We start from the raw sequence: 69,126 nt of genomic DNA on the forward strand, positions 1-69,126 counted from the left end.
TGGGCCGTCCTTCCTGGGAATGTTCTTAGCTGAGGCCCAGCCTGAGGCTCCTCACAAGGCAGCTGAAATGCCTCTTCCCAGCCTTTGGGGGTGACTGAGCCAGGCCCCTTCTCCACTCCTTGCAAGGAAGGCTACGGCCTGCCGGGTCCCTGGGTCTGCGAAGTCCCCATGGGTCTGTGTAAGTACAGGACTCCCGTCCCAACTCCGAAGTCTTGCTCTCCCTCACTGGCCTCCGAGTTCAGTCCCCTGGCCAGGGGTCTGAGGAAGGTCAGAGTCTGGCTGGAGGTGTAGTGGGGTGATGATAAGAGCCTTTGGTGATCAACCCAGCATGTGGCATGCATCCTGGAACTGGGAACTGCTAAAAGTCTGTGATCGTTTATTTGCGACTCTCAGTAGAAAGCATTTGAAATGGGGGCTGAGAGCCAGTTATTAGCCTTGGGGAAGGGGAGGCAGGATTGGGGGCTATGCTTTGGTCAGATGGTGGGAGAGAAGGGGCCTGGTCACAGGACAGGTGTTTCCTGCTCTCTTGGACAGTATCTGCCTGCATTTCTGACTGGGAGGGGCGTTTTCAGGGTCTGGGCTTGGGATTGGGTTTGGGGATATGCAAATGGCTGAGGAGGTAGGAGGTGTTCATCTCTCTCCACCAGGGGGGACCTTGTCCTGGTGAGAGGCTCTGGAGTGATTCCGCTCCAGCTGCATGGTGGCCTGAGTGTTCTGTCCCTGAAGGGGCTTCCCAGGACGGTTTCAGCCCACTCCCTTTGCATGGGGTCCCTCAGCTTGTTCTGGACCCTGGAGCTTATGGGAAGCCATTTCCTGATGAATCACCTGGGAATTTGGGCCTCATAAAGTGCCCTACACCCCCTTGCTGGGTTTAATGGTCTCTCCCAGGACCCTGCAGCACCTCCCAGAGCAGGTGCAAGTGAGCCTGTGGTTGGCGAGGGAAACTGTCGAGGAGGGTGGAGGCAGAAGGAGAGAAGACCCCTGGGGCAGAGTGTGGCCCTGTTGTGCGGGTCTCAGAGTTAGAGGCTCTACAGTGGAACCTTGTAAAATGCCACCCAGGTGGCAAGGAAAGGGGCCAGGGTCATTGGGCGCCCCAAGTGAGGACCCATCGTGGGTCTGTGGCTGAACCTTCGCGCTGATCAGCCTGACTGATAAACTGGCTTGTGTTTTCAGGAAAGTTAAACCAAACCATAGAGGGCACTTCAGTTCCTCCTATACGGATGTTTGGGATGTGGCCCTCTGGTGGCCAGCAGCTGACATTAGCACAAACTGCTCAAGAAGGATTTCCAGACTTCCCGGACACCTCCATCCGGAAAGGAGAGAACTCAGCGCCGGAGCAGGTGCTGAGAGGGCAGGGCGAGGACAGTAGGAGAACAGCCCCAAGGGCGAAGGCTTTCAGCGCGCAGAGCCCTGGGTGGACCGAGCCCTCAGCAGGGCATCTCCAAGAGCCAACCACAAACTCTGGAGCTGGGCCGGAAGTTGGGTTCAAGCCCCTTCTTCACCTCTGGGTGATGGAATGACTGAGGGCAAGTCGTTTGACTGCTCTAAACCAGTTTGCTCAGGTAGAAGGCAGGGATAGCGTTTATAGAAGTCACCTACCTACTGCCTATCACAGCGTGGGCCCTCCAGAAAAGTTAATGTTGGTCACCCTGCTCCCAGCCTCCTTTATTTATTTATTTTTAAGATTTTATTTATTTATTTGAGAGAGAGAATGAGAGCAGGAGAGTGCATGAGATGGGGGAGGGTCAGAGGGAGAAGCAGGCTCCCCGGCAGAGATGCGGGACTCCAGGATCATGACCTAAGCCGCCCAGGCGCCCCTCCCAGCCTCCTCTAGACGGGTCTCTGGGGCTCTAGGTATGTCCTCTTCCATTTGGCTTCTGTCCTTCCCAACAGGTTCTTCACATGGGTGCGGGGTAGATCAATTACCCCACCCCAGGGATGGCTTTTCACCCCCCCCCAAAAAAACAAAATTAGGTCACAATTGGTAGGCTAAAACTTTGCTATTAGGCAACAGACATTGACGTGTCAAGTTCAGCTTGTGATTCCTGTTGATTCAGTGACTGCTAAGTGGAAAATGTGGGAGCATCTACCCTGTGCCCCAGGCACACAGTGGTGAAATGAACCGAGGTCCCTGCCCTCAAGGAGGTTACATTTTCCTGGAGTTCTGAGACCCACAGCAAAGGTCCTTTTCCTGTAGCTTCCCTCAGCCATTCAGCACCCACCAGAGGCCTCGGGGCTAAGAGCTATGGGGTGATTCTTGAGACTGAGGCACAGTCCCTGCTTAAGCTCACAGTGTGGTTGGGGGAAGGAGATAAGCAGGTGCGTGTGCATGCACCCACAGACCCACCATAATAAAATAGGAAGCCTTAAGAAATGCTGTAAGACAAAGCCAGCTAAAGAAGATCCCAGGCAGGGTTTCCTGTGGCTGGGGGATGCGGGAGCCATCTGCAGGTGACCAGGGTTCAGACCCGCAGACATGGGGGGGCGGGTGTGGTGTGGGTGTGGCTGTCATGCTAACCCAGGACACAGTGAACCCCGGCTCCCCTCTTGGCCCAGCACCCACCAGCCGTGTCATGCAGCTGTTAACCTCTCCTACGACCTTGAAGCAGGAGAACAGCAGGACTCAGGTGAGTTAAGGGGCCCTGGAGCCAGGTGGAGACCTGCCAGGGGCCCTAGGCCTCCTGTTCAACCCTTCCTGGCCAAGCACCTTGTTCAAGAGGTGAGTATGTGGGACTGGGGGGCACCTGGGGGGAGGTGTGGTCCCCAGGCAGAGAGATGGGGGGGTGGTCTGATTTGGGGGCACACACTTGTTTGTACAAATCAATCATTTAAAGGCTGCTCGCTGGCCTTTGGGCAATGAATTCAGCACAAAAGCCCAGTGACCTGCTTTTGTAATCACATGTCGACCCAGGAGAAAAAGCTCTTTCAAAAACCTTTTACAACACAGAAGATAGTTTTTAAGAAACTGAATCAGCATTACCTTTATGAAGAAGAGCCACACTTTGTGCTGCACACAGCCTCGGTCAACACATCTTTCCTCGAGCTTCTAGCTCCGGCTCTGCCAGTCTCAGCCCTGGCTATGCGTTAAAATCACCCAGGGAGCTCTTAAAACTATTGAGATCCGAGGCTCTGTGCCCTGAGCATCTGCCTTAGTTGGTCTGGGGAGGGACTTACGCAGTGACTGAAGTTTTTTTTAGAAGCTCCCCAGATTATTTTCCTTGGGTCAAGAACCCTTGTTCTGGCTGAAAGGAGTGAGTAGTCAGCCTCTAGGCCTCTCTAAGTATGGAAGCCCCTTCCCCGCTTCTCAACACAGGTTTTCAATAAATCCTAGAATGTCTGAGATGCACTAAACAGGAAGATAAAAAATCTGACTGGTTAGGAAAAATATGCATTGCACCCGAGCCCACCAGCTTGCCCATCGTGTACCCACCAAGGTCAAGGGCAGCTGTCTAGCACAGTCTTTCATACTAGGTGGTTAACCAGTAAAATTAGCATCAGTTGAAGAGCCTCACTGTGTGTGGGGGGGGGGGGGGTAGGGTGCACATTTCTCAGGAAATCACAAGTGAGTGACCATCTGACAACTCTGATTGAATCCCTGGGAGTGTCCAACTGCCCCCAGCCTTCCTGCGTCCACCATCGGCAAGTGGGGGCTTTCTCTGAGCCTCTCTAGTGCACATGCTCAATGGTGCCGCTAAGAACTCCCTAGGGGTAAGGACCCAACTTCCGTTCCACACACAGCCCCTCAAACTTCCTGCTGTGGGGCTCTACAGCCCGTGGGACCCCCACCCAGCCAGAGTGACCCAATCTGGAGGGGAGAGTCCCCTTAGATCCAACCCCTCTCCCCATGTTTGCACAAAGCAAAGTCAGTGGCAAGTGTCACCCTGCACCTGACCCCTGGGGTGCCGGGTAACCATGGCAAAAGATCCTTTGGGATTCTGCCTTGGGCTATGATGGTGGTCAGCAGTTTATTTCAAATATCAGGTGAAGAGGCACCAATGGAGGGAGGAGCCTGTCCCACTTTGGGCTTCTAGGATCCTCTGAATGTGTGCTGCCCTTACATGCAGCTTCTGTCAAAGCCTGAGCTCTGATGACTGCAAAAGACCAAAGCCAACTCTCTTTGGGTTTCTGCTTCCTAATCCTGAGCAACTCTTCCTATCACTTCTCCCATGCCTTAACTTCTTTCATTGTTGTTTAATAAACTTTAGCAACTGCCCTCACCAGAAAGCACTGCTGTAAGCAGTCAAGGGTGGGTTGGTCTTCTTCCACTTTTCTTTCCTGGTAGCTGAAGAGCTGGGATAAAATTATATACATATCGTTTACACTGCAGAGCTCCATTAATATCCTCTAAAATACTTCTTTCACTCCCTCTCCTGATCTTCAAAAAAACCATTGACCGAGAGGAATTACCCATTTGACGATGAAACTAAGGTGTGTATAGGGACAGGGCTGAGGTCAGAAGGTAGGTGGTGCAGAGCCAGGGCCGGGGATCTTTTGGCTCACATCCTCCCCACTACCTCCGTATGTCTAGGGCTGGGCCCGGCTTGGGGGGCAGGATGGAGGAGCTGAGCTTTGAAAGACAGCTCTGTGATTCTAGAGCCCTTGATCCCAGCTGTGGGAGCTCCTGGGCTCCATGAAAGAGCCCATTAAAGAGTATTCTGATTAGAAATACACAATGGAATTCAAAATCAAGCAGAATAACTATGTTTCTCCTATTGCTTTCAAGAGAGGCAAAAAGGGTTACACTAAACTTAGGAAACCTAAAGATGTATTTAAAAATGAAAGGTTAGTCTCTAGAGCTCAGGGGTTGGAGCCCTGGTCTTATAAAAGTGAGAGGCTGGGGGCAGGAGAGAATGAGTTTGGCTTCTTGGTCTCTTGGAGAGCATGTTGGCAGAGCCATCAGGATAGAAGGACATGTGGTCATATCTGTTACTACAGGACGGAATTTTTGTTAGAATTATGGCTTCAGTTTGTGTTGGTGTGGCTAGACTGTATTGGCGATCTGCTCAGCTAAGCCCAGATGGAGGGGTAAATTGCTGGTGGAGATGCCTTTTCTTTATGAGAAAGGGAAGCGGGGGGGAAATGAAACCTCACTCTTTCATTGGATAATGACTACTGATCATAATCCTGCTTTTTGCCTTGCCTGCCAGGAAGCTCCAAGCGGACATATGACACTCTCCCTCCTTAAATGATTGCTTGTTTCTTTTGACCTTTGTTCTAACTATGCTATTTTGTACATCCTACTCCATTGCCCCAGCCAGAGGCAATCGTCCCTCCTCTGAATCCAGGGATTTATGCTCTCATGCCTTGGGGTTATGGTTACTGTTGGCTTTGCTTCTCTGATGAGCTATATGCCTCTTGAGGACAAGGCATGACCACTATCCCCCAAACTAGCCAGACTGTGTCTAATACATTACTAATTTCTACAATTACTTGTAGAACAAATGTTGGCTCAATTGGTTAAAAAAAAAAAAAAAAGTGCAAGTCTGACCACAAGGGAAAAGAACAAGGAGTCCCTCCTTAACAATGGAAATGTCTCATCAAGCATGTTTCCCTTTCTTGCTTTAGGGGCCAGCAGCCTCATGGTATTTGAGTGTCTAGCGGCTAGAACGTTGTCTGGTAGAAGGACCAGGACTGCCACGGGCACACTTGCGTGGTCCGTAGGCTGGGCAGAAATCTGTTTCTTGGGCCTGGCTGCTGGAGGGGTTGTGGTCCAGCCTCTGGCTTCCCAGGGCCTGCCCCCCCACCACCACCACCATAGTTGTTCTGCCCCCAGCCCCACCCCTGGCACTGGACAGGGTATGTGTGTGCACTCCGCCTTCCCTGCTGCCATCAAGTCTGTGAGCCCCGCCACGGGCAGGGACCCTGCCTTCCTCGTTCTCAGCTCTAGGCCCTAGCACTGCCTTGGCCCCCGGGGGCGGCCATCCGACAGGGAGGATGTTTACGCGGGGCTGGAGCCACATCCAGAGGAGGAAGCCGGCGGACTTCTGGTATGTTGCTGCAGCTGGTGTTGTGAATCAGGCCGACGAGCAGCGCATCCTCTTACCCGGCTATTTCACGACACCAGGGTTGCATCATACTCATCCTCTCCAGGAGAGCCTCGTGGGACCGGGCGGCCACGGACATGGGGATGGGCTGAGGTGGGGCGGGGGGGGGGGGGGCAGTCTGTGTGTGAAAGAGTGTTCTCTTTGGTTCCCTGTGTCTCAGTCAGCCTGCCCCTCAGGATCACCTGGGGAGCCTTCCAAAAACACTGAGGCCAGCCCCTCACCCCCTCTCCTCTGCCCCAGGCCCCTGGGATCTCCAGGGTGGGGCCAGAGAGCCAGCATTCGTTAGGGGTTCCCGTGTGATGCAGTCAGGGGTGAGCCTGGGGCTCCTAGCCAGGCTGTTGTCTGTTCCCGCCTGGCTTTTGCCATAGCCCCTCCTGGCCCTCCCTGGCCCTGTTCTTTCTGTCTTGCATGGCTCATGCCACAACTGCTGCTCCCCTGCAGCTTTCCAGAAATAGACGGCATCCGCTACTCCAGGACAAAGGCCAGGCTCCTTACCCTGGCCTTACCAGCTTTCCCCACTCAGGAATGATGCTGCCGGTTCCCCCACACGGCCCCTTCTTCTGTCAAACGCCTGCCCAACGCGAATCCATGTGCTGGTTCTGTCAGCTCTGCCTTCACAATATACCTCGACTCCCAACACCCCTCACCACCCCGCCACCCACAGCCGCTCCCCCCGGCCTGGCCACCACCACAGGGCACCTGTGGTGGCCCCTGACTAGCCTTGCCTTGCCTTGCTTCCCTCAGTCCATCCTCCGTACAACAGCCAAAGTGATCTTTGACAAATAGATATCTGACCACCACATAGTGGAGTAAAACACTTCTGACCCTAGTTTCCAAGGCCCCATGTTCCCCCTTTCATGTCTCAAACCCCGTCTCCTTGGTCCCTCTGCTCCACCATACCGGCCTCCTTGCTATCTTGAAGCTCCAACTGCACTCTGATCCCAGGGCCTTTGCATATGCTCTCCCCTCAGTCTGGAAGCCCTGAACTCATACCTGCTCACGTATTGTTGGAGCTTAGCTCAAATTCCTCATTCTCAGAGAGGCCTAAAGGCCTCTCCTAACTTTTTTTTTTAAAGCTTTGTTTTTTTTTTTAAAGATTTTTTATTTTTTTTTTGACAGAGAGAGACACAGCGAGAGAGGGAACACAAGCAGGGGGAGTGGGAGAGGGAGAAGCAGGCCTCCCACGGAGCAGGGAGCCCGATGCGGGGCTCGATCCCAGGACTCTGGGATCATGGCCCAAGCCGAAGGCAGACGCTTAACGACTGAGCCACCCAGGTGCCCCTAAAGCTTTGTTTTCTTAATAGCACTTATCACTAAATGTATTATAAGGATTGTTTGTTTATTTACTGTCTGTCTCCCCACTAGAATGTGAGCTCCAGGAGGGCAGGGTCTTTGTCTTGTTCTCCATAGTGCCTCCCTTGCGTAGCACAGGGCATGGTATGCAGTAGGCACTCAATAAATGTGTGTGAATGAAGAAACACCTCATATTTCCCCCCTTTCTTCCCTCCTCCCCTGATCCCCATGGCATTGTGTGCTCCAGACCTGGCCACACCTTGCCTTGCACTGACCCCATGCCCCAGAATCCCCTTCCTCTCCCAGGCAGCCCTCCCACCCCTCACCCCACCCCCAGCCAGTTGCCACGATCACCTTGCTGGCCTGTCTGCTAGGCGAGGCTGTGAATTCCAGTGCTGGTACACAGAAGGAGCCCAATAAATGCTTAAGTGGCTCTGTGCCCATGAAGACAGGAGGCTCTGAGATCCAGAGTTTGCAGCAGAACGCCCCCGCCCCCTGTCCTGACTCCATTTCAGCCCTGTGTCTGGGGTTTTCACTTCTAGGGAGTTTCCTGACCACTGAGTCCTTAGTTCCTTTTCCTGCCTCTGTTCTCCTTCCCCTGAGAAGCGGGAGACTCAAGGAGCCCTAAGGCTCTCAGCTGGGGGCTGACACTGGCCAGGTGGGTCATACCCGATACCTGTGCAGCTGTCGATCCCATTCTGCGGCCGAGGCTCATCCCAGGCAGGTGACTTGTTCGAAGTCACATGGAAACTGAAGCCTGAGATGTGAGCTTGAGACTCAATCTCAGGGTTTTGTTCGGGGTCTATTGGATTCTGAGTCCTGGCTCCTAGACCCGCAGGGCTCGGGGAGCCTTGTGGAAGCTGAAGTCCTGCAAGATGGGTATGGTGTCCAAGCCAGCACTGTGTCCCCCACCTGGAAGAGTGTCTCCGATTGGATGACATGCCATCCATGTGTAAGGATCCCCTTTCCTGGGGCTCTGTGCTTTGGGGCAAAGTATTCTGACAGTCTCTTCAGCTCTACATTGCTAAGCCCTTCAAGGGGTCCTGTTTAACTCCCACCTCACCCCAGAGAGATGAAGGGGGCAGGAAAGGTTTCTTAAAGTAGCAAATGTTCTCCCTCTGGGGCTGGAAAGGACCTTGGAGCTGACCCGGGCCTGGGTTTCATGGAGGTAGGAAGAAGTGACTTGCCCAAGGTCACCCGGCAAATCTGTGGCCCCTCTCTCTGTCTGTGGCCTCAGTGCTGCTGGAAACCAGCCCCCGCCCCTTCTGGCGCCATCCTCTCCTGAGATGTTAATCAGGAAATTTCCACAGTTGCTCCAGGGACAGGGTGTGTAGGATTGGTGGAAGGGGGTGTTGGGCCGCTGGACTTTTACCAGTCAAATGGCAGTTGAAAGGTGAGAGAATGATAAGATCTGCCCAGAGGCGCCATGCCAGGGAATGAGTAACCGGCCGGCCTCTCCCTGACCTGGCCTGAGTGGGGGCTGCAGCGAAGGTGGAAAAATGACCAGGAGTCCTCACCTCCTAGCCTTCGGCCCACTGGCCGGTGTGGGGGGTGCGGACACACTTCTCCAGAAGCTTTTCTGAGGGGGGGGCTAGAGATCCTCGTAAGGAGATAGGCAAGCCTGGGGCTCATTAAGAGGAGCCCAGAGAAGAGTCTTTTAAAAAATTAACTCATATGAAGAATTTATAAACTTTGCAAAAAGCTACACAGTGATCATAACCTTTTGGGTTTATCATCGAAGTCCTGTCATCCCTGGCTCCCCTCCATGTCTGGCTGAGCTGGTTGAAGGCCCAGGAGCTGCCCCTTGCAGCCCTGACTTGGGGTAATACTGTCAGCCAAGGGTTTCTATGGCAGCTGCTCTTTGCCCTCTTTGCTTCTGGCTCCCCTTCAGTATTCATTCAACAAACGTTTATTGAGTACCTACTCTGTGCTGTTCCAGTTGCTTGGGATTATCAGTGAACAAGATAGGCCCGGATTCCAGCTCCCGTGGGCTTGCCTTCTAGCAAGTTGGGCAAAATCTATGTCCGCCTTCCCAGATAAATGCACTTAGGTATAAAAACTTGTCCACGCTTGTGGGGGGCTCCACAAGCACCCTTATCTTGGAGCGTGACTCCCTAACACTGTTTGCTACTCCAACACAGTCCAAGCATTTCCACCTGCCCCCTTCTGCCTGGCCCTACAGTTGGGCACACCTGCCCTGGGCCCCTCTGGACCGGAGCGAGAGGGGACAGGCAGGCCCCTCTGTAAGTTCTCAGTCAACTAGGACTGATGTGCTATTGGAGGTCATGGAGTCCAGAGAACTCCAGGCATCTCAGCCCAAGTCTGAGAGGCGGGGCAAGGAGGGAGAGAAAATGTGTCCCTCCATGTCCCTCCTGAGGATGGCTGGCAAGCTCAGAAGCCTGGAGCTGGCGATGGCCTCCATCCATCCCTGGCCTCCAGAGAAGCAACTCATCCTCCAAGACTCTTGGTCAGGGGTCTGTCCCATCCCTGCTGTCCCCACCCTGACCCTCCTCTAGGAGCATCTCTCCCCTTGCTGCCCTCACTCCACAGCTGGGCTGGTCCGTTTCCATGTCCCTTTTCCCTACTCACTCGGCAGCACCATGAGCGCGAGCTCGCCTTCCCTCTGGTGGCACATCAGGCGTCCACCCCAGAATGGGCTGCAGTGAGTGTGCGGGCTGGGTACCCGGTTACCCTGCGGGCCACTGACCAGCCACAAGCCCCAGGGACTCGTCAGTCCACGGGGGGGGCGACAGAGCACACCTGGCACATGCTGAACTCTGGTTTGGGGGTGCTTGCTCATAATGGTTTCTATACTCCGAGACGTCTTTGGAAGGACATGCACAACCAGGAGTCAGAGGTCTAAGTAAGAAAAAACTAACCTTTTATATATACGTGTGTATCTTTTTAAATGCCATACCATTCATCTAGCCACAAATACTAAGAACCTAAAAAATAAAACTAAATACCATGTACAAAAATAAGAGGTTTTTGAACCTGCCTGGGGTGGGGCCTCAGGTCATTAGGCTGTCTCCAGGGTCCCTCATAAGGCTCCCAAGTGTCCCCTCTGGCGAGTACTCCTTCCTTGGGTCCTGCAGATGTCCTCCGCTCTCGGACTCAGAAGAACCTCCCGGGGACCCGGGGCTGGGCGTGTTTCCCCGTTTCCCGCCCTGTGTCTGGCGCTGGCCCAGCCCAGCCCTCCTGGTCCCAGGCAGGGCTGCTATCTCAGCGATCAAATGGTGGGCAGGACAGCGGTGGGCACGTGCTCCGCCTCCCACCCTGTCCGGGGACCCTGCTCGCCAGCTGAGGGCGGTTTGGACCAAACTCTCTGCCTCCTCCCTGCTGTGGGCCCAGCCTATAAAGCCCCCCAGCATGTCGCCGCTGACCCTGGCCCCCTCCCCTGCCACCCAGAGCCGCAATGGCAGAGCTGCCGGCGTCAGAGATGCCGGGGGACCCCGCGCTGTGCAGCGGGCGCTTCACCATCAGCACGCTGCTGGGGGGCGAGGAGCCCCCACCGCCCACTGCCTACGACAGCAGTCACCTGAGCCACGGCAGCACCTTCTACATGCGCACCTTCGGCTACAACACTGTCGACGTTGTGCCGGCCTATGAGCACTATGCCAACAGCGCCCTGCCAGGGGAGCCCCGAAAGGTCCGGCCCACGCTGGCCGATCTGCACTCCTTCCTCAAGGTAAGCACCAGCTCAAAGACTGGCCACTTCCCTGCCGTGTGGCCTTGACCCAGGAACCTCATTTCTCTGAATCTTGGCCCTGTCACCTGTGCCACGGGGACACACGAGTGTCTTCTTCGTGGGTTGAGAGGCCTGAATGAAAGGCAGGCATGGAAGCTGTAAAGCTCCGGACACATGCAGTAATGTTTACCATCCTGTTGTTGACTACCCAATCAAACAATCTTGGCCTCCCAGAGAGGTAATGAGCTCCCCGTCAGTGGAAGTACACAAACAGAGGCTGCACACACCTGAAAGAGAGAGGGAGGTGGGAATGTGGAAGGTCTGCAGCGGAGGGGAGGCTCACCGGGTTTGTTGCAGGGGAGGCTGGACTCTGAAGGGTGGAAGACGGGGAGCTGGATGGTCATGACGCCTGCCTGCGTGACCTGTGGCCTCTGGGCTCCCAGCAGGAAGGCAGCCACCTGCATGCCCTGGCCTTTGACAGCCGGCCCAGCCATGAAATGACCGACGGGCTGGTGGAAGACGAGCCAGGCACCAACAGTGAGAAGAACCCTGCGGAGCCTGTGCGCTTTGGCTGGGTCAAGGGGGTGATGGTGAGTAGGGTGAGGATGGGATGTCCGGGAACAGAAATGGGGAGACAGAGCTCCATCCAGGTGCAGCTGACTTTCAGGTTTTAATGGCCAGGGTAGACCCAAGGCTCAGCCTGGGCCTCAGTTTCCCCATCTGCAGAGTGACTTCCAGTTTTCCTTGGTTTTGTGCTTCTCAACCCCCATTTGCTCCCCAGGTTGATACCTCACCCTGGGCAAGATCTCTGGATACTCACGTGTCCTGTGGCAGTGAACAAGTTATTTAACCTGTCTGTGCCTCAGTTTCTTCATCTGTGAAAAGATGAGCATTATGAGTTAATAGACGTGAATGGCTTGGATCAATGCCTACCTTGGGATTATTAGAAGAAACTGTCCTCACCCACAGCCACCAGGGGGCAGCACTAAACACACAAATCCACGAGCCTGTTTTTGTCATTCTCGGTGATGGGAAGGGGGAGGTTTCCTGTAGTGTAGAGCACCAGTGAGTCTTCAAACAACAAAAAAAATCAAATGAACTTGGCTTTGGAAGGCATCGTGGGACTTTTCAGAGGGGATCGCATGAGATTTAGAAGAAGGCTTTGGTCCTGCTCTGGGAGGGTGGCGGGGGGAGCGGGGAGGTGCAGTGGAGGGAGGCCTGGGTTCTGACCTTACTCTGCCAAATGCCTGCTGGCTGTGCCTCTGTTTCTCCATCTGAACTGTGAGCTCCCCTCCACCCTAGCAGCTCGTTTATGGAGTATGGATCTTCCTCCCGGGCTGTGGTGCCCAGAGCCTGGCATGGCCCCATTCGGTGTCTCGGAGCACACAGAGGGCCACCTTGTAAATACCACAAGCTCCTGCCCAACCCCAAGAACTTGGCTGGGGCCAAAGACCACATCAGCACCCATACCTCCCTGGAATTCAGTCTCAGCTGTAGCCTCTGGCTTTGCTTTAAATTTGGAAGCTGAAGTCACAGCAACCCGAGCGCTGTTTCTCCTTGCATGTTGGGCATTGGCTCAGCTGCTATTCGCTGAGCTCCTCCTAGATGCCAGGCCCTGGGCTGACAGCTGGCCACTGGGGCCATGGTTGGCGCTGGCAGACATAGGATCCTGGGCTTGGGGCCGGGTGACAGGTGATAATGCTTGCAGCCCATCCTCAGACCCCAGTGGAAGGGCAGAAAAGTGGGTGGGAGGGGCAGGTGAATCTCTGGGTACCCCTCCCGTCCCTGCCCCAAAGAGCTAGAGGGGCATTGAAGTAGGAACCCAGTGAAGTGAGCAGAGCCAAGAAAGGAGCCAGCTGTCCCCTAGGCCAAAATGCCCGATGCCATGCCATGACTGGGGACAGGGACTTGTGTGTTTGACTTTGGGGTATCGGCCCACCCGGGTGGCCTCCAACCCCTCTCTCTTCCCAGATCCGTTGCATGCTCAATATCTGGGGTGTGATCCTCTACCTACGGCTCCCCTGGATTACAGGCCAGGCAGGCATTGGTGAGTGCCATCTCTGGGGGGAAGGAGGAGGGTGTGCCTGAGACCTGCTCCTCCCAGGCCTCAGTCCTGAACTTGGCCTGCAGAGACCACAGGCTTCTGCAGTGACAGAGGTCAGGGAAGTGTGGCAGAGGAGTCTGGACATGGAGTTATCCGGCCTGAGGACTCTCCCTGGCTCTCTTTGCCCTCAGTAGGTCACTTAACCTCTTGGAGTCAATCTCTACTGCACAGCATCCAGGTTAAGAACCTGTGCTCTGGACAGACACCAAGGTTCAGAAGCTAGCCCTGATGCATGTGAACTTGGACAGGTTTCTTAACTTCTCTGAGCCTCGGTTTCCTCATCAGTAAAAAGGGGGTGATAGCTGTCCCTACCTCCCAGACCTATTGTGGGGTTTCTATGATACATGTAAAACAGCATAGGATTTAGCACCCAAAGGTGTTCAAGTGGTGATTATTTTTTATTACTAAAGGAGGGTGCCTTCCCTTCCATAACAAATGATCCTTTATATAGTGGCTCATCAGCTCCCTGGCTGTTCAGAATATACCAAGAGGGAGACAGAGACCCATTTTTCAGATGAGAAAACCAAGGCTCAGAGAAGGGAGGTGACTTAGGTGGTATGTTGAACCAGTCGGCTGACTCAGGTTCCTCGCATGGCTCCTCACCTGGGAAATGCCCCCGCTGAGTTTTATGGTGATCACATCCCCACCCACCCCCACAGTCCTGACCTGGATCATCATCCTGCTCTCCGTCACTGTGACCTCCATCACCGGCCTCTCCATCTCGGCCATCTCCACCAACGGCAAGGTCAAGTCAGGTGGGCCCCACCCCACACCCAAGGCCCTCCCCTTTCCTGTTGCTCCCCCAGTCTTTACCCTGGGAATGGGTCTCTGAGCCACTCCCCACCCACCCCATCCCCACCAAAATGGGGATGCCCCAGGCTGCTCCCTCTGGTTCCAGGTGAAGGCTTTGGGTCCCCCACGATGGCCTCAGTTTTACCCTGTGCTGTGGGCCCAGGGGAGGGGGGATCCCATGGTTACCCTCTCACAGCCTCAGATTCTGCCTGTCCCAAGCCCACCCCAGCCAGCTGGTTTCATAGCTCCTGGCTCTGTCCCCAATAGGTGGCACCTACTTCCTCATCTCCCGGAGCCTCGGCCCAGAGCTCGGGGGCTCCATCGGCCTCATTTTTGCTTTTGCCAATGCCGTGGGTGTGGCCATGCATACCGTGGGCTTCGCAGAGACCGTGCGGGACCTGCTCCAGGTAAAGCCACAGGGAGCCCGGGCAGCCTCCCTCGCTCTCCCCGACCCCGTCTAGGCCAGGCCTTCCTGCCCCTCTGCCCGATTTTACCCTTCAGGGGCCACGGCCACAGTCTGACCGCTGTGGGTGACCGTGATGATCTCAAATAAAGACCATTCCCAGAAGTCCCCTTCAGGGCCGCATGTTGCCTTTGGAGCTCAACTGTCCAGGCCGGCACGGCAGCCACTCTAGGGGCTCTGTTGCCAGGGAAGGGGGTTGTGTTTCTGTTTAACCGTGAGAGGACACCCATACTGGAGGTGAATCAAGTTGGAGGAGTCTGGGGGGGCGGGGGTGTTCAGAGGGCAGCGTGCAGCCTGGCCTGTCCCCCTCCCCAGGAGTATGGCACACCTATCGTGGACCCCATCAATGACATCCGCATCATCGGCGTGGTCACCGTCACCGTGCTGCTGGCCATCTCCCTGGCTGGCATGGAGTGGGAGGCCAAGGTGAGGAGGGGAGGTCGGGAGTGATCAGGTGGAGAAGCGGGAGTCGTGAGGCCTGGGTCCCAGGCCTGGTTCTGCCTCTTCTTGGTGTATTAACTGGGCTTCTTGTTCTGCGGCTGTGACAGAGAGACCCTAAAGAACGGGACCTCTCTCCTGTAACCGTCTAGGTGTGTGTGGCTCCCGGGGCCCAGGCACCCAGCCCGCTCCATCCTATGGGGCCTTCATGCACCTGCTCCACGGCGGCCACAGTCCAATCAGCAGGGAGGGGAGAAGGCCTTTTTCTTTTCCTTTTCGGGCCCTGTCCGGAAGTTGCATCCATCCCATCAGCCCGAACTTGGTCTCGTGGCCACACCTCAGGGGCAGGCAGGGCAGGGAAATGGGTCCTCATGCGAGCCCGTATCCAGCCAAAATTCAGAGGCTTAGCACTGTGGAAGGAGGGCCGAAGAAACATGGGGCGTCAGCAGGCAGACTTGGCAGATCTGGCCCCTGCCCCCCGCCCCCGCCTCTCCTCTCTCCCCCTCACTCTGGCCTCCAGCTCCGCCAGCCTCCTTCCTCGCTGTCCCCAGCTTGTGCCCCTGATCAGTCTGCAGCTCGCTCCTCCACCTCCTTTAGATCCCTTGAAGACACCGTCGTAGACCACTCTGCTAACGTAGCCCCCACACAGCCCCCAACACACCCTTGTTCTTACTCTAGAGTCGTGTCCCGTATTTATCAGCAAGACAAGAGCCTTGCTATATCGCCAACTCCTAGAACGGGGCCTGCAGCATAATGGGTGGCGGATGAATGAATGAATGAATGAATGGGGGAGGGAGGGACTCTGGGCAGGTTCTGTCCTGCTGGGGCTCCCTGAGCAGGCGGGGCCAGGCCATCTGACCTCTAGGGTCCTTTACACCCAGGCCCAGGTGCTCTTCTTCCTCGTCATCATGGTCTCCTTTGCCAACTACTTGGTGGGGACGCTGATTCCCCCATCTGAGGACAAGGCCTCCAAAGGCTTCTTCAGCTACCGGGGTACGTGCAGGTTGGGGGCCCTGTCCATGGCTCCGGGGACAGGTACAGTCTGCCCACCCATCTGGCCCATTCTGTGGGCACCGGAAGGAGGGGACCCCGAACTGCCAGGCCTGGAAGCTGCCAGAGAGGAGGAGCCTCCTGCCTGCCTGGCTGGGCCCAGCCTTCTGGGTGGCCCTGATTCAGGCTTTGGTCTTCCCAGCGGACATTTTTGTCCAGAACTTGGTGCCTGACTGGCGGGGCGTGGAAGGCAGCTTCTTCGGAATGTTCTCCATCTTCTTCCCCTCGGCCACAGGCATCCTGGCAGGGGCCAACATCTCCGGGGACCTCAAGGTGAGCAGGATGCCTGCCCTCCTGCCTCCTGGCCCTGTCCTACCAGGATCTCCCACTGGGCACTGAGCTGGGCACTGAGACGGCGGGGCCAGAGCTTCTAAAATCCAGTCCAGTCCAACTCAACTCAATCGCAGCCAATCCAAACCAACTCCGTTCACCCCACTCAATTCCGAGGTTGTTGATTGACACCAGCTCTGTTCTAGGCCTGGAGGACCACCCTAAAATGGGCGGAGCTCCTCCGTAGTTCCCAGGACTCTCAGCCTAAGGGGGAAGACCGAGCCAGCTTGACCTTCCAAAGCTCAGACTGGTTCATGCACATCTTTACTGGGCTGGCATCCTCCCAGGGCTCCCCACTGTCTTGATGCGGGCCATCTCCTCTGCTCAGAGTTTGGGGCTCCGGCCCACGGTCGTCATTCCCGTGTCCCCTGCCCCAGCCCTGAGGATCAGCGGCTTTCCCTGTGTTGCCTGTTCCTCCTCTGTGTCTTTGTCTCTGCTGTGCTCTCTCCCTGGGAGGTCCAACCCTTGTTTCTTTACCTTGAGATGTTCTGTTCCTCTTTCAAATAACACCTCCATCTTTAAATCTCTCCCAGCCCTCTGTCAGAGTCCTGGCTCCCCTAGCCGAATGACGTCAGGCCATTTACGTGTCTCTTCCCCCTTCCGGTTCTCTTTATCTGGAGAACTGAGGCCTACCTCTATGTCCCCATTCCCAGCTAAGAGTCAGACACGTACTACGTGCTCAGTACACATTTGTTGAGTGAATAATGGTGAAATGTATTGACTGGGAGGTTTAGAGCAGAATACAAAGTGGGGAAGAAGGAGAGACGGACGTCAGCAGAGGCTCCAGCAGAACTGGATGGAGGTGGGGCCGGAGCGAAGGGGCTGGTGGTGTCTTTGCCGAGGCAGGATCAAGGAGATAGATGGGGTGCAAGTGGGGTGAGTGGTGAAAACCCGGCTCGGTGCTGGGAACCCTTCCCTCCCAGCCTCTGGTCCCACCTGAAAGATGCTCCTTGATGCATTTTCTTAAATGAATGAAGAACGGTGCTTTGGAGACAGTCTCCACCCGGCCTGGCTCTAACTGGGGGTGCCCGGGTGGTGCACAGCATGGCCTGGAAATCGCAGAGTGGCCATGTTTGCCCAGCTCCTCCCCCTTCTCTGGGGAGCGGCCAGCAGAGGCCTGGTCTGCCTGCCTGCCCAGAGGTCCCTGCAGAGGTCAGTCTTGTGCTTAGACAGCCCGGTTCTCCTGCCAGCCCTGCCACAGACTAGCGATTTATCCAGACGCTTCGTCCAGCCTCTCAGGTTACCAGCCAGCGCGGTGTGCAGGTGTCAGGGCTAGGCAGCTGTCCCGGAGCTGGGGGTGGGGAGTAGGGGTCCACCTTTGCTCTGTCCTGAATGCCCTCAAGCCCTCAAGGGGCGCTTCTCTCTTGGGTCCAGCCCTCTGCCCATTCTGCGAGACAGTGTGCTGTCAAACAGCTGCTGAAGAGCAGCTCCCATTCATGGAGACTTTATGCAAGTCCCTGAAAACCTCTCTGGGCTTCAGCTTTGCCAACTATAAGATAGGACTCATAGCACCCCCTCCTGCTTCCCAGAGCAGGGAATAAGGATTCCACATGCTGATTTATGTGAAGCGCTTGGAAAAGTGCCCAGCACGAAGGACGTACGAAGGGCTGGTTGTCAAGGTCATGGTCATTTTTCCCAGAACGAGGCTGCAGGGGGCCTCGTTCTTTCCAAACATGACCCTGGGTGGGGGGTGCAGCTGTGAGGGCTCGTCACCCCCACTTCAGAGAGGAGCAAACCAAGCTCAGAGAGGGCTGGGCGTTGCCCAGGGCCAGACAGCAGAGGGGCTGGAGGGCAAATTTCTAGAGCAAAGAGGCCTCAAATTCATCATAAAGTAATCATTCAAGAATATTTTCTGAGCATCTGCTTTGTGCCAGTGTGTCTTGTGGATACAGCAGTAAACAAAGAACAAAGACACAAATCCGTGCCCTCATGCAGCTGACATTCTGGTGAGAAAGAGAGACAATCAACCCATAAGTAAGTAGGATGTGACATTCCCCAACCCCTTAGCTCTCACAGAGCAATCTCGTGAACATCACCCTGTGCTATGGCCAAGGAAACCTTTACTAGCTTAATTTTCTTTTTCTTTTTTTTTTTTTTTTAAGATTTTATTTATTTATTTGACAGAGAGAGAGATAGCGAGAGCAGGAACACAAGCAGGGGGAGTGGGAGAGGGAGAAGCAGGCTTCTTGCCGAGCAGGGAGCCCGATGTGGGACTCGATCCCAGGACCCTGAGATCATGACCTGAGCCGAAGGCAGACGCTTAACGACTGAGCCACCCAGGCACCCTACTAGCTTAATTTTCTGATGGGGAGGCTGAGGCTCAGAGACAAGGGACTTCCTAGTGACTGATGTGGGGTCTGTGCCGTGCCTGGGGTGGTCCCAGGGTGCGTCCCTGAGCACGACACAGCCCCCGCTCCTAACTGCTCACATTTATGGTGTACTACGTTGATTCTCATCTCACGGATTGGGGCTGGGGGCATCACTGAGGCTCAGAGAGGTTAAAGGGCTTGTCCCAGCTCACACAGCTGGGGGGAGATGCTGAGATGTGGATCCAGATGCGTCTGACTTGTAAGCCAGGCACAGAGATTTCAGGCCAAGATGTAGGGGCTGGATGGAGGCCTGGAGTAGCCACGTCCCAGGGCCTCTGTAACAAACGACCACAAGCCCTGTGGCTTAAAACAACAGACATTTATTCTTGCACAGCTCTGGAAGCCAAAGTCCAACAAAACAAAGGTGTCAAGGGCCATGCTCCCTGTAAAGGCTCTCGGGGAGAATCCTTCCTCTCCTCTCCCAGCTTCTGGCGGCTCCGACAGTCTTTAGCCTTCCTTGGCTTGGAGCTGCGTCTCTGCAGTCTCTGCCGCTATCTTCCCATGGCCTCCTTCCCTCTGTGTGTCCTTGCCTCTTCTTACAGGAACACTCGTCATGGGATTTAAGGCCCGCCTAACCGGGTAGGACCTCAGCTTAACTAATTACATTTTGCAAAGACCCTATTTCCAAATAAGGTCATATTCTGAGGTTCTGGGTGAACACGAATTTTTGGAGCCACCATCCAACCCACTAGAGGTGGGATGGGAGGTTGAGCCAGCCTGCTGGCCTAGGGACCAGGGACTCTGTGTGCTTGACCTGGTCGGGCCATCCTGGTACCCAGAGCAGGGCTGGCAGGGCCCCCCCAGGAGAGACCTCAGCAGACCTGGAAGCTCCAGAGCCCCCAGGCCCCCTCCAGCTCTGCACCTCTGCTTCCACTTGGCTCTGCCCTACCGCTCCCTTCCTCCCAGCCCTGGCCTTCAGAGCCACCCCAGTCGTCGCCTCCGCCATGAGGCCTTCCGTGGTTCCTGCAGTGTCTCCCTTCCCCCACCTTGTTCTCCAGCACACTCCAGTCCGCCCCATGACAGGGGCCATCTGCCCCGTGTCGGCAGGATCCTGCCTATACCTCCTTCCCTGGGGCCCAGGGTCCTCCAGGGTGGGGGTCGGGGCTTGCTCATCACTGAGCGACCATCGGTTCCAACTCAGGCTCCCGAGTGTTTGAGGCAGAGAAGTGGGTCGTTGCCAGCCCGGTTTGGACCTGCCTGTAACAATGTCATGGTCCCTCCCAGCTCTGTCATTTGTGGTTCTACCGGCCAGTTGTGCAGGACGGCCCAGTAAAAGCTGGGAGTTTGCTTCCCAGTCCTGTGGCCTGCCCCTGGGGTTGGGGTCTACACCTGGCAGGGAACCTGCTGGAAAAATCCCGGCTTGTGTTACTCCACTTGGGACCAGCCCCCAGTGGCCCGAGGCTGTGGACCTCGGTGTGGTAGGAACGAGCCGCCCCTGGCTCAGCCAGCTGGGCCCTCTGCACAGCTTCCTGGCCTCAGTTTCCCCACCAGCTGGGTGGGGACACTCTGGCCTCTTTACAGGAAGTTATATACGAGGAAGGGTCTGGAAGAGTGGAACACGTGATGTGCACGTGTGAAGATTTGCTATTTCTGTTAGGAAAATGCCAGCAGAGAGTTTTTCCTTGGAGGGGAGAGAGTTTGGGGCTTGTCTGTATATTAATGGCTGCAGAAGCACTCAGACCAGTTGGTGCATAATGGTGATTAACTCGCAGCGCGCTGCCTGTGAGCCGGGCCCTGGTCTAGGAGCTTGGTGTGGATTAAGTCACTTAGCCGGCATCCCTGTGAGGCTGGAGGGGCTGAGGCGTAAAAGAGCATGCCCACCACCCAGCCAGTCACCTGGAAGTGAGCGCAACCAGGCTGACTCCAGAGCCCCCCACTTCAGGGCCCCCAGAGCCTGCGTTGGCCAGTGTCCTCGGGAACCAGGCATGGAGCTGGTTGGAGCTTCTCTCCGTGCCTCAGGCTCCCAGGGCCTGGATGTGTTCTCAGCCCCATGATCTTGCTTATGTCCCATCCTGCTCTTCGGGTTGCAATCGCAAGGGTTCTTCCTCTCTGGGCCCTGGGGAAGGGGGCTCTGAGAGGGGGCCGGGTCGGGGGGTCACTGGCCCACCCCCGGCCTCGGACAAGGGCAGGGCCTGGAAGGAGGCCCAGAGGCTGCCTGATGCCCTCCCTCCCTCCGCCTCCCCCCAGGACCCTGCTGTAGCCATCCCCAAGGGAACGCTCATGGCCATTTTCTGGACCACTGTCTCCTACCTGGCCATCTCGGCCACAATTGGTGAGTAGCTGCCCAGGACCACTGAAGGGGTTTCAGGGTGCTTCACTCTCCAATGGGGAGAGCTGGGCCAGGAGCACATGGCCACCTCAGGAAGTGGAACCTCAAACCTTATTTTGGGGGGCCAGTGATGGTGACCAGAACATCTTCATGGGAGGTGGTAGTTTGTGGTGGGGATGGGGGTGGTCAGACCAGGCTCTTCTGGTCCCTTCAAACCTGAAGTTACAGATGCAAGGGTGGGAAAATGCTAGAGGACAAATTGTACTCTGACCCGACGACTAACAATAATAACAATAACGATGATGGTGGTGGTTGAAGATGATACTAGCCCTTGACTCAACCATAGGCCCAGCCCTTCACGTGCCTCATCACATTTAATCCGGGCACTGCCTTTCCCACCATTTTACAGAGGAGAAAACCAGGGCTCAGAGAGGTTAAGGGACCTGCCCAAGGTCACACAGCCACTGAGTGGTGGAGCCAGGCTTTGAACCCAGGCCTGGGCTGTTGACACTTGCCTCTCACGGAGGTCCTCACAGGTGCTCCCATTAACCACCCTGTGAGGCAGGCTGTTCACAGATGGCCAAGGGACACGGCCCAGGGCGCAGCCAGTCTGGCCTCTGCTTTGAGGAGGACACGGGCGGGGGTGGGGGGGTGGGAGGGACCTTAACAAGCCACTTCACGTTGCTGGGCCTCTGTAGAATGACAATGACAACAAAGGCAATGGTGATGCTTGCTTCCCGGGGTTGTTACCCGTCCTTAGCGTTGTGCCTGGCACATTTGTTACTATTGTTATTATTATTACTTATGCTTACATGCTGAAGAGAGAGCTGGCCTCGCAGCAGCTTCTCGCCCTCTGCAGGAGTGACCCGTGTCTGGGGGTGGGAGGAGAGGAGGGAGGAGGGAGGAGGGAGGGGAGGGAGGGAGGCCTCCCCAAGCCCTGCTCCCTCTTCAGGCTCCTGCGTGGTTCGGGATGCCTCCGGGGCCCTGAATGACACGGTGACCCCCGGCTCGGGCGCCTGTGAGGGGCTGGCCTGCGGCTACGGCTGGAACTTCACCGAGTGCGTCCGCCAGGGCAGCTGCCGCTATGGCCTCATCAACTACTACCAGGTGCGTGCGGCCCCTGCCGGGAAGGCCACCCCAGACCGGGGCTGGAACAGGCCGGGACGCACTTGGGCCCCAGGCTTGGGGGGAAGAGGTTCAGGCTCAGGTGGGGGCCCCGGGGCCCAGCCCCTGCCTCAGCAGCCCCTGGGATCCCCAGGTAAGGGGTGTGGACTCAGAGGCCTCAGGACCTAGCCCCTGCCTGCAGTGGGGACTGGGGTGCCCTGGGCGGGGGCTCCGGGCATGAGGGGCTCCACCATGAGGGGCCTGGACCCCGTGTCCCCACAGACCATGAGCATGGTGTCCGGCTTTGCGCCCCTGATCACGGCTGGCATTTTTGGGGCCACCCTCTCCTCCGCCCTGGCCTGCCTCGTCTCTGCTGCCAAAGTCTTCCAGGTGAGGCTGCAGAACGGGCGGCGGGAGGGTCCAGGAGGCCCAGGTGCAAGGGTCCCCTGGTGACTGCTACAAAGGTCTGGGGGTATCACGGGACAGGGACAGTCTAGACTGAAGGCAAAAGGGGGCCAGTGACCAACTCGTGCAGGAAGCAGCCCCCCTCCCATGGTGTGCTTTGAAGAGCACCTGCACTTCCCACCCCAGAGTCTCCCTTGCGCAGCCTGGCGTCCTGTCTGCAAGTCCGCCGACCCCTTTCCACCCTGACGCGGTTGCCTCCCCTCTCATCTTGCCCTTTGGCTGTCTCCCTGGTGAGGTGTGGGTGGGCATGGAGATGACTCCCATTTAAGAGACAGAAACCAGGATGTAGATTAGAGGAAGCGCCCTGCTGAGGTGGAGGGAGTAAGCAGGGCCTGGGGCGGGGAGGGGAGCTGCAGGGCAGAGGAGGGGAGGGGGAGCCCAGCCTGGGGTGAGCACATCTTCCTGTGCCCACAGTGCCTGTGTGAGGACCAGCTGTACCCGCTGATCGGCTTCTTCGGGAAGGGCTACGGCAAGAACAAGGAGCCGGTGCGCGGCTACCTGCTGGCCTACGCCATCGGCGTGGCCTTCATCATCATCGGTGAGAGGCTGCCAGGGCGCGGGGGCCTGTGAGGGCTCCTCTCCGTGCTGCTCACCTTGGCGCCCAGTGCCCAGCCAGGCCTGGCAGGGAGTGGGCACTCAGTGACTAACCCTCGAGTGGGTGAGGCTGGTCATGTGGTCCCCGCCCCTCTCCCGCCTCCAGACAGGTGGCTGCCACACCACACCAGGTGGACCATTCTATTTTGTTAGAAGGGACCCTACCTGCTCTTGCTGATTCTGCATTCCTGTGTCCTGGCAAGTGGCCCCCCCGCCCCCCCCACCAGCCCCCAGGTCTGAATTAGTCCCCAGGACAACTCTGGAGCCCAGGACAGCTCTTGGGAGCTGATACAAAGAGCTGGATCAATATCTCTGTAGTGTGTATAAGCTAGACAACCTCGTTTCTCAGACCTTGAGCTACCAGACCCCTCGGACTTCGTGGTAGAGGATGCCCCAGGAGAAAGATCCCAGTTAACCAGTTAGTTAGATTGGCTTTCTACCCTGGCTTTGCCATATTCCAGCTGTGCTACCTTGGACAAATCATTTTACCTTCCTGAGCCTCAGTTTCTTCGTCTGCAGAATGGGAGCAATAGCGCATAGCAGGTGCGTCACAGGTGGGCAGGCAGAGACTTCTGTGTACATACACACACACGCATGCACATGCATTGCATTTCATGCACACACTCCCCAGTACTTCCTGATTTACTTAGCCAACAAGGCAGAACTTGCTAGGAGAAAGGTGGCCACACCAAGCAAGGACAGTGGCCATGCTATGGCCCCCTATGCAGGAGTGGGGCGGGGGCTGGCTGCTGGTCGTCCTGTGGTCCTGCCATAGCTGAATCCCTGCTGTTCATGCTGGCATCAGCAATCATGAGACTCACCCTATCAGTCTACTCTCTTCCATCAAGGAAGCCTGGCCAGACACTGGGTATTCCTGGATCCTGAACCAGATGAAGAGGCAGCAGGGCCACCCCCAGGGGATGGAAACCTCTAGTCAGGCCTAGTGTTCCCCAGACACATCCCTGCTTCCTGCTCGTCCTGCAGTCTACCCCCAACTCAGATTTTGTGTCCTTTGATCTGAGTGGATCTGACCGCAGTTCAGACTGAGAACCGTAATCTCGGATGCTCTGGGGCAGGGTTCTTGTGGTGATTCAAGGGAATCATGCTCAGAAGTCCCGACACATAAGAGGTGCTTGTCTTGTTTTGGGGTTCCCCTTGAAGCAGGCCCCTGAAACAAGGATACCCATGCAAAAGTTTGTCTGGCGGTGCCAGGGGCAATGGCAGCCAAGTGAGACAGGGAAGGGAGGACCCAGTTCTTGAGTGGGTTTCCACCGTGGGTGGAACTGTGTGTGTCCTATGGTCCCAGAGTTTCAGATAAAAGATGACGTGGGCCTTGGATCACATTGTAAAATATATTTCTTACTGTAATTTGTGGCTACAAAAAAAGTATGAGAGCCACTGTCCTTGGTTCTCCCATAAGATCTCCCATTTCTCTGCATCCTCTTAAGAGCTGGCCTTTTACAGTAAACAAAACATTGGCCCTTTGTTTCACAAAATGATGGACCCATTTCACAGACGAGAAGGTTGAGACGCACTGAGCCTCTGCGGCCTGTCTGGAATCCCCCAACTGCAAGGGAGGGTACCAGGCTGCTCCCTGACGGGTTGCCCAACAGACTGTTCTCTCTCTCCCTCGGGTCCCCGAAGCTGAGCTCAACACCATTGCCCCCATCATCTCCAACTTCTTCCTGTGCTCCTATGCCCTCATCAACTTCAGCTGTTTCCACGCCTCCATCACCAACTCGCCTGGTAAGCAGCCCCCCCTCACCCCTCTGTGGGAGGAGGCATGTGGGGCGGGGGGCCGGGGTGGGGGCAGGGAAGGCACGGATGTAGGTGGGCACACCAAGGTCACTTCTCAAATCGAAACCAATTCAAGGGACCGTTCATGTCATAATAATAATAGCAGCTCTCATTTCTCAAGCACTTACGCTGTACACTGAACACGGATTCATACACTGTTTACAGGGTGCAGAGATTTCTCTAGTGCCTTCCTCCACCAAATTTACAGGAGTCAGGAATCTGACTCCCCAGAAAAGGAAAAGAATTGCCCAAAGTCCCAGGTTGTTGCAGGTTGCACTTTGCACAACTCCCGGGGTGCCGCTCACATACATCATCCGTTTGTATGTTTATTCTAAAAAATTTCTGGCAGATGGCAGTGAAGTATCCCGAGAAAGCCTTTTTCTGATTATCCCCGAATCGCCAATGGGCTGGTCGCCAGGCCACCTTTTCCTTAGCCCGGGGACCGTGGCGCCCCACAGTTGTGCCATGGGGTGGCTGTCCCTGGTGGCCCTGCAATGGCCCGGGGGTGTGGAGCCAGGGAGAATCACAGCCTTCCCCGGCCTGCCACCCCCTTGGCTCCGCGAGAGACACGGGAGCTGGAGCTGTTGCTGACGTATGGCCATATTTGGATGCCTCGTCCTTGGTGTAGCCTCTCAACGTGGCCAAATGCCAGCCAAGGCGGGCGTGTGGTCCTCCCCAGAGCCTCCAGCTCAGCCCCAGGAGAGCCGGGGTGCCGGGGGGGGGGGCAGGTGGGCACAGGCTGGGACCCTGGCTCTGGGCATGGCTGGCATTGCCACCCCGGCCCTGCCCAGCAGCGCTGGCCCAGGAGGAAGCTCCAGAACGTGCCCACCGACCTGCCTCCTCCGCCCAGGGTGGAGACCCTCGTTCCAGTACTACAGCAAGTGGGCGGCGCTGTTTGGGGCGGTCATCTCTGTCGTCATCATGTTCCTTCTCACCTGGTGGGCGGCCCTCATTGCCATCGGCGTCGTCCTCTTCCTCCTGCTCTATGTGATCTACAAAAAGCCAGGTGTGCGGGCTCAGGTTGCCCAGGGGCTCAGGCTCCCCTTCCCCCACCCCCCGAGGGCACCAAGCCAGCCATCTTGCCCTTCAGCTCAGCTAGAGGGCCTGCATCAGGCTCTGTGCTCTCAAGGCCCTGCTCTGACCCTCCAGCCCCGTCCCTCCCCGTGGGGTGAGTAGTCTCTGGGGACGTGCCCACTCAGAGCCCACACCTCTACTTCTGGACCTCCCACCCCTGGCACCCAGGACCCTGGAATTGCCTGCCCAGGGCCATCCTCTTGAAGTGGCCGGGCTGCTGGGGTGCACATCTAGGCCTGAGGGGTGGTGAGGGGCTGGCTGATGGCAGGTGGACACAGCATACAAGCAAGGATCCTGGGGTGACAGTGATCTTGGGACAAGATGCAGAACTCCAGGAAAGCCTAGAAGTCTAAATTTGAACCTGGTCTTCCAGGTCGTTGTCTGTTGGTCAAGGGAAGTGAATATTTTGTAGAGTTTAATACTTTGGTTTTAGGTTTGTTTTTTTTTTTAAGATTTTATTTATTTGTCAGAGAGAGAGAGAGCACAAGCAGGGGGAGCACCAGGCAGAGGGAGACGCAGGCTCCCCACTGAGCAAGGAGCCCAATGTAGGGCTCGATCCCAGGACCCTGGGATCATGACCTGAGCGATGGCAGACGCTTAACCACCTGAGCCACCCAGGTGTCCCTAGAGTTTAATGCTTTGGAGTGTAAGTTTTAAATATGTAGCCGTATGATGTGTGCAAACATTAGGAAGAAATCTGCAGGCTGTCCACCCACCAGGCAGCCCAGCTCCCACGGTGCCTGATTCCTAAAGAAGGTCAACATTCCCTCCCTCGGCACGACTGGTTTCTCCCGGGGGTTTCTAATCTTGTGCTCACCCCCCACCCTCAGAGGTGAACTGGGGCTCCTCGGTACAGGCCGGCTCCTACAACCTGGCCCTGAGCTACTCGGTGGGCCTCAACGAGGTAGAGGACCACATCAAGAATTACCGGTGAGTGCAGCCGTGTCCCTGCTCTGGGAGGCTCCAAACCACCTGTCACCTGCCCCAGCAGACCGGGGGTGGGCACCACCCAGGCTCAGAGAGGGAACAGAGGTGGAGAGGCACCGCTCCGCGGTGAGGGGCCTGGGTTGACATGGCTCAGTGGGGACCAAGCCAGTCTAGTGACCTCTCTGTACCTGAGTTTTTACAGCAGAATATGTTCTTCGAGACGCAAAGGGCTATCCAAGGACGATCTGGTGTTGTAGTCCCTGTCACAGTCATCTGTGCGGCTGACCGTGACGAACCTCTCCTAAGTGAGGAGAGTCATGTGTCTGGGACTCCGTCCCACCAGACAGTAATGCTAACATCAGCCATATGTATTCGCGTTGCATTGCTGCTCAGAAGTGCCTTATGCCACCTTACCACAGCCCTCTGGGGCATGTGAAATTACTAACCCCAGCCGCTGATGAGAACATGGACGCACAGAGACATTAAGTAACTGGCCCGAGGTCACACAGCTGGTGAGTGACTGATTTTGTCTGGCTCCAGCTGAGCCTGGCAGTGGCCCCTGACCACGGCCCTTGGTTGCCTCTTCATCCAGAGGCTGAGTCCCCCCCCCCCCCCCCCGGCCCCGGGGCTTGTGAAAGGGGTGCCTCCCCCCCCCCAGCCTTTATTCTCCCCCGCACCTGCGTTTTGTACCCAGATCCCCGTGGGCTCTGTCCAGATGGCTCATACCCTTTTCCCTTCCCCTCCTCAGCCCCCAGTGCCTAGTGCTTACAGGGCCCCCCAACTTCCGCCCGGCCCTGGTTGACTTTGTGGGCACCTTCACCCGGAACCTCAGCCTGATGGTCTGTGGCCACGTGCTCATCGTGAGTGGCCCCTATAGGTGGGGTGGGGCCGTGCCCTTGGAGGAGCCCTTGGGCATGAAGTCCACCCTTGGACGGCGGCCAGAGAGTGTGGGGAGGAGTGGGGGGCAGAGGGCTATGGAGCAAGCAGAGCCCACCAGACCCTGCTGTGGGCCTGGTTCTCTCCCCTCCCCTGTCCCCATCGCTGGCTTCTCCCCACTGCCCCGCCTCTTGCCTGCTCCCTCCATCTTCCTTCCCCCGCCCTCCACCCTCCCTCCTCCTCCTCCTCTTTGCCTCCCCTAACTCCATAGGGGAAAAAGGGTGTGGCTGAGCCCCTGCGGCAGCCTCCAGGGAGGAGAGGGGCTGAATCTCATTAGGGCCAGAGGGTGAAGGCAGCTCCTGATGTCACCTGCCCCCACCACCCACAGGGACCTCGCAAACAGAGGATGCCTGAGCTCCGGCTCATCACCAATGGGCACACCAAGTGGTTGAACAAGAGGAAGATCAAGGCCTTCTACTCGGATGTCATTGCTGAGGACCTCCGCAGTGGTGTTCAGATTCTCATGCAGGTGCCACGGGTTCGGGGCTTCCCCACAGGACTTAATACTTGGTGTGACAACCTGGAAGGTGGGATGTCCCGAGGGGCTAGTTGAAGCTCCTTTTGCTGCAACGGGAGTGCCTGCCTCTCTTGTCTCTCCAGATATGCTGACTCAGGGCACTTTCTCACGGTGTCCAGGGGCCTATGGGAAACTGAGCTGGGAGCCCATGGGGCCTGTGTGATCTTGAGCAATTCTTGTTTTTCTTTTTTCTTTTTTTTTTTTAATATAATTACAGACAGCAAAGTGAAAAATATTAAGTGTATAGTCTGATATATATTTGCATATGCAGATACACCCAGGGGTGTGAAGCCACCACTCAGATCAAGTTCTAGGACGTTCCACTGGCCAATTCATTTTCCTGCTGGGTTTTCTCAGCTTGTAAAATGGGATGCATAGATACAATAACAGTTGTTAATCCTGAGCCAGCATATCAGAGTCCTTTCTAATAATTCTAAATACTTCTCATTAAAAAAAAAAGAACATACAGGGTCTTCTTTGGGGGGGATATGAAAATATTTTGAAAGTAGATAGAAGTGATGGTTGCATAACATTGTGACTATACTAAATTCTACTGAATTATATGCTTTAAAAATGGTTAATTTTGTGTATGGGAATTTCACTTCAAAAAAATTTTTAACATTTTTAAACACTAAAAAAAGTATAAAAGATGTAGGGGTAAGATGGCCTGGGGATACTCTCAGCTTGGCATCCACATTCAAGTCCCTTGGGATGAGAAATAATTTGCTAGAGAAGCAGGAAGTGGGATAGTCCAGAGCTAATGGGACAGTCCGTCCTGGTAGCTTCCGGCTGTAGCTTCCCCTCTCTCCTGGGTGTGTGTAGGCGGGCAGGACCCTGACTGGCGGATTGTGATTCCTGAGCCCTCGCCACGTGGCGAAGAGGGTAGCTGGGGCTGAGCGAGCCCCACCCCGGTCACAGAACAGAGCCCCTCACCTCAGCCCCACACCCTTTGCAGGCCACAGGTCTCGGGAGAATGAAGCCCAACATTCTGGTGGTTGGGTTCAAGAAGAACTGGCAGTCTGCTCACCCAGCCACAGTGGAAGGCTACGTTGGCATCCTGCAGTGAGTGAGGGCATGAGGGAGGCAGGGCCTGGGGTCTGTTGATTTGGGCCTTTGGAGTTTCCTGGGCCTTGGGAAGCAGGGGGGGTGCAGTGGATATTATAAGAAGCTGGTTCAAAGCTGAGGAAGAGACAGACCCACTGAGGGCTCGCCGCTCTGACCTCCGGGCCATGGGCGCCAAGATGGGCCAGGAACATGCAGGGAACACAGAGAAGGAGACCCGTAGGGAGCAGAGGGGACTGTGGCAAGCTGCCGTGAGCAGCTGTGCCCAGCTAGAAATGTGGACCCAGTGTTGCCAGAGCTTCTGGTTTCTCAGAGAAGCCGAAAAGGTGGGTTTTTAGGTGACAACCTTGTGCCCGTCTGTGGACGCTAGCAGATCTGCAGAGAGCCGGCTCTGGAGCTGTGAGGTGGTGCCACAGAGCGGGAAGCGAAACCAGGCCTCCCAGGAGGCGGCAGCGTGGGGAATGGGGCCACGAGGATAAACTCCCTGGGGACTTCAGGCCGAAGTCCAAACCCTTTCTCCTTCAGCTCCGCCCGTGCAACCTCCAGAAAATGCCTGCCTGAGTTGCTTTTCTGTGTTGACGTGGTACAGAGAAGCAGTGTGTAGTAGCCTTTAAAGAACAAAGGCTGGGGGGCCTGGGGGGCTCTGTCGGTTGAGCATCCGACTCTTGATTTCGGCTCAGGTTGTGATCTCAGGGTTGTGGGATCGAGCCCCACATCGGGCTCCATGCTCAGTGCGGAGTCTGCTTGGGATTCTGTCTCTCCCTCTGCCCCTCCCACCCTGCTTGTGCATGCTCTCTCTCTCAATCTAAATAAATAAATAAATAAATAAATAAATAAATAAATAAAAATAGAAGTATTTTAAAAATTAATAAATAGAAAGAAGGAAGGGAGGAAGAGAAAGAAAGAAAGAAAGAAAGAAAGAAAGAAAGAAAGAAAGAAAAGAAGGAAGGAAGGAAGGAAAAGAAAGAAAGAAAGAAAAAGAAAGGGCGCCTGGGTGGCTCAGATGGTTAAGCGTCTGCCTTCGGCTCAGGTCATGATCCCAGAGTCCTGGGATCAAGTCCCGCATCGGGCTCCCTGCTCCTTGGGAGCCTGCTTCTCCCTCTGCCTCTCTCTCTCTCTGTCTCTCATGAATAAATAAATAAAATCTTTAAAAAAAAAAAAAGAAAGAAAGAAAAAGAAAGAATGAAGAAGGAAGGAAGAGAAAGAAAGAAAGGAAAGAAAGAAAGAAAGAAAGGAAGGAAGGAAGGAAGCTCAGTGTTGGGGACCTGGGACCTGCTTCCTGGTCTGCTGTGACCCAGCCACGTGACTCTGAGCCGGGCATCTCAGCTACCTCTGACAATGACAATAGGTAGTGGAATACGTGTTCTCCAGCATCCCCCCAGCTCCAGTGCTCCAAGACCTCAAAATGCTGGGCCCTGAGAAGTGCCTGTCCCAGGGATGTGTAACTAAAGGAGCCCATGGGGGCAATGCTGAGCCCATCAGATCAAGCCCTACTGGTGGTCTCTGGGGCCCTCTGTCAACTGGGCAGAGAATATACTTCTGGGGTGGGAGTCTTCTCGACGTTCCCTCAGACAAGCTGTTGCTGCCATCTTGGGCAAGGCCATTCCTGTGTGTGCCAACCCTCAGGGTTCTGTCTCAGCTCTTCGAGTCTAAAGCCAGCTGGCCATTTCCTTAGCATGGATCATGGGCAAGTTACTCCCTGAAACGCAAGTTTTGCCTCTGTAAAATAGGGTTAAGAATTCCCATGCTCACCTCTGTTGGCAGGCTTGTGCAGATTATCCAAATGTATCAGGAGGACAGGGCCTGTCTCGAAGACTGGCCTGACTTGGTTTCCCCCTGAGTACAGGGTCTGCAGCATCCTTAGTGCCACGGACCATAGAGCTAGAGTCTCCCCACCTGCATGTTACACAGGTGGGGAGACTGAGGCCCCGAGAGAAAGAAGGGTACGGTGGGGAGGCAGGGCCCACTGTAGACATCTGGTCTCCTGGGGGCCGGGGGCTGGGAAGGAGAGGAGCCTGACCCCACCTCTCCTCTTTCCAGTGATGCTTTTGATTTCAACTATGGGGTGTGCGTCATGAGGATGCGTGAGGGGCTCAACGTCTCAGACGTGCTGCAGGCACACAGTGAGTACGCGCCCCACCTGCTTGGAGCCCCTGTCAAAACCCAGAACAGGATCCCAGAAAGTTCTAGAACCCGATTTTTTTTAAGTGGTGGAGGGAAGAGAGGGGGACGTTAGTAAGGAATAAAAGCTTTAAAAATTAGCTGTTGATGGCCTCTTAGAGCTCCTCAGGTTTCCAAATGAAGACACTGGCCAACTTCAAGGTCACGCTTCCAGCTGGGGGCAGAACCAAGACTGGACCTCAGAGCTCCCCAACCACCATCAGGGTTTTTGTAACCAGATGGGATAAAGAGGATCTAATAGAGAGGACGAAGGAAAAGAGGGGAGAAAGGAGAACGCCCACATAAAGACACCAGAACATGGAAATACAGAGAAAGACCACAAAACCTGGACATTTTGGTCCCCAAGACCCTCTGTGGGGCACCGAGGGGGCTGTGTTTTACTTTTATCACACAGGAATCTGCAGACTCTGCATTAGTCACGTGTGGAGGACTGAACGAAATCCTAGATAGTATAGAAAACAAAAGGGGGCGGTACGGGGGGGGGGTGGGGACTGAGAGGTGTGGCGGCCACATCTGTGGCCGTTGGTGCTGATCTGTGTCACCCTGGGCAGGCAGCGGCCTGACGCACAGCAGCTGTTGCGGGAATATTGATGCAACCAGTATTCACAGACCAGCAACTGTGCTCCTGACGGACGCCGTGCTCGGTGCTGGGGGTACAACAGGGAACGAAACCGAGTCAGCCCGGGGAAGCTGGGGTCCACAGGACAGGCGGGGGACCCATAAGTCATGGCAGACAGTGACGCAGACACAGGGCACGTGGTCAGAAAGGACCCTCCGATGATGGGGACTTTTGCTGAGAAGGGGGGTTGCTGCGAGGGCTCCTGGCTCAGGGGACACCTGGATGAGGCCTGATGCAGGGGCAGGAGGAAGCCGGGGCGGGGGCGGGGGCGGGGGGCACTGGAGCGCCAAGGGCCGGGTCCAGGGGCAGGCAGGGGCCAGATGAGGGGAAGGTGAGGAGTCAGGACTTTCTTCCTAGTGTAAGGGGTAGCCTGGGAGAGGAGGAAGCCAGAAGTGCCCCAGGTTGGGGAGAGCCCGGGAACAAAGCTGCCCCCTCTCTTGCAGTTAACCCAGTGTTTGACCCAGCGGAGGATGGCAAAGAAACCAGCACCAGCGGGGCCAGGCCATCTGTCTCAGGCACACGTCAGTCCGCACCCCACTCAGAGGCTCGGGATGCTCTCAACGTTGTGGGGCAGCGAGTGGTGGGCCATGAGCAAACCTGGTCATGGGCAAGAGGTGCCCGAGACCCTTGGGGTTGGATAACCCCAAGGTTACCAGGGCAGATGGGCTTGGGCAGTATTCGACATTGCAGTCCTCCTCGGGAAACCACCTGGCATTGTGGGTACCCGCCCAGCTGGCTCCAGGGCGCATGTGTGAGACCCCTCCCAGGGCCCCCTGGCCAGGCTCAGGGGTGACAGGCAGGGAGGAGAGGAGTAGGCTTCTCCTTCAGTCCCTTCCCACTGTTGCCCTGGGAGGCAGGGGAATAAGGGAGGGGCGCGGCCAGGACTGCACATCCGGGACCCCGACTCCTGGTCTACCTGGCTGAGAATCGGGTTTCGGGGTCTCACTGTCCGAAGAGCCAGTGGTGGAGCTCTGGGCCAGTCCCCACCATGCAGGCCCTCAGCGGGGTGCTTCCTGCCCCACGTCTGCGTAGCAAAGGTGACAGCGAGCCCACCTCACGGGGCAGCTGGCTCCGTTTTCAGAGTCAGGCATTTGAAGATGTGCTGCTCCGAGGTGACCAGCCCCTCTGCTCCCACAGTGGACCCCGAGGCCCTGGTGCGGGAGGAGCAGGCCAGCACCATCTTCCAGTCTGAGCAGGGCAAGAAGAGCATCGACATCTACTGGCTCTTTGATGACGGAGGTCAGTGCCCCCCCTGGTCACCAGCTCTCCCCGGGGCCGCCTTCCCTCTGCCCTTCCTGGCCGCTCTGGACAAGGCCCCTGCAGGGACCACAGAGCCCAGCGAAGGGGACTAGGGACCTCTGGGCTTGGGGAAGCCTGGCTGGGCCCCTCTTCTTGGCTGTAAAATGGGGGACTTTGTCGGAGGAGCTGAGGTCAGCGTGGGATGGAACGTTCAGAGGAGATGGGCCTTTGGGGGTCACAGGCCCCTGTCATAAACGGGGGAAGCTGTAGGAATGTTCTTCACTTCCCAAAAAATACGCTCTCTCCCATTTTTCTTAAGACACACGCCTCTCGGCTTTATTGTTGCACCCCTGATGGAGCCCAGCCTAGACAGAAAAAGTTTCTGCTCCAGGGGCACGTATCCTCTGTAGACTGAACACTTACCACACGCTTGACACTAAGTGCAATCCCTAGGCAGGAACTATTATGAGACCCCTTTACAAAGAAGGAAACTGAGGCACAGAGCCATGAAGTAACTGGTCAATTGGTCCAGGGTTGCACAGTGATAAGTGACAGCTGGTCTTTGGCCTCATGTGGAGAGATGACAAGGAGGGATGAGGGTTCCCACCTACTGGTCAAGTCTTTAATCTTCAAAAAAAAATGCCAGCAATCCAGATTTTTTTTTTTTTAAGATTTTATTTATTTATTTGACAGAGAGAGGCACAGCGAGAGAGGGAACACAAGCAGAGGCAGAGGGAGAGGGAGAAGCAGGCTCCCCATTGAGCAGGGAGCCCGATGCGGGGCTCGATCCCAGGACCCTGGGATCATGACCTGAGCCGAAGGCAGACACTTAACGACTGAGCCACCCAGGTGCCCCAGCCAGCAATCCAGATTTTCACGTGAAAATCCCCCAATTATTAAATGCCAGCTCACGGATTTAAAAACATCATGCAGGCCACATGAACCCTAGCCCAGAGAGCCCCGTGCGCCACCTTGGTTTAGTCTAGTACCCTCATTACATAGTTGGGTAAACTGAGGTCCAAAGAGAGGAAGAGGCATGCCAGTGGCAGATGGGGCAGGAACCCAGAGGGTGCTCTATGCTGAGAGCAGCTCCCCCTTGATTTACGGGGACCCTCCTTGCCAGGCCTCACCCTCCTCATCCCCTATCTTCTCGGCCGCAAGAAGAGATGGAGCAAATGCAGGATTCGCGTGTTCGTGGGGGGCCAGATCAACAGGATGGACCAGGAGAGAAAGGCGTAAGTGGGGAGCGCTGGTGGGGGGTCGCGCAAGACCAGCGCCATCCCAGCTCTGCCCAGGGTGCCCCCTCTTGCTCTCCCCCACCTGCGCCCCCCCCGCCCAGGTGGCCTCAGCTCTCTCCAGGTCACAGCAGTGGGGAGGGAGCTCTGGGCAGGAGCAGGTTTCTGTCCATTTTGGAAGTTGTTTTGCTGTCCCATGCCCCCTTTAATAAGACGCAGACGCCCTAGTTCCAGCCATGACGGGGAGGAGTGTTACATTTTAAAGCCACAAATCTGCTCAAGGAGAAACCTGTGTGAAGTGAAGGACAGAGAAGGCCTTTCCTGCTGAGAAATGAGGTGGGGCTGAGGATCCTTCAGGGCAACACCCCCCCAAGCTTAGGATGCTGTCCCTGGTGAGACAAGAGGTGACATTAGTGGCCAGGAGTTGGGGCAGCAAATCCCACTGGATTTCTTGGTGAAAAGTGACTTTTTTTTTTTTTAAAGATTTTATTTATTTGACAGAGAGAGACACAGCAAGAGAGGGAACACAAGTAGGCGGAGTGGGAGAGGGAGAAGCAGGCTTCCCGCGGAGCAGGGAGCCCGATGCTGGGCTCTATCCCAGGACCCTGGGATCATGACCTGAGCCGAAAGCAGACGCTTAACGACTGAGCCACCCAGGCGCCCCGAGAAGTGACTTTTGATTCTCTTCCAACCGTGCGGCTCATTCCGCAGGAGAAGGGCTCTCTGCTCGGGAACCCATGCTAGTCTGTCTCCGCCAGAGAGGACAGGCCTGGCCGAGGAGTTTGACGGGCAACAGCAGAATTTAGTTCAACCAGCCAGAATTTAGTCACGTTTGTTTATTTACTTGGGTTTTATTGATCGCCTCTTTCTGGCAAGAGATGCTGGTTTTCTGTTGAAAATCGCCATAGGAAATTTCAAGATGTGGCTAAGGAAGAATGTGAGTTGATTTAAGCTGAAAAGGAAGTAAATGGTCAAGGCAGGGAGACAGGTGTGCCTAGAGTTGGGCAACGGCCTTGGGAGGTGGAAGGTTGTGGGATGGAAGACCACTAGAGGGGGTGGCTGGGTAGGAACAATGGGTGGCTTGCTCAAGGTCGTGCGATGAATTAGCCAAAGAGAAGAAACTCTGCCCGGCCTCTGGTGCTCTTAGCAACAGTCCCACCCTGATGCCCCAAGGTCAGGACCCTGGGGCCTGTGTCCCCATGACCCCTTCTCAGTCACCCCCCGTGTGAGTTAAAGGCAACCAGCAATCCCATCTCCTGGTCCTCACCCCTGCTGAGAACCTCTGCCCCAGAAGGCCTTTCTCAGCAGTGCCGAGGAAATCAGCGTCTGGCCTCGCTGTGATGTCCAGAAGATAAAGAAGTCAGGGAGGCCGCTTCGCCGGCTCAGCTTTCTGTTGCAGTCCCGAATGCAAGCCCCGGGCTCGGCAGGTTTAGTGGCGCTCAAGGCCATGGCACCATGGGCTCACGGGTTGTCCGGCACGTGAAGCTTGTGGAATGTCCTCTGCCTCCCAACTGTCCTTCAGCCAGGCCAAGCCCTCTGGCCTCCTTGTGACCCCGAGGCCAGGCTGGCGCTGCCTCTGGCCGGGGCCCTGCCCAGGCCTGCCACCGCGTGCTGCATCCCGGCACATCTGCTCACAGCTCTGCTTTCTTAATTTCCCTCCCAAGTTCGGGGACCAGCAGCGGCTTGATGGCTGGGCTGTGGCCTGGTCCTTGAGGTTTATCCCTGGCCCCTGCCCCCCACCCAGCCAGCCACTCACTGCTCCCGCCCCACCTCCTGCACCCCCGTGCCCTCACTCATTTGGACTTCCCACCCCCATGCACTCAAACCCTGCCAACTTGTTCTGGGGTATCCCCATGTACTTGGCTAGAGCCAAGGCAGGTGTATTATTTAGAAGTCTCCTTGGCTGATTCCACTGTGGACACCCCCACCTCACCCCCTTTGGCCTGTCATAATCTTGCACACCATGCACTATCCAGCTAGATTGCCACCTCCTCTGTGAAGCCTTCCCTGACTGCCACCAACCACAGACGGTGTCTCCTCCCGTTACATGCAAAGTCAGTGCCACATGGCTCGCTCCTACCGGTTCTATACTTCGTTCATGGGTGTCATCTCTGTTTCTGCAGCCCACCCTGCAATTTCCTGTGGTTTACCTTCCATCCCTTAGACCCTTGCTCCTCAAAGTGTTCTCTGTGGATCAGCGGCATCACATCACCTGGGAGCTTGTCAGAATGCAGAATCCCAGGCCCCACCCCAGACCAGATGAATCAGACTCTGTATTGTACCAAGGTCCCTGGAAGATGTATAGACATTAAAATGTAAGGTGTGCTAGTCCAGAGATGGCCACCGGGTACTTGGGGAAATACTGCTCAATCACTTTTCCTTATCGCTTTTCATCCTCTGACCTACTTTATCAATATTCATCTCTTGTCCGCCCCTGCCCAGGTGAGAACGTAAACTCCCTGAGGCCAGGGTGTGATCTGTTGTATTCACTGCTGCGTCCTCTGGAGACATTCAGTACAAATTCACTGAATGGAAGAATATGCATTTAAAAAATCTCCATCTTCCAGGATCATTTCCCTGTTGAGCAAGTTCCGACTGGGATTCCATGAAGTTCACGTCCTTCCTGACATCAACCAGAAGCCGCGGGCTGAGCAGTAAGTTCTCTGTGTTGACTTACTTCCCAGGCAGAAGGGCCCGCTGTGTGCCCCGCACACCCCTGTGTCTGGTGCGCCTCGGGGAGAGGCGCCGTCAGCCACCTGGACAGGACTCAGGGGAGGAAGGAGGAAGGTGAGGATTTTGCAGCCCTTTATCTTCCCTGTCAGGGTTTCTTTCTTTGCATATCAGAGCTCTGGTCTTTGCCAGAAACACACCTGGGCTGGAGGACAGGGAATGTTCACGCTTGTGCAAGTGTTTTAAAGCTGGTGCAAGTCTCAGCTGTTCTGCCACTCGAGGGAAGGCAGGTGTTTCACCCTCAAGGGACCCCACCCCCACCCACCCCACGGATCTGGGGGGAGGGACGGGGGGACAGCGGTCTCTGGCTTCACACTTCACACTGCTTGCTACTCATAAATTTCTAAAGTTTCTCCAGCACCCTGAAGGGTTGTCATAAAGCAGTGGTTCTCAAACTTCGGCCTGTGTCAGAATCACATGGAGGGCTTATGAAAACACAGCTTGCTGAGCCCCGCTCCTCCCGCCCCACCCCGCCCCAAGATTCTGAGTCAGTAGGTCTGGGGTAGCGCCTGAGAACTGCATTCCTAACAAGCTCTCAGGGGCTGGTCCCGGCACTTCATTTGGAGAACCACTGTCTTAAGGACAGTCTGTATAAAGTGCTTAACACAGTATCCAGCCCCGAGTCAGTGTTCAGTAAATGCTGGATTGATGGCTTCTGCCTCCTCATGGCTTCCGAGCTCTAGACCTTGACCTTTTCGTGAGGTCTCGGCTCCACTATAGACTTGCTTCCTTCTCTAATCCTTGCCTAACTGAAGTTCTTGAAAAAGGAACTGCAACTGGCCCAGCTCAGCCCTGCCCGCGGGGCCCAGGTAGAGGTCGCCACAAAGCCTCTTTCTTGGCTACCTTTGCTCCAGTTGGCCATGACCAGGGCTTGCAGAGTCACATGCCCAGAAACACATGGCTGGAGGGCAGGGGCCATGGCAGAGGCACGTCCCTTCCACGGGGCTGAGGGATACTGGAGCAAACAGAACCTAAGATGCAAAGGCCCTGAGGCAGAAGCATGGCAGCCACAGCCCCTGATGTTATTTCCATGAACACACTGGTGCTGGGAGTGGGGAAAACGTTGACGGGTCTGGGCCATAACTCTACTCCTGCCCCCATGCACCAGCAGGCTCACGGACTTTAAGCAAATCCCCGTGTGAACTTTTAGCTACCCTCAATGGCGGTCCGAAGGGATGATGACTCACCTGCTCAATGATTCAATTCCCTAGTCTGAAACTAAGACATTTATAATCGGGCTTGCTTTCTGTAAATCCATGTACATGAGGTTTCCCAGCCCTCCCTCTCCTCAGTAAAGTCAGGTCCGTCCTGACCTCTTACCTCTCCCTTATATTCCCCATTGCCTGGAGAGGGCAGGACCTGGTCCGCGGTGACAGACACATCGGCTCCTACCATGTGCCGGGGTGGAGAGGAGTAAATCAGAGCCCCAGGCCGCCGGGGATTATGCCGACCCCAGTGCAGGCGGGAGGAATCCAGAGCCACGGGAGGAGCGTGGCAGAGACGCACCAGAAAGCACGAGAGAATGCAGCTGGGCTGTTTCTGTTGGTGGAGGAGAAATGACTTAAGACATCTGGGCATCCTTCCCCGTGGGAGGAGCTCGAGAGCAGGCCCACAGACCCCATGCGGCAGCCCTGATCTTTAAAACCCCAGCCTTGGCCCTTCTCTGCCTTCACTTCCGGGCCCGCTCTCTCCTCCCTCGCTCAGCCAAACTTCTCCAAAGAGATCAACACTCTTTGCAGCCACTTCCTCACGGAGATCCCCCTCGCCGGTGTCATCACTGGCCTCCGCCTCACCCACAGAACCCCTTTCTGGGCTCATCTTCCTCTGCCTCTCCGCTGCATCCCACACAGTTTCCCTCTTGAGACAGTTCTTCCTTTGGCTTCGGAGGCTTCAGCCTCCACAGGATTCCTCCTACCTCAGCGACCCTTCTTTTGGTTCCGTTTGCTGGTTAGTCCTCCTTTTTCTGAGCAACACTTGCCAGCATCTTTGGGATTCGGCCCTGGACCTTTTTCTCTTGACTCTGTCCCCAGTGTGAGCTCCTCCATCCATATGGCTGCAGGGGGCTTCATCTGAGGGCTGACCAGTCTGAATTTCTATTTTTAATCCTGAAAGTCAAGTCATACAGAACAGCCTCCAGCAGCTCCCCATCTCACTCAGGGCAAATAGCGAAGGCCTGCGTGGTCTAGGCTCTCACACTCGTGTGTCCTCACCTCACCCCACTTTCCTCTGCCCTCGCCTTGCTCTAGCCATACTGGCTCCTTTGCTGCTCCTCAAAGAGACCGAACACGCTTCTGCCTCAGGGCCTTTGCACCTTCAGCTCTGTGTGCTCCAGCACCCCCTGGCCTGTGAAGAGCTGGCTTCAGAAGGACAGCCATCCCTCAGCTTCAGGGAGGCCTTCCTTGCCCCAAATATTTCCAGTCCTGGTACTCGGTCTGTGCTTTCTTCATAAAGCTCGTGATCTAGATTTGCCTGTTTATTGCCCAGCAGATGGTGAGCTCCGTAGATAGAGGACATTGTAGGGTTTTTTGTTCAGGTGTGTAGTGCAGAGCCTGGCGCAGGATAGTTAGTGCTCAGGAACCACCCAGGGAATGGTTGGGTGGGTGGAGGTGGGTCCCAGGCCAGGCGTTGTGGACAACTTACAGAAGTTCAGTGGAATGCCAGACCCAACGGGTCAGTGCTGATTTCTACATGGAAGCCGCTTTGATGTAAACCACAGCGGCAGAATGCGTTCAACCTGAAAAGCATGTCCCTGTGGCGCCCATCTCCATCTCCCTTGGGGGACCTGGTTCTCCTGGAAACTGGGCTGTCTCACCTGCTCTCTCTGTCCCAAGCACCAAGCGGTTTGAGGACATGATTGCGCCCTTCCGCCTGAATGACGGCTTCAAGGACGAGGCCACTGTCACAGAGATGAGGCGGGACTGCCCCTGGAAGATCTCAGATGAGGAGATTAACAAGAACAGAGTCAAGGTACCCAAGAGAGAAGGGCCTGGCTGGGGTGGGGTGCGGGTCAAGGCGCTCCTCTGGGTCAGGGCCATGTGCCCCATCTGTCCTGAGCTTCCTTAACCCCCTCCCCTTGACCATCCCCCTCCACCATGCCCCGGCCTCTGAGGTATCCTCAAGCCACAGATGCTGGGTAAATGAGCTGTGGAACTCAGAGCCGTTCTTGGCATGAGTCATGCCCCGCTGTGGCGATGGACTGGTGGGAGCTCCCCCTCTTCCCCTCTCTGCCTGGTGGAAGGGCTTCACGGCACAGTTGGCGAAGGTCAAGGTAGAACTTGCGCTGTGGGCCAACAAAGCTGCTTGATGGTTCCCCTTAGCCTGCGGGCCCCCCCCACATGTAGCCTAAAATCATGGCCACCCCTGCCCAGATAACATCTTCTAGATTCTTCAAGGCCTAAAGGAGGGTAGTGGCTGCCATGGCCACTTTAAGATGGGGTGAGCAGTTCTGCTCCCTGTGCTCCAGGTCAGTGGTCCCCCACCCCCACTTTGCCCTCAGAGGACACTTGACAATGTGTCCGTTTGCCACTGGCGAGTGGGATTGCTACTGTCACTTAGTGAGTAGAAGCCTGGAACGCTGTTAAACATCCTACAACTCACAGGACAGTTCCCACGACAAAGAATTATTCTCCCCAAAATGTCACCACTGTAGGGTCTGGAGTCTGTGATCTCAGTGAACTCACTTCCCCGACATTTTCTATTCTCTCAAATGGGGTGTCCTCCCACAGTCAGACTCTGAGTGTCAATCATGTCTGAACAATCTGAAGACAGGCCTTGGGGTGGGAGGGAGTCTCCCCCACAACCCAATCTTACATAAGCTTTAGGGAATTCTGGTCTGTCAGCCCTGAGACCCTGCCCCAGAGGGCTCACAGCTCCTTGGAAAATGCTGGATAAAGTGTAGTGTCCAAAGAAGGGTCTGGCCTGGACTGTTATGGAGGGGGAGGTGGCACGTTCCGCCTCTGCTCTGAGTCTACCTTATCAAGTGCCTTCCGAGTGCCAGCCCTCGACATCCGCGTGTTTTTGCCTGGGTTATCTCCCTCAGTGCTGCCCACATCCCCCCATACGATAATGGGATTATCGTACCCATTTTACAGTGAAGACAGTGAAGTTCGGGGAGGCCACGTGCTTTGCTCGGGTCCTCTCTGCTGTGAGCTCTCAGGGCTGAGTTGTGGACCCAGCTCACCCCACACCACGGAATGTGCTCTCTCTCCCAGCTAGCCCCACCCCCCACCCCCAGTCATGGAAATAAAGTCTGGCAAAGAAAAGCCAAGGAGGGTTTCCCAAGGAGGTGGACTTGGCACTCTGTTACCCTGAGGGTCCCCTTCCGTCTCGGAGGAAGGGGAGTCTGTAATACTTGAGGGGGAAGAATTCGTGCATCTGGTCTGGGCTTGTCGGGGACCACTCTTGAGGATGTGGGCAGTGACCCCGTGGCTTCTCCTTGCTCCAGTCCCTCCGGCAGGTGAGGCTGAACGAGATTCTGCAGGATTCCTCCCGGGACGCCGCTCTGGTGGTCATGTAAGTAGCCGCCGCTGGGAGGGGAAGGCTGTCCCCGAGGCCCAGGATGTCCGCTCTGGGAAGGGGCTCAGGAGGTGCGCGCCGGCTGAGGGCCCAAGCCCTCCCCTTGAGGCGGAAGGGCCCAAAGCTCCAGGGAACGCCGCCCAGGTGGCTTGTTGGCACGTGGCTGGGCCTGCCCCCTCTTGGCTCCCCTCACCTGAGTGCCAGTTGGCAGAGGTCTAGGACCTCACCCGTCTCCGGCTTCGCCGGCTCCCCTCCCCACCGTTTGCCCTTGGTCGCCACCTTTCCCTGCCACACTCAGCTTGGCAAAGACGACCCCGCTCATTCCAGAAGAAAAGCGTTTCCTGGTTGTTTGGGAATCACCCAGGCCTCTTTGGCCATGGGCCACCCCCGGCTGCGGTGGGTGCCAAGCCCGGGCAGCGGTAGGAACGGGCCCTCGGCTGCGGCCGCCTGTGGCCCGCTCTGAGCGCCTTCTCGTGGGCAGGGGCCGAAGCCGAGGGGGTGGAAGGTGAGGGCGCGGGTGGCGGTGGGACAGAGGGTCCCAGAGGCCCGGAGGGAGAACACGGGCGGCCAGGCCCGCTGACCCCCCTCTCCCAGAGGAAGCCTAGCTCGGAGGGAGTGGGCGCACTTGGCAGGGCCCGTAACTGGCCTGGCTTTCCTGAGGGCTAGCCCCCTGGGAACTCCTCGGGATGGCCCAGAAGCCGGCACAACCTGTTTCCTCGTACCCTGAAACCAGGATCAAGCACACCACTGAGGGGCCCCAGCACCAAATGAAAAAGTGGGGCCCCTTGTTCAAAAATTATCAAGAATGGCAAGAAGGCAGCAGCGGAGGATGGAACCCAGCCTGGGGCCCTTCTAAGTGTTGTGGGGGGAGCATGTGACTTCACAGCTTGCACGCCCAGGAAGCCGGCTCTGCTCCCCGGGGCTCTGAGGGAGAGCATTTTTTTGGTACAAAGAAGTGCTTTGTGTTTCCTTGATGCGGGAACTGTGGTAAGAGAAAGGGCTGCGTTTCTCTGCAAGCCTCTGGCCAACACCCAGCAACCTAGGGCAGGGTTGGCCTGGGTTGTGGACCGGGTCAGAGTGCAAGACAGTGGCTTCATCCCGGGACGACTCCCCAGACCTTTCCTTGGGTGTGGTGCCCGGATGTGCCAAGCCACCTCCTCGTGAGGGCCAGCCCCGGTCAGAGAATGCGCTTTGTCTCCGCTCACCGTGCGGCCTTGGGCAAGTAATCCTACTCCTCTGCATCTCAGTCTCCCTGATTATAGAGAAGGGTTAAACCTCATTATTTCCAAGGTTGTCCTTCACTCCAACATGCTATGATTTCTGAGGAAGAAAAAAAAATCCTCCCCTGCCTCAGGAGGAAAGATAAAATTACACTTTGCAGCATTTTGAAGAGCATACTCAGACCATTTTCTAGAGCAGGTTTGGGGCAGAACTTGGTTGTTTGCTGTCTACCCAACAGCAGTTTATCTGATTAATGGCCTATGTTTGGGTTCAGCTTCACCCTCGCAGCTGATAAACCAGCCTTATAAGATAATAAACCGGCCCAACAACCTTTGCCTAGACAAGCAACCTATTTCCGGTCTCCCTTTTGGGACTCGACCCCTCCCTTTTCCTATAAAGACACCCTCCTCAAAAGCAAATAATAATTGAAATAATAATAATCAACATCGCATTTTGTTGATTGAGCCACACTGGAGGCATGGGGTCTTAGTAATTTTCAAAACTCTGTGCAGTGGTTCTGTTTTACCCCCGTCTCCCCCACAATACACACACGTTGGAGAGAGGGAAACTGAGTCTCAGAGGAGTCAGGCAACTTGCCCAGGATCCCACAGCCGTGAAGTGAGGATTCGGTTTTCAAGCCTTGGATCCAGGTTAGAGCCAAGCCTGCCTTTCTTTGTGGCCAAGAGATGCAAATCTGAACAAAAAGTTCCTCTGTTCTGGAGCTTTATTTCTGAAGATCCATGGCTGCCAGTGCACATATCCTGGGAGCAGGAGTTGGGGGTCGTTGGCTGGTGCAGGGGCAGAGTGCAAAGGGAGCCTGTCCCTCGGACGGGTGGATGGGTGGACAGGTGGACAGGCTCTGCTGGGGAAGGGGACATGATGCTGAAGCTTGAAAGGCCAGGGCAGGAGTGACAGGTGTCCCCTCGAGAATGCAGCCACCAGCCCCCTCGCAGCCTTTGAAATTTCTGAACTCAGTGCCAGAGAATGACGTAGGAGTTCCCGGAGAGCTTTGTTGACGACATAACCAAAACTTCAGCCCCACTGTGAAATCAGGAAAGTTTCGTTTTGATCTTTCCATTTCCCTTTCTCCTTGAGAGTCACCAGACACAAACATGTTCTAACTAAGGCAACGCGAGCTTCATGAAATACCCCTGTTCCTGTGGCCTTTCCCCGTCCCGGAGACCTTGCTTTTCTTTTCTTTTCTTTTTTTAAAAATACTTTTATTTATTTTAGAAAGAGAGAGCAGGGGGAGGAGCAGGAGAGGGAGAAGCAAACTCCATGCTGAGCGTGGAGCCCGACGCGGGGCTTGATCCCATGACCCTGAGATCATGACCTGAGCCAAAACCAAGAGTCAGATGCTCAACCGACTGCGCCACCCAGGCGCCCCGGGGACCTTGCTTTCTAAAGGAGGGTGGACGTGGTCCCAAGGGAGGCTTCGAGGATAGAATTTTAAGTAAGGGACAGGTGTCCAGGGCACCCTGTCGGCCTTCTCAGTGAGGGTCGCTGTGAGCAGAAGCATCTGGGGTGGGAGAATCCCACAAGCTGCTCACCAGCTTGTCGCTTGCTGCTGCTAAATCGCAGTAAGTGTGACAATAGCTTTTTGCACGAGGAGGTGCTTGCCAGGTGCTGGGCACTGCGGGCGCCCTTTGTAGGCTCTGACCTCTTTGGAGCTCACTAATAGCCTCTGAGGGAGGTGTGTGTGTCCTCACCTCAGGGAAGGGAAAACAGAGGCTCAAGGCAGCGAGCCACCTGCCAAAGCCACGTGAGCCACGTGGCCGAGGAGGGGCAACGCTGCTCCCAAGCTGCCCTGCGCCCAGAGCCCCGGCCCTGCGGCCAGAGTCGCTCAGCGCCTTCCTTTCTGCCCGGTGGCCTCGGCCGGGAAGAAGGCCAGCGCTGCAGGCCCTGCCCCGTCCCCCAGGGTTGTGTTCAAGTTCAGATGCAACAGTGGCCGGGGATGTCCTGTAGGAAAACAGACTGCAAAGGGCAGCCCTAACTTCACGTCCCGCCTGCCGGGCCTGGGACATACTGCCTTCTCCTGGAGTCAAGAGCAGGTCAGCTGCGGTCATCCTGAAGCATTTTTGGAATCCCAAGATGGTGAGAAAGTCACCTCCTGAAACAGCCGTGTTGATATGGCTCAATGGTGGCCCCAGGGCACCTCATTATCTGCACGACTTTGCCGTGTGGACAAGGGGCCCTCAGGGCAAGGGTGGAGTACTGGTCCCAGGGCCTCGCATACATGGTAGAAGGCAGGACAGGGACACTCAGCTGAAACGTGTGAGCAGATCACATCGTCGTGATTCGAGCAGCCCGAGGGGGAGAGACCCCCCCCCCACTGTATCAGACTGCATTCTAGACGCAGGGAAAGGATAATGAGCGAGACAGACCTGGCCTGAACATAAAGTCGACTGGGGGAGACAGACAAAAAACAAACAAATGAAAAGAGGGTTTGGAGAGTGGGAAGGGCTGTGAGGACAATGAAACAGGGTGCTATGATAAAGAGAGACAGCAAGCCTGCTCTGGAAGGGGGTGATCCTAGAAGGAGGTGCAGGTGAACCAAGGCCTGGGTGATCTGAAGGAGCCAACCAGGTGGAAGGCGGGAGGCGCTGCCTTTTGGGTGGGGAGAGCTTCACATGCAAAGGCCCTGGGGCAGGAGCAAGCTTGCCATTTTTTTTCAGGAATGGAAGAAAGCCATTATGGCTGTAGGGTTGTAAGCGAGGCTGAGGGTAGAAGGAGGTGTGGTTGTGGATGTTGGTGGAGACCAGATCATGTGAGTCTTACAGGCCGTGGCTCTGTTTACACCAGCTTTGTGGCTGAAGGTACATTTGGAGTCAAGCTTTTAAGGAGAGCGGGAGGTCGTTCTTAGGGTGGCTAGGAAGAAGGAGCGCTGAAGGAGTCAGTAAACAGAGTTTCTGATCAGAAAGCGAATCACAGGCTGGGCTGTGTGGGGAGGGGCTCCTGCTAAGTGTTTATCTGCTGCTTCTTCTGCTCGCAGTACCCTGCCTATAGGGAGAAAGGGGAAGTGCCCGAGCTCACTGTACATGGCCTGGTTGGAGACGCTGTCCCAGGACCTCCGACCTCCGGTCATCCTGATCCGAGGGAACCAGGAGAACGTGCTCACCTTTTACTGCCAGTAACTCCAGGCTGGGCCATGCCTGCCCACAGCTGAGGGCGCCCGGGACATCCGCCTGTCCGTGGGACAGACTCTCATGTCCTGTTGTACTTTAAGCATCTGATGATCCGACTGAAGAAGCTGGTAGATTTCCGAACTTTGGCTCGTCCCCACTCCCCTGGGACAGTCCTCTGGGCTTTGCTTTTATGGGCCAGAGAAGTAGCAGATGAAGTTGTGTGGAAACTTCTCTGGTGAATCCATTTTCCTTTTAAGTTTTCTTTTGATCTCGATTACAATGAATTAAGATTTCAGTCTTTGATTTTTTTTTTTAAAGATGTTATTTATTTATTTGAGAGAGAAAGAGAGAGAGCACAGGAGCAGGGGGAAGGGCAGAGGGAGAGGGAGAAGCAGACTCCCCGCTGAGCGGGGAGCCTGATGATGATGATGATGATGATGATGATGATGTTGATGGGCTCGATCCCAGGACCCCGGGATTATGACCTGAGCTGAAGGCAGATGCTTAACCCACTGAGCCGCCCAGGCGCCCCCAGTCTTTGATTTATATGCAAATTTGAGTCAGGGTGCTGAGTGTGAATGTGGCAGTTTCTAGGCCACCAGTCAGGAGGATGGGTGTCCTCCTGCAGCCCTTAGAAGGAGGAATCACAGGGTCCTTTGAGCCTCCATGATGCAAGTTTCTTTAACCGCTTCTCACTCTCTTCACTTTCAATAATGTATCTTCAGCCTTCGGGTTGGTTCTTTGGTAGATAAGGGACTTTTAAACCAGTTTAGGCTGCAACCCACAGTAAGAAATATCTTTTATGTTGAGACTTGAAACAAACACACACTGAAACTATAAATGAAACAATACTTACTCTTACCATGGGTGATGCACTCCAATATTTTCTATTGTATTTCTTTTTCTCTTTTTAATGTGGGTTGCAATCCACGAATGGGTGGTGACCCGGGATTTGCAGAAAGGCCGTGTTGGGCATCACTGCCATTTCCCCAGCATATCCCCCAGAGAAGGAACGGGAATGAACAGAACACATGAGGAGGGGTACTGATGGTGGGCATCAGTCGAGAAAGAGCTTCAAAGGAGGGAGGGGCAAGATTCAGGGTGTCTCATGGAAGGGTGTTGACTTTCAGGTTTGGTTGAGGATGGAGGGTAGGGTTTGGTTAGGGATTCAGGTTTGGTGGGTCAGGAATGGAGAAGCAGAGAAGAGGCATAAAGATGGCCAGATTGGCAAGGGATCAGAAAGGTCCACACTCCTCCTAAGTCAGGGAAAGAGAACAGGGGAGGAGGAAGCAGCAAGAGATGGAGGCAGAGAGGGCTGCAGTGGGGGGTGGGTGTAAGATGGGGGTCGCAGATGAGAAGGAACCTGGGGAAGATGAGCGTGGCTCAGGTAAGGGTGTTTTGATACCCCCAGAGTGTTTGCACCAACCAAGCTAGGACACAGGAGCAGAATGTACATTAAGAGAAGTCCAGTGTCGGTGGGCGAGGCTCCCTGGAAAGGCATTTCAGCTCTAGACGCACCCCAGCAGCTTACAAGTAGGATGTTGGGGGGCTACGACTGGCCAGGCCTTCCTGCAATAGCCACTTTCTTCAGGGTGGACGAAGGAACGAGGCATCTTTGGATCTGGTAGGCTCCCTCCAAGCCCACTGAAGTGTCCACTTCGTCATGAAGGCAGAAATCTCTTTCTTAGCGTCAGGACCCGAAGGACTTCAGGGTCTCGCAGGTACTCTTGCTGCAGAGACCAAAGGCTCTGGGCTCCCAGGCTGTTACAGGCCCCACAGCTGTTTCATGGTATCAGGACTTACTTGCTGAGAGTGACCAGGTGCCTGGCCAGGAGCTTACCAGGGATGGCTTCTTTGCTCCTGACGGACGGGAGGGGGGTCCTGCCTCTGAGCCATTCCACAGACCTGGGACCAACCCCCACCTCCAGATAGGCGAAGCCTCGCTCAGGGATTGCTTACCTTTCTAGAGCCACATAGAAAACTATTCCCTGAAAAAATAGTTCACAAATAGACTGGGGAGACCCTGATCCAAGGTTAGAGAAGGCTCTGGCTTAGGGCATTAAAACAAACCAACAAACAAAAAGACTAATTTTTACTCTCTTGGAAACTGCATTTTGAACAATAACAACTTTGTTTTTTGTTTTTTGTTTTTTTTAAAAGGCCTTGAGTTAACAGTAAGGTCAAAAACAATGAAATGAATAAAAAATATGTCACTCAGTCAACAGATTTTATTTGTTTTGGAACACACTGTTTCTCAACTCTGCTGAGTGTTTTGAAAAAATTAACTGTATTGTTTTCTCAACCCTGGATTGAACTTTTCCCTGAACTTCCACTGGTCGTTTAGGTCATATTGGCAGATCTCCACGTGAACATCTACAGGAGCCACTTACATTCCCTTTGCTTCTCTTGCCTGTGTTTGCAGACGCACAGGGAACTCGTTTTCTTCTGTCTCGATAAAAGCCTCCAAGTATTCTCAATCTTGCCTCAACCCGAGAGGTAGAGGGGTTAAATGGAAAGAGTCACGGCCTGGCTACCAAGAGGCTTGGACTTGAGTCTCTATCTCCCCCCAAAACTGGCTGTGCAACCTCAGATACCTCTTACCCCCTCTGGGCCTCCGTCTGTGACAGGAGAGAGCTGGACCAGAACAGGTGTCCCCAGCCAGCTGGCCTGCTGATGACTGTGGTTTGGCCCACACATGGTGGATCAAAGTCATGGGTGCTGGGGGTAGGTTGGAGAACACATTCTTCAGCCACGCCCCACCCTCAGCCATTACTTCCTACTGCCCTGCCTTGGGATGGGCTGGGGTGGGGGCCTCTTGAAAGCCCTCTGATTCATTGTTCGGCCCGTAGAGCAGCAGAATGATAACAGATTTCAGTTCCCAGAGTATCCTCTCTCTCTCTCTGCCTCTGGGTGATAAGATCCTCCACCTTCATGAGTTTCAGCAGTGGGAAGTGTTTCCCATATAGTCTTCCCTTGCATTGTGCATGGAACGGGGCCCAGCAGCAGCCAGCAGCCATGCTGGCCACCCCCCAGCAGGGGCACCTCACCCCTGTCCCCTGGGAGCCACTGTCCAGTCAGCTCTCAATTTTCTCCTCAGCGTCTCAGCCTCCACATTTCACATCCTCCTTCGGTTCCTGCCCAGTCTTGTGGTGGCTCTGAAATAGGCACTGTATGGCCCATTTTTCACCCAATGGGCTTGCTGAGTTCTACCCCCCAGGCAGAAAGCTGTGGGCCTCATGAGCACATGGAGAGTCCCCATTTGGACTGGATTCCCTTTTACACACCTGCCTGGCCTCTCTTGTGTGGTGAGGGAGAGGTGAGTTTTACAGGGATGAAGCTAGCTGGAATGATCTAGAAGAACCACCTGGCTGGAAGGCCCCCAAGCACATGCAAAGCAGCCAGGTTTTGCTTGTAGCTATGTTTAGCTCAGGAAGTCACAAAAAATGCTGCTAAATTCAAAAGTGTTCACAGAAGCGGGACCCAGGAAGGCCCAGCCACTGCTGCATTGGTAATTCTCTGTTTGAAGTGAGGGTTAATCTTATGATTGAAAGCACAAGCATCATATAAGTGCCGCTTCCTAAAATGGAACCAAAACAAATTCAGTTTCTAAAAATGCCATGTGGGTAGAGCCTTGTGAAGAACCACCTGGCTGAGAGGACAGACAGCAGAATGTCATACAGATGAAGGACAGTGTCAAGAGAGAACAGTGTTTTTCGTCCCAGCTTATAAGAGAGTTACAGATAAAAGGCTCTAAGGATGTGAAAGAGGGAGCAAACACGGGAGATCAAGGGAATTAGGCTAGTCTCTCTAGAGAAAATGGCATTCAGAATAGGTGTGAATGATTGGTAGGATTCTACAGACAGAAAGGAGGGCTGGGGTTGGGTCCTCCCAGGGAGCAGGAGTAGTTCGAGCAACGACCCGAATAAGGAGAGCCCTTGTTTGGAGAACAAGAAATAAGCCAGTTTTCCTGGAGTATGAGGGCTGTGGATGTGGAAAAATAAGATCAGGAAAGTCATAATGTAGAAGGCCCCCACTCTGAGGCTGAGGAGCTCATAACTGACTCAGAGGCACTAGGGAGCCACTGAAGGTGAAGGGGCAGATCTGAGCTTTAGGAAGCTTAGCTGGTCAAGAGATGGAGGAGGCTGGAAGAGAAAAGGCAGGGCACCCAGGGAGGAGGATGTGCAGACTGCAAAGGCAAGTCAGCAAGGCCCAACACTCTAGGAGTGGCCGAGGGCACGGAAAAGAGGGAGGAGATGGAAGAAAGGATGTATAAATGGTACCTTCCAGAACTAGGAATTTCCCGGATGTATGTGTGGGTAGAAATAGGGCCCCAAAAGTTGAGCCTGGGCAGCTGAAAGATGGGGAAACCATGAACTATGGAGGGCAAGGTAACAGGCTTTCTGCTGGAAGGAGAGAGAGTAAGTGGGTTTGGTTTTGGATACTTGATGGGTGAACACATCCCAGTGGGCAGAATTGTGGTCCTAGAGCTCAGAGAGCTCAGGGTGTCCACTGTTAGCTGGGTGCTCTTTGAGAACAGAGACCATAAATAAATTTGGGAGTCACACTCATGAACAAGAATATTGAAGACAAAGTTTGAGTGAGATCACCAAGAGAGAAAGTACAGAGAGTGGAGAGGGTTGCAGGCTAGACCTTGGGATGGGCTATATTTAGGGGGCAGGAAGAAGGAGGGGCAGCCAGCAAAGCAGCCTAAGAACCAGCATTGATGGGGCAGGAGGAAAACCCAGGTAACCAAGCTCTCAGAAGACACCAGAGAAAGGGTCGAAGAAGCAGAGCGGACCCTCAGGGCAGCTGTCTGCAGAGGGGCTGAAGCTGCTAAGAATGCTGTTGAATTTGGGTCCTGAACATCACTGGAGCTTTGCAGAGAATAATTTGGTAAAGTGGTGAGTCAGGGACCAGGGATTGAGGAATAATTTGTAGAGAGAAAAGGAAAGCAGCAGACATGCATATAGATCTTACACGTGAGGTCTCTCCCCAGCGATGGAGAGAAACATAAGGAAAATAAGGTGGGAAAAAATGAGTTGGAAACGCGAAGGAGAAGTAGATTCCAGGGAAGGTGTTCTAATTATTATTATCTTAGGGTGTGTATCAGCCAGTATAATGCTAGGTTATGGTGCAGTAACAAATTATCCCCTAAATGTTAGTGGCTCACATGGCAAAGTCTGATTTCTCTTTTACAAATATCTCTGTGCTGGTTAGGCAACTCTTCGGGGCCCCTCTTCTCCAGATCACCACCCAGTGATCAAAACTATTCCCATCTAGTGAGGACATCACCTCAGCCAGTAGCTTCCAACTCATTGAGGAAGGGAAAAGAGAGCTGGAATGTCGTGCACTGCCTTCCAAAAGCTTCAGCCCAGAAGTGACGGGTTACTTCCGCTCGAAGCCCATTAGCCAGATCAGTCCCATGGCTCCATCTAACTGCAAGAGTGCTGGAAAATTGGGGGGAACATCTGAATATTCATTGAGCAATAAATGTCTCTGTTACAGGGTGGGGTGAGTAATAGAGACCTGGGTATATTTATAGGTCAGAGCAGAAAGATTTAGAATGCAAGGAAGAAATTAATGGACCAAGAGGTAGTAATGGGGAATCAACAAAATGCAGGGGCATATTTTGCCCACTAGCTGGGAAGGCATAGCTGACGTCTGCCAGCCCAAGGGTGCAAAACTCTCAGGACACCCGCCCTTGTGACTTGCCCTGGCAGGGCTCCTGAGCACCAGGGCAGAAAGCAAACATGCAGAAGGCAGGTGACACATTCCCCAGCAATGGGGCTAGGCAAGCAAAAAGAATGGAAGGCCAAGGCAGGAGAGGGTCAAGGAGAATGATAAAAGTACATGAGCTCCCAGATGGTTAGAGAGGCCAGAAGTGAACTGCAAGAGTTGAGAAGATTTTGAGGGGCTGGTAGCATGAGGACAGAAATGGTGCTCAGTGGGAGTGGGAGAGAGGGAGACAGAGAAGAACACGGTGTAGTTTGTGGTCTGTGTGTGTGCACTTCAAAGCGTGAGATTCTGCAGGAGGTAATCATTTTCGAGCAAAATCTAGAGTGTCCACCATTTGCCCACCATGAGATCTGTGAAGGTGGTAACTGGGCTGAACATTTGGGTTATTGGAGGGTAGTGAGATCTAGAAGTCTCAGGGGAGGGGCCGGGGCAGCTGGAGGGTACTCAGGGCAACGGCTGTTTACCAACTGGCGTGGGGTATTTCAATATCTCAACTACTGAAAGAGGTGAATGAGCATATGTCAGCCATGATGGCCTCGCCACCATGTCTGACTCAGCTTTGCACCCCAGCACCCGCACAGGGCTTGGTGTTAGAGTGTATCCTTCAGTGACATCTAGTGCCTTCATATGGTTGTGTGGCCATCACCACCATCTAGCTCCAAAACATTTTCATCATCTTGAAAAGGAAATCCGAGACCCCTTCAGCAATCCCTCCTCACTAACCCCTGGCAACCACTAATCTGCTTTCTGTCTCTATGAATTTGACTCTTCTGGATATTCCATATAAATGGAATCATGTACTATGGGACCTTTGTGTCTGGCTTCTTTCACTTGGCATAATGTTTTCTTTTCTTTTTTTTTTTTTTTTAAGATTTTATTTATTTATTTGACAGAGAGAGAGAGACACAGCGAGAGAGGGAACACAAGCAGGGGGAGTGGGAGAGGGAGAAGCAGGCTTCCCGCGGAGCAGGGAGCCCGATGTGGGGCTCGATCCCAGGACCCTGGGATCATGACCTGAGCCAAAGGCAGACGCTTAACGACTGAGCCACCCAGGCGCCCCTTGGCATAATGTTTTCAAGACTCATCCATGTGGCAGCAGGTGTCAGGACTTCATGCCTTTTTGTAGAAGAATAATATTCCATTTTGTTTATCTATTCATCAGTTGATGGACATTTGAGTTATTGCTACCTTTTTGCTATTGTGAGTAGTGCTGCTATGAATATTTATGGACAAGTTTTTGTTCAAAGTCCTGTTTTCAGTTCTTCTGGATGTACACTTAAGAGTGGAATTGCTGGGGCATATGGTAATTCTATGTTTAAGTTGTCCGGGAAATGAACCCTGGATAGATACATTTTTAAACCTTGTAAGGGCCGAGTTTAGAAGTGCACCCACCATGCAGTTAGCTATCAGGCCCATCGTTGGCCCCAGTCATCAATCTTGACTGGCCATCCCGTTAGTGTCTCTTATTCAAGAGACAGCTGGGGTTTTCAAAAACCAGCTCCGTTTTAATTTTCCTTAAATAAAAAAGGTATGTAGGGGCGCCTGGGTGGCTCAGTCATTAAGCGTCTGTCTTCAGCTCAGATCATGATCCCAGGGTCCTGGGATCGAGCCCCACATCGGGCTCCCTGCTCCGCGGGAAGCCTGCTTCTCCCTCCCCCACTCCCCCTGCTTGTGTTCCCTCTCTCGCTGTGTCTCTGTCTGTCAAATAAATAAATAAATAATCTTAAAAAAAAAAAAAAGGTATGTAACAAGCACTTTTAAGAGATCAGCAGGATGGTTTGGAAATAACAGGAAGTGGGTGTCACACTCCTCAAAGTTTGCAAACCACAGTCTGAGATACCTCTTTCCTTGATCAAGCAAAGACGCTTCCCTATCACTGGCCACATCATAAGGGAGGATTTGCCTCAAGGGCTACTTCTGGTGAAGAAAGAAAGCTGCTTCCCGCTGGGCTTAGCATGGGCACAAGAGTTGCTGTGGGATGGATTTCATGAGTATAAAACAGGACGTCCTTTTCCTGGGCCAAAGAAGATGGCATGTGTGTGGCCAAATTGGGACTTCAGAAATGACCATAAAAGGCAAGGTTTCTGGCTGGACCTTGGGGGCGTCTCTAAAATCCCAATAAAATAAGAGTTCCAAGAACAAAGTATAGAGGTACAGCAGGGCCTAAAGCCCAGATTGTTTAAAATAAACCATGTGCTCTGTCCGTGACCTTTTGCCTGTTCAGGATTTGCAAAGGCCCCTTCCAGACCTTCACAACCCAACTGTAAAGTAAAACAGATCCTGACTCCTTCTTCCCTTTCCCTTTCTCAGAATTTAAAGATGAATTAGGTCTCGGCAGAGACAGCACCACGGAAGTGCTACTCTGATCAAGTTAAAAAATCTCCATAGTCTTTTCATTTCCACATTTCTAGGAATCTCATTGAAGAATCTGGATTTCCCTTTAGCTCACTGTATTTCTTTTTCTGATCTGCTTGAATTTCTATCTTTGAAAGACACAAAATCCATATTGTATGATTTCATTTATATGGACTTCCGGAACAGGCACAACCGACTGGGAGTGGCAGAAAGCCGATCCATGATGCCTGGGACCAGGACTGCGGGGGAGGGTGAGCGGGTTGACTGGGGAGGGGCACTAGGGAACATTTTTGGAATGACAGGAATGTTCTAGATCTTGACAGTGATGTGGGTTACACAGGCAAATACACCTGCCAAAACTCTTTTTTTTTTTTTTTTTTTAAAGATTTTATTTATTTATTTGAGAGAGAGAATGAGAGAGAGAGAGAGCATGAGGGGGGGAGGGTCAGAGGGAGAAGCAGACTCCCTGCCGAGCAGGGAGCCCAATGCGGGACTCGATCCCGGGACTCCAGGATCATGACCTGAGCCGAAGGCAGTCGCTTAACCAACTGAGCCACCCAGGCGCCCTGCCAAAACTCTTTGAATGGTACACTTGAGATCCGTGTATTTTACTGTATGTAAATTATACCTCAGTACAGTTAATTAAAAACTAATAATTGCAAAGAGTTACTAGCTCTGTGACCTTAAGCAAGTTCTTTAAACTCTCCATGCTTCAGTTTCCCCAGCTGTACGTTGGAAATAATGATAGCATCCTACTTCATAAGGTCACTGTGAGGAGTAAATGAATGTATCATGCAAGGTTCTCGAAGCTATGTGTGTGGCATGTGGTAAGCACGCCACAGTGTTCACCATTAGCTCCACTCATGAGCCCACCTTCGTTCCCTCCCTGCTTTATTTCTGCAATGTTTTATTTTCCATTTTTCCCGCATTTCCTTTTTTGGTCTATCCTAGTGCTCATCTACATTTCCCCTTGAATGAGCCAGTTGGTCTTCTGGCCCCAAGTCTCTCCCCTTCAAATGCAGCCTCCGTGATGATACGGATCCACAGATTGTGATCATGTCTCTTCTACTGCTCGAAAACTTCCCACTGCCCACAAAAAAGGCCAACTCTCAAGGGTGACCATATAAAGTCTTTCCGGAGGGGGTCCTAAGAATTCTTTATAGTTTTACCTCTCGCTGAAGTTGTCATTACTATTATCTTATTTTAAAAGATTTTATTTATTTGACAGAGAGAGCGTGCGCGCACACACAAGCAGCGGGGAGGGGCAGAGGGAAAGGGAGGAGCGTCTCTCTGCTGAGCAGGGAGCCTGATTTGAGGCTTGATCCCAGGACCCCGAGATCATGACCTGAGCCGAAGGCAGACACTTAATGACTGAGCCACCCAGGTGCCCCTCATCACTATTTTTTTTTTAAAATAAACCCTGTACTGGGGCGCCTGGGTGGCTCAGTCATTAAGTGTCTGCCTTCGGCTCAGGTCATGATCCCGGGGTCCTGGGATCGAGCCCCGCATCGGGCTCCCTGCTCAGCGGGGAGCCTGCGTCTCCCTCTCCCTCTGCCTGCCACTCCCCCTGCTTGTGCCCTCTGTCAGATAAATAAATAAATCTTAAAAAATAAAATAAACCCTGTACTTACTGTCACACTTGACCAGTGGTTTCCAAACATGGCCTTTGAACCAGTACCAACTTGGGTGCATCAGGCCCCATTTGGTAGGCCTAAAATGGGACCCAGACACCCATCCTGCGTTTTTTGTTTTTTCTTTTACTAAATGTTTCGTTGAAGCATAATGTGCAAGCAGGGAAAGGAATAAATCCTAAGTGAACAGCTTGATCTGTTTTGACAAATGTCTGTACCTGTGTAACCCACACCCTGTCAAGCTAGGACATTTCAACACCCCAAAAGTTTTCTTCATGCCTAGTGGTGCGTTGGTAAAAGTTTAACAACTGATTCCCTGGGATAAGAAACGCTCTGCTTTGTGGGGCGCCTGGGTGGCTCAGTCGTTAAGCGTCTGCCTTCGGCTCAGGTCATGATCTCAGGGTCCTGGGATCGAGCCCCGCATCGGGTTCCCTGCTCTGCGGGAAGCCTGCTTCTCCCTCTCCCCCTCCCCCTGCTTGTGTTCCCTCTCTCGCTGTGTCTCTCTCTGTCAAATAAATAAATAAAATCTTTAAAAAAAAAAAAAAGAAACGCTCTGCTTTGTGTTTGCTGATCTGTGTGGTGTAAACATTCCCAGCATGGCCAATTTCGAGCCATCGATATGATGTCACTGAAAGAGTTGTCACTGAAGAGGCTCACAGTTGGTCTTTGTGAGTCATACCAGCTGACTCGGGCACACCACTGCTGTGGCCCTTCCAAGTCAATCTCTGCCGGCCCCATCCCCAGGCAACCATGAATCTGTGTTCTGTCACCAGAGATTAACTTTGCTTATCCTGGAGTTTCATATGAATGGAATCTTATAGTATGTACTCTTTTTGTCTGTTTCTTTCACGCACTGTGGTTTTGAGATTCATTCATGCTGCTGCATGTATCAGTAGTTGTTCTTTCTTTTATTACTGAGTAGTATACCACTTTATGGATGTTCTATAGCTTGCTCATCCAGTCTCCTGGGGACGGACAACGGGCCGTTCCCAGTGTTTGGTGCTATTATGAATAAAGCTGCCATGAACATTCTTGTGCAAGTCTTTCATTTCTTTGGGGTAAATCCCTGTGATGGTAATGGCTAGGCTGTAGATAAATGTGGGTTTAACTCTATGAGAAACTGCCAGACCGATTTCCAAAAGGGTTGTACCATTTTTATAGTCCTATCAGCCACATATGAAAGTTCCAGTTGCTCCATATCTCTGCCAATACTCAGTGTTGGTGTTGTAGGGAATCTTTATTTATTTATTTATTTATTTTGAAGAGAGGGAGGCGGGGTGAGAGGCAGAGAGAGAGAGAATCTCAAGCAGGCTCCATGCCCAGCACAGAGCCCGATGCGGGGCTCAGTCTCACAACCCTGAGATCATGATCTGAGCCAAAATCAAGAGTCAGACATTTAACCAACTGAGCCACCCAGGTGCCCAGGGACCTTTACTTTAAAAAAGAGTTCCTTGGGTGATTTTGTTTCATAGCCAGGTTCAGGGACCACTGGACTGGACTGGTTTCAGTCTGCTAAACACTAATGCCCAACATTTATTGAGCGCTTCCTGCCTGGATCTGTCCCAGGACCTTCAGCATATCCTATCATGTAAACCTCACAACAACCCTATTAAATAGATACCATTATTCTTCCTATCTTGCAGAAGAGGAAATTAGGTACAGAGAGGTTAAGTAACTTGCCTAAGGGCACGTAGCTCTCAAGTGGCAAAAGCTAGGTTTGAAAACAGGCAGTCTGGCTCTGGGACCATGAGTTTAACCAGAGTTAATACTTGCCCATTCAAATTCTGTACACAGTCATTCTATTGGGCCTAATCAGTAATTGCTGACATTAGTATTGTTATTCAAATCCCACGCATCCTTCAAAGTCCAGCTCAGATTCCACCTTTTCCATCAAGTTTTCTCTGACTTCCCCTCTTCTCCTCCTGCTGCTATGAAATCCCTCAGTGTAATCATGAGTCCTTCAGAAATGTGGGAGACTTTTGGGTTGTCCTTTATTTCTGTATTTTTGTACTGTCTTATCACCCCCCCATTATCTTTTTAAGATTACTGAGAATAGGGTTACTCCATGTTTATCTTTCTATTCCTGGCATGTTTGTGGACTTGAATTTAATGTTTTTCTAAATATGCTGTAGGCAGAACCACCAGGGTCCTTTAAAAGGAGCTCTCTTATCGGGAGATAAAAGGGAATCACAGAAAATAGATTGCCTTTTCCCTAAGGGAAAAAAAAACACACCCCTTTGCTTTCTTACCGATGGAAGTGGATGTGCTGTCTTAAGGGGTCCTGATGCTTGTCACTGCAGGTGAGAGGAGACCATGCCATGTGGCATACTTAATTCCCCAATAAAGTCATAATCTCCTGCCTGGCTGCCTCCTTTAAGGCTTCTGCTTATTTTATATGACCTGGCCCCACCGGTCAGCTTCTAGCTAGTTCCAAGACTACCAGATCATGGTCATTTTCTTCCATCTTATGTATGAAAAGCAGGACCAGCTACATAATTTGTGAGGACCTAGTGAAAAATGAAAATGCAAAACTTCGGGGCGCCTGGGTGGCTCAGTTGTTAAGCATCTGCCTTCGGCTCAGGTCATGATCCCAGGGTCCTGGGATCGAGCCCCGCATCGGGCTCCTTGCTCTGCAGGAAGCCTGCTTCTCCCTCTCCCACTCCCCCTGCTTGTGTTCCCTCTCTCGCTGTGTCTCTCGCTGTCAAATAAATAAATAAAATCTTTAAAAAAAAAAGAAAATGCAAAACTTCTTGTTCAAAATTTATTCAGAATTTCGGATGGTAACAGCAGAGCATTAAACCAAGACTGGAGTTCCGTGTGACTGCACAGGTCCCACACCCGTGAAGCCAGACGTGATGAAAATAGACAGAACCATCCTCAGCAGACAAAAACCAATCACAGAAATCTGAGCATGGGGACAATTTATCTCTAAAGCCCTCCACCTCCCTTCTTAACAAAAAGACTGCTGAAAAAGAAGTCACCCTAGTTCTGTGTTACATTAAGGCTGACTGTTATGGATTGAATTGTGGAAAAGGATGTTCAAGTCCTGACTCCCAGTACCTATGAATGTTGACTGTATTTGGAAATGTGGTCTTTGCACGTGATCAAACTAGGATGAAGTCAGTAGGGTGGACCCTAATCCAGTATGACTTGGTGTCCTTATATAAAGGGTGGGGTGGGGTGGGGGTGCCCTGGTGGCTCAGTCGGTTGGGCATCCCATTCTTGATTTTGGCTCAGGTCATGATCTCAAAGTCGTGGAGATTGAGCCCCCTACCCTCCTCAGGTTCCACGCTGGGTGGGTGGAGTCGGCTTGAGATTCTCTCTCCCTCTCCTTCTGCCCCTCCCCCCCACTTGTGCACTCTCTCTGTCTTCATAAATAAATAAAAATCTTTTTTTTTTTAAAGGGTGGGAGGGATTGGCACACAGAGACAGACATGCATGGAGGGAAAATTATGTGAAGGCCTGCACACAGGGAGAACACTGTGTTATTGTGAAGGCAGAGATGGAAGAATGCAGCTACACACCTCAGAACTCCAAAGATGGAGGCAAACTACCAGAAGCTAGGAGAGTAGCATTGAACAGGTGCTCTCTCAAAGCCCTGAGAAGGAACAAACCCGCCCAACACCTTGATGTCAGACTTCTAGCCTCCAGAACTGTGAGACATTACATTTCTGTCCTGCGAGCCGCCCAGTTTGTGGTACTACACCCACTAACCACACCACGCTCCTCCTGTCAGCCTCCTGCCCTTGCCCTTGCCCTTGCCAAGCTCCTGACACCTGGATAAACAGATGGCCCAACAGGACTGGACGAAGGATGGGGCCCGCACAATGTCAGTTTTGTTTTTCAAGACCTTTTTTCCTACCGAGGGGAGGGAGGAAGGTTGTCTACATCAGAGACACCTTTTAGAAAACTCAGAACCTTCCCATCCTGGTCTCAGCCCCAGTTTAAAGAAAGCGTGTATTAGCATCCTATAAAGCGAGGCCCTTTTCGAGGGTCTCCCAGCCTAAGCTGGACTGTGTGGCCCGTTTGCCAGCCATAAAGGTGATGCTCCAAACTTGAGGGTGCAACGTTCACGTCCGAGGCCACAGATGAAGTGGCCACAGCAGGTGGGAAGCCTCCGTCCTTGGCTCCGTCCCCAGGAGGAATCCGCCCGGTTCTTCCCCGCCCTGCTAAGGCCTGTGGGGCCGCCCTTCCGGGTGAATTCGCAAACCGAGTCCACCGAGCTGTTCTTTGGGCTGGGGTCGGGGTAGGCATGGGGAAGCCTCCCCCGTAAGGCAGGCTGTGGGGCCTGACGTCCCGGGCCGCCCACCGGGAAGGGAAAGGGGAAGTGCGCCTTGGCGCCTGGGGTCAAAAAGGGCGGGGAGAGCTGCTTTGTGAGGGCACAATTTGCAGAAGCCGCCAAGCCGGGGGTCTGCCGGCCTGACCCTCCTCGAGGCGCCTGGAACAAGCCGAGGTAGGGCGCACCCCAGTTCCGTCAGGGCCTCGGCGCCTCGGCGGGCCGCAGCGCACCCAAACATGGCCGCCGAACCCGGGTTCCGGGGCCGCAGCCGGGATTCCGGGTGACGCACGACCGACGGGTTGCATCAGCCTGCGACCACGTGCTCGGCCCGCCCCTCCGCCCACGGATCCGGGCGCCGATTGGGCCACGTTAGGGCCGTGACCTCCGCCTCAGCCAATGGGAGTCAGCCACAGAGCGCTCTCGCCGCAGAGCCCGGGCGCGAGGTGCCTATAAAAGGCGTGTGAGGCGGGGGCGCGCGCGCCCCAGAGACGCGAACCGTCGTTGCGGAGTTTGTCGGGGGCTGCGTCGCCGCCTGCCTGGCATCTCGGAGCGCCGCGGAACCCACAGCGCAGCCGACATGGAGGTCGAGCCCGAACCCGAGCCTGAGCCCGTCACGCTCCTGGTGAAGAGCCCCAACCAGCGCCACCGCGACTTGGAGCTGAGCGGCGACCGCAGCTGGAGCGTGGGCCGCCTCAAGGCGCATCTGAGCCGCGTCTACCCCGAGCGCCCGGTGAGAGGGGCCCCCGACTCTCCCTGCCAGCGCCTCCCGCCCCGGCTGTCATCCCCTCGGCCCGCCTCGCGTCCGCCTCCCCTTCCCTTCCAGCTTCTCCCTTTGCCGCCCTTCCCCCGACGGCTGGTCCTCACCAGGTCACTTCCCCAGGGCTGGGGGCTTGCCCTGCCCTGCCGCGGTAGGCGCCGCCGCGCCCGGCCCGATGGCCGTCACCTCCAAGTCCTAGGCCGCCATCGCCCCGCCTTCCAGACGGGACGCCTTCCCTTGTCACTTCACCTCCCGTGGTCCCAGCCCCACCTCCCGGACCACTGCCCCGTCCCCTGGGTCTGGCTTCGGGCCTTAGCCAAGCCGCTGAGACAGCAGTTTGACCTTGGGTGAGTCATTGCACCCTTCCAGCCTCAGTTTCCCCGAAAGGACAGGGCGGCTAGGCGTTCCGCGTTAGGATTGCATCCCCTGGCTAGAAGCGAGGCCACAGAAATGCTGCCAAGTGGATTTTCTGAATGCCGCGTCTCAGTGTGGAGCGGAGGCGGCGGAGGCCAGTGGCTAGGGAGACGGGGAGCGCCCAGGGAGTGTGTACTTAAGGTCCCACACCCAGGAGCGAGACGTGGCTCTTCCCCTCCCCGTCCACCTTCCGCCCTGGGCCCCTCCCTGCCGCGCCGGACTCCGCAGCCTTCGGCGAGTCCCGGGGAGGAGCCCCGCGCGCTTTCTGGCTAGAGTGAGTTAGGGAAGCAGGCACAGAGAGTCTCCCTGAGTCTGGGTTTTAAGACTTTGGCCCCTCAATTACAGACTTCCTCGCTTTGTTTTGGTGGACACATCTGTCAACATCACCCTTAGCACCGCCCTCCGTCCCCACCACGTGATGGAGGCGGCTGCATCCTTCCTGTATTTACTTTCTACTCTGATGTTATGTAAGTGTCACAGTGTGCTTTACTGCCCACAAGTGTAATTCTCCATCAGACAGGAGGAGACATCGGGGCGGACAAGATTGTGAAATTCTTCCTTCTTATCTGTAAAGTTGCCGTGTGTGGTAGCTCGGGGGTCAGGCTCTTTTTGCTCCTTATTTGTGCAGTATGGAAGGTAGAAGTGAGTTTTCCTTCTGAGTTATTCTTTTGAATTTTGCTTATTTAATAAGCTTTCAATTCTTTAGCATACCCCTTGGGACTATGTGTAGTTTCACCCCAGCTGCTTCCAAGAAACTAGGTGACTGTGTTGCTCTGAGAATGGCTATTAGGTACGCAGATAGGTGTAGTCGCTAGGTGCATCATTTGGTAAAAGGCAGTGTTTTGGAGGAGAGCTTCCCTTAAGGGCTTCCTTGGGTGACAGACATCACTCCTATTAAGTCCGAAGACCCAAATAAAAGACCTCTCAGGTGCGTAAGTTTGTGCTTAAAAATTACGGCTGGAGAGCACTCATCATTTGGTTTCTAACCTGAGAAGTCTTACTTTTATAATTTTTTTCAAATCAGCCTTCTGGGTAAAGACACAGCATGTCAGGCCTCTAAAAGGAAACCCACAGGCAGCTATGGTTTTCAAACCTTTACTAGTGTGGAACTCTTCAATGTAAAGCAGGACCCCAGCTCTGCAGTAGTGTTTTATAAAATTATGTGTATAGCATTACCTATAAAATCAATCAGAACAGTGGTGAACAAAGTATCCAATTTGGTTCTGTAGTTTTAGGTGCATAGTGTCAAAAATTCCTGATTTATGCAGATAAATAGATGCAGTTGTTGTTTTGATTGTTTTAAACAGTTTGCTTTATAATCTCCAGCTACTTGGCAGGAGCAGCTTTATGCCAAATTTTGCATAGTTGTTTGTATCGGCACTGGTTGGTGAGCTCTAGTGTACTGGCTTTGGTATGTATCATTTGAGGCCATTCGTTTTAAGTATGGTTTTTAAAGGAATTAAAAATAGATTTTAAAAGTGAGATTTGTATGAAAGTGTGGAGAGTCCTTGTAGTTTGAAATTACTGGGAAGGAGAAGAGGGGTTGGAATCTTGACTTTTTAGCAGCAGGTGACCTTAGACAAGTCCGTTTCAGACTTTTCCTCCCTTCAAACAGGGATACTAAATCTCACAGGGTTGAATACCTCCTCTGTACTTGCATTTGTATATTGGGAAAAGTCTCTTTGAGAGTTTAGAATTAGTTTAGAATTGCTTTGTGTTATCTTAGGACAATACTAGGTGATTTTGGTGAAGGCTGACCTTGCTTGGGAGCACTGAGCTTTCTCTGAGACCATACAATTTGTGTTTTTAATGGCAGAAAGGAATTTCCTTGGGAATTTAAAAGTCATGTAGGTCACCATAGGTTTTGTGGACTGGAGATGATTTGCCATCCTAAATTTATTTGTATGTTAGAGAGAAATTCAAAGTTCAGCACTTTATAAAGAAGAGTTTTGTATATGAGGCCTTTGGAAAAATGCTTTCCTGTGATTCTAGGAAAAAACACCCATGTTCGAGTTATTTGTATAAAAGTTTCTTCTGTGTTTGGGAACTTGTGGGAGCTAAATGCTGACCTGTGCTACTCTTTCTTTCCATGACTAGTGTCCAGAGGACCAGAGGTTAATTTATTCTGGAAAGCTGTTGTTGGATCACCAGTGTCTCAAGGACTTGCTTCCAAAGGTACATCATTTACACATTAACTTTTGAATGTTTTTTAAGCACTTACCAGGTTGAATTTAGGTCCTAAAGTACCTCCTTATTACTTTTAGCAGGAAAAACGGCATGTTTTGCATCTGGTGTGCAATGTGAAGGGTCCTTCAAAAATGTCAGAAACCAGTGCAAAGGTATGTCTGCTTTTTCAAGATTATAGCAATCTCTATAAATCAGACCCTCATGGTAGAAATACAGGGAGTTGGAAAAAAGAGATTTTATTGCCTTTTTATCAAGTAATAGTTTGTTTCTTCCCCAGTGATAATCAGGAATTAGAAACTTACCAATACAAGTGCATGTCTGCTATTATAGTAGTAGACTGTGCCATTAGTGTGTAGTGGGAAAGTAGAGTTCTACATTACACTATCTTCCGGGACATGATTTGACCTACAATAGCTGTGTATCCAGATCACTAAATCAGCAAGACACTCTAAAATGGGTTTTTACTGAATTTAGCACATAATAAGCTGCTTCTAAGGAATCACTCATTTTTATGAACAGTAAAAATGAATATATTTCCTTTGGAAATTTTCATTGTGATGTATTTAATTGGATAGGAAAAGACCACCATCTCTATCACGTGAGCTCTAAAGACTGACCTATGTTTGACAACCAAAATCATTTATTTTTCATTTCACAGTGTTGATTTGAATATACAGTAATAATATTCTAATGTAGTGATAACACTCTAAATTAGGATTACGACTCTATTTCCTGAAACATCTGAACGTAGGATAGGAAATTTCTTTCCTTTACGTTGCTGGCTAGGTTGTATTTATAAATCTTATTGGTCAGATTTAGTTTCTTGATTTAGTAAATTTAGCACCATAAGATTTGTAGAACATTATCAGGATGCTTTCTCATCAATGATAACTTCATTGGAAGATTTTAATGAAATTACAGCGTAGTTACTCGAGGAAAAAATATGGATTTTTAAAATATCTATATATTGAAATTGGGTTGAACAAATTTCAGAGTATTTTTTACATAACATTGCATCTGTTTACTTTTGTCAAGTTCAGAGGTCGGGGTGAGGGACATAAGCCATTCACAGCAAAAGAATCCTTTTAGTTTGGTTGCAGACAGTTGCATCAGATCCTTTGTTCTAATATTCATCCTACACTTCCTTAGGTTGCTGAATCCACAGAGCAGCCTGCTGATCTCCATCAGGGACAGTATCCTGGGGATTCCTCGGGTGATAGCTTAAGGCAAAGGGAGGTTCTTCGGAACCTTTCTCCCTCTGGATGGGAGAATATCTCAAGGTGAGTGTTACAATAGAGAACCAGGTTTATACAACACGGACGTGCATCATTTGCATCAATTTTAAGAATAAAGTATGTTTATAGTATATAGTCACAGAACTTTAAAATGTACAAAATTTTGCTTTTTAAGGGCTTCACTTTAAAGATCTGTTACGTATTTAACTTTTCTTAATACACAGCCTTTTAAGAACACATAAACATATGGGGATGCATGAGTTGAAAATGTAGGCATTTCCCTTCCCACATGGGTGTGCTTCGCATTGTGCTGACCTCATGATAGGGACTTAGTGCTGCTGCTGCGGAGAAAACAGCCAGTGTAAGCATCTCACAGCTGCTTTGCCGGTGGCTTTGTGCTTTGTCTGTCATAACGTGGGTGGCAAAAGGTGAAAAGATGAAGAAATCCTCTGCCAAGGACTGAGTTGGTGGTGCTGGGAAAAAAAGGTCTTGTCTTTAGAGCAAAAGCCAAGAGTGACTAAATGCTCTAATGTTTGGATTTCATAGCTCTTGGAACATCTTATTATGAAAGTTCTTATGAGAAAAAAATAATTAACTACAAGTTGAAATTCTGTAGCCCCTCAACTCCCCTGGTTTCCTTTTCCTAGTAGTTATTAATATTTGATTTTGACAAAGTCAGGTATTTGAGGAATGATGAGTTGGTTTTTTTTTCCTTAACGGAAATTTCAAATACACACAAGAGCAGAGGGAACTGTGTAATGAACCTCACATTAGACATCACCTGAGCCCAGTAATGATCATAGTTTCGCCATGCTTGTTTCATCTATTCCCCCTTTGCTTTTTCCTTTCTGACATGTTTAAGTAATTCCTAGACATCATGTCAGTTCACCCCTACGTACTTGAGTAAAACCTTAGAGTTCTCTTGCATATCTACAATGCTGTCCTCATCAGAGCTACAAAAGCACTTTGTTATCATCTCATTTCCTTGCACTATAACATTTTTAAACGATCAAAAACAATATTATACCAAGACCTACTTGAATTGGAATACCATTTTAGGAACACTCTGGCTAGGGAATTTGGTTAAACGACTGTCAGCATAGGGGCACCTGGGTGGGTCAGGCAATTGAGCGTCTGACTCGATCTCAGGGTCTTGAGATTGAGCCCTTAAAAGAGAAAAAGATTGTCCACATATAAATTGGATAATTGGATAGAAACACTTAAAACTGCTTCCCTTTTTCTAGCCATACAATTTGAGATTTGTGGCCCATATGTATGTGAATTTCACCTTGATAAAACTTGTCGATTGTATTCAACACCTATTTATTGAGTAGCCAGTGCATATAATTTTAAGGATGGGAGTTAACCAGCAGAGATGATCACATAACCAGTTCCTGATTTTTCCACAATTCTTTTAGTTTTGTGAATTGCTGCCAAAGGAGTTCACTCTGAAAAGGGCACAAAGCCAAAGATGATACCCGTATGCTCTGCTTAAGAAATAGGAGTTTGGTGTCAAACAGGTCTCAAATCCAGCCCTGCTATTTAACTAGTTCAGTGACTTCGTGCAAATCCCTCGTCTTCCCTGAGCTGTATTCAGGCTCCCTTCTGTGACACGGAGGGGGAAGCTCCCTCCCCACAGGTTGGTGGGGATCCAGGGAGGTGACAGCCCAGCAGCCTGCACAGGGCACAGGTGGTCAGTAAGCACGCGTGAGTGCTGCCACATACACACGTAACTGCCCCGCCGTGTAGCTCAGATTTAGGGCTGGGGAGAAGTGGGTAGTGGGAGGGGGGGCTAGTTTTCTTCAGGAAAGGCTTTGAGAGAGATGTGGCTTTTTAGGGCTGCTCTTTGAAGGATAAACGGTGGGTTTAGAGCTGCAGTGACACTCAGCAAATGGAGACTGGGGGTGAGGGTCCACCTAGCCTGAACGGGCCCTGCTGGTTTACACGTCTGAGCAGTGACCTGCTGAGAGTAGGGCTCTGTCAGCACTGCCTGTGCTCGCATCACACAGGGGCCTCACACAGCCCTCTACCAGTGAGCTGTCACACAGCCTCTCTCTCTCCGCTCTCTCTTCCAGGTGCTAATTGTAATTTAGACCTTTGCGTTTATTCATACTACACCAAGTCAAAATGAGTGTTTTTTAAAAAATCTATCATAGGCCTGAAGCTGTCCAGCCAGTGTTCCAAGGCCTGGGGCCTGGTTTCTCGGGCTATACAACCTATGGTTGGCTGCAGCTCTCCTGGTTCCAGCAGATCTACGCACGGCAGTACTACATGCAATAGTGAGTCCTTTCCTGTCCTGCTGGGGGCGGCCGGGCGAGGGATGGAGGAATGAGGGTAGTCATCAGTTTCTGCAGAGCCTTGCTCTGTCTGGCCCGGTGAGTGGAGGAGGGTGTAAATGATAACTGCTACCTAATTTGTGTATTAATTCAGGGGGGCTTGTGTCTGTACATAGTTTGATGACTCATTCAGAATCAGTTACTTCCTTTTCAATACGAGGTATCTTTAGTTTCGTGAAAAGTTTAATTTGCTACTGTACCATACTTTTATAGTTTTATACTTTCAACTCCAGATGAAATTTACCATGTGGCGCTCTCAGGAGCAGAAAAGGCATTTATAGATTCAGCTGTTAGTAAAGAAATTATTCACTAAGTTAAAGAAAAGTCAAATTTTTCATGTACCTACTTATAATTCTTAACAGTAAAAGACCCTGTGTAAATAAGGCTATGAGAAGCACAGTCTTCACAGTGGTTTGCTCTCAACAGTATCTGCTTCTGTTGATTTTATTTTAGTTTAGCGGCCACTGCTGCATCGGGGGCTTTTGTCCCCTCACCAAGTGCACAAGAGATACCTGTGGTCTCTGCACCTGCTCCAGCCCCTATTCACAACCAGTTTCCAGCAGAGAACCAGCCAGCCAATCAGAATGCTGCTCCTCCAGTGGTGGTTAATCCTGGGGCCAATCAAAATTTGCGGATGAATGCACAAGGTGGCCCTATTGTGGAAGAAGATGATGAAATAAATCGAGATTGGTTGGATTGGACCTATTCCGCAGCCACATTTTCCGTTTTTCTCAGTATCCTCTACTTCTACTCCTCCCTGAGCAGGTTCCTTATGGTCATGGGGGCCACCATCGTTATGTACCTGTAAGTAGATGATTTCGCTTTCCTTTTTTCCCTTTATTACAAATTAATGCAGCATGGGGTCTCAAACCAAGTACAGATTTTTCTCTTTTTTTGAGCAGTCTCAGTCATTATTTATGAAAGTGTGTTTTTGTTTTTAAGATTTTATTTACTTAGAGTGCGAGCAGGGGAGGGGCAGAAGGGGAGAGAGAGAATCTTAAGCAGGCTCCATGCCCAGTGCAGAGCCCGATGCGGGGCTCACTCTCAACGATCCTGAGATCATAACCTGAGACAAAATCAAGAGTTGGACACTTGACCGACTGAGCCACCCAGGCATCCCTATGGAAGTGTATTTAAACAGCATATTATTCTGGCACCTTCAGTGCAAGGAACTGACAGTTTGGTTGGGCACTGCTGAGAACACATTAATCGTATGTTAATGCAAGAAGGACATTCTGTTTTCTTCTAGATAAGGTACCTGCCAGGCTCATGAACCACAATAATATGGCCATTCTAAAGCATGAAAGGGAAAATTGTATTTGTTTTGAATAAAAATAAGTTTATCTTTATCAAGCTGTAGTTGCTGCCTTCCAGAATTGGAGGTCATGCACTGAGGGCAGCAAAGCTCTAAAGGGCCGGGGAACCTTTACAGACCTGACGTTTGGCTTTATCCACGGCTCGGAGTAGTGGTTCTCAACCAGGGTGGTTTTGTACTCCTAGGGTGTGACACTTTTGACTGTCACAACTAGAGGGGTGGTCCTACTGGCATCTAGTAGGTAGAGGCCAGAGGTGCTGCTAAGCATCCTACAAAGCACAGGACAGCCCCACAGTAAATATCCAGCCCAATATGTCAGTAGTGCCAAAGGTGAGAAACCCTGGCCTAGAGTGATATGTCCTTGTTTGTGGTCAGAACTGACAAATTTTTCCTATGGAGTGAAAATGGATTCTTATTTTAGTTTTAAAAATCTTAAGAGAGCAATATTTGAATAATAAAACAATTACTCTTATATCCAGAATTAATCATTGTTAATATTTTGTCATATTTGCTATAAGACTTGTATTTAGTTGAATTTTCCAAATAAAATATTAGTCAATTCTTTAAGTTTTTTGGTCTCTAGAATCATATATTTGTGACCAAATTTAGGTCTTACTATTATGTAGGTTATTACATATCCTAACCCCAGCTCTGTGTGCATGTGTGTGTTTATCCCTCCCCCACCCCCTGCTCAGGTTTG

The 69,126-nt window shown here is 53.0% G+C and overlaps 2 protein-coding genes across 3 annotated transcripts in view; both read left to right on the forward strand.

Annotated features, from left to right (window-relative positions):
* The first annotated feature begins 7,352 nt into the window (after positions 1-7,352).
* SLC12A3 (solute carrier family 12 member 3) lies at positions 7,353-46,537 on the forward strand. Of its 2 annotated transcripts, none has more exons than XM_032424324.1 (26): positions 7,353-11,025; positions 11,469-11,615; positions 12,997-13,072; positions 13,789-13,884; positions 14,189-14,328; positions 14,700-14,810; positions 15,704-15,815; positions 16,015-16,145; positions 20,759-20,843; positions 21,793-21,947; positions 22,227-22,334; positions 22,824-22,947; positions 24,648-24,749; positions 25,651-25,806; positions 26,705-26,804; positions 27,550-27,661; positions 28,066-28,206; positions 29,210-29,316; positions 31,357-31,439; positions 32,560-32,637; positions 33,254-33,355; positions 34,479-34,590; positions 37,158-37,244; positions 40,152-40,287; positions 41,765-41,832; positions 46,049-46,537. In XM_032424324.1, exons 1-26 carry the CDS (start codon positions 10,753-10,755, stop codon positions 46,188-46,190), a joined length of 3,084 nt encoding a protein of 1,027 aa, XP_032280215.1. In that variant the 5' UTR covers positions 7,353-10,752; the 3' UTR covers positions 46,191-46,537. The 2 variants fall into 2 exon arrangements, with proteins under 2 accessions (XP_032280215.1, XP_032280216.1); XM_032424325.1 differs by having other exon boundaries at positions 11,472-11,615.
* A 14,092-nt stretch (positions 46,538-60,629) lies between these two features.
* The window catches only part of HERPUD1 (homocysteine inducible ER protein with ubiquitin like domain 1), a 10,956-nt gene continuing 2,459 nt past the window's right edge, over positions 60,630-69,126 (forward strand). Inside the window, exons 1-6 of the mRNA XM_032424420.1 lie at positions 60,630-60,912; positions 63,451-63,528; positions 63,618-63,692; positions 64,690-64,820; positions 66,932-67,054; positions 67,565-67,915. Coding sequence (XP_032280311.1) covers positions 60,760-60,912; positions 63,451-63,528; positions 63,618-63,692; positions 64,690-64,820; positions 66,932-67,054; positions 67,565-67,915 — 911 coding nt within the window. The 5' untranslated portion in view covers positions 60,630-60,759. The remainder of the gene's footprint in view (positions 60,913-63,450; positions 63,529-63,617; positions 63,693-64,689; positions 64,821-66,931; positions 67,055-67,564; positions 67,916-69,126) is intronic.

Source organism: Phoca vitulina, unplaced genomic scaffold (genome assembly GCF_004348235.1).
Source record: "Phoca vitulina isolate PV1807 unplaced genomic scaffold, GSC_HSeal_1.0 scaffold30, whole genome shotgun sequence".
Taxonomy (NCBI): Eukaryota; Metazoa; Chordata; class Mammalia; order Carnivora; family Phocidae; genus Phoca; species Phoca vitulina.

Coding starts and splice junctions, on each gene's coding strand:
- SLC12A3 (XM_032424324.1), top strand. CDS start 10,753: ATGGCAGAGCTGCCGGCGTCAGAGATGCCGGGGGACCCCGCGCTGTGC. Junction 27,662..28,065: donor TCTGTGGCCACGTGCTCATC/GTGAGTGGCCCC, acceptor CACCACCCACAG/GGACCTCGCAAACAGAGGAT. Junction 37,245..40,151: donor CAGAAGCCGCGGGCTGAGCA/GTAAGTTCTCTG, acceptor CTCTGTCCCAAG/CACCAAGCGGTTTGAGGACA.